This window comes from Cannabis sativa, chromosome 5, assembly GCF_029168945.1.
Source record: "Cannabis sativa cultivar Pink pepper isolate KNU-18-1 chromosome 5, ASM2916894v1, whole genome shotgun sequence".
Classification (NCBI taxonomy): Eukaryota; Viridiplantae; Streptophyta; class Magnoliopsida; order Rosales; family Cannabaceae; genus Cannabis; species Cannabis sativa.
Window position 1 is genome coordinate 32690579 of NC_083605.1, and position 72089 is coordinate 32762667.

The window sequence follows — 72089 nt, forward strand, 5'->3', positions numbered from 1 at the left end:
GTATCAGGGTAATACGTACATTTTGGGAACACGGTAATACAATTGAGTGGGGGAGCGCTAACATAAATATGGAATCTATAGCTTCTATTTGGCAAATAGAAGTAAAGGATGATTTCCTTCGAGCTTAACCAAACGAAGATAAATGGTGGAGATCTCATTTCACTTAGGTGAAATATCATTTACACAGGGTTAAGTGTTTTAAGGATAAAATACATTGTAGGGTGTTACGGTAATTTAATCCTGTACAGTGTAAATCATCTATATAGAGGATCATTGATCACATTAGGGTTATAACAATGGATAACTAATGACGTGTCTATATCGTGGAACATATAGAGCGTTTCTATATGACTGAGAGTGCAATTCCAAGTTCTAAGTGTGGATTCAATGAGGAATTAATAAGTTAGGGAATTTACTTGGTAAATTCGGTTCGACTTATTGGAAGCTCGGTTATATAGACCCATGGTCCACATACTAGTTGAGGCCATACTGCTTGTAAGACTCAGTTAATTGATTTTAATTAATCAACTATAATTCTAAAAGTTAGACTATGTCTACTTTATGAATTCTCACAGTTTAAGGATGAAATCGTAAAGAAAAGGGTTTCTAAGTTTAATTATTAATTAAGAGACTTTGTATGTCTAATTAATAATTATTTTAAATGACAATATTATTTAATAATCTATTTTAGTTATTAAATAATTAGTTTTGGCATTTAAATGATTAGAATTGGAAAAATGGCATTTTTGGAGAAATTGAAATAAAATTGAGGAAACTGCAAAATCCAAGTGAGGCCCATATTCCCTCTATGGCCGGCACCTCTTTGCTTGTTTTCCCAATTATTATTTTCAATTTTAATTGTCATATAATTGCTAATCAAAGCCTAGCTATAATAGGAAAGTTGTGGATCACACTAAATAAGGCAGTTAATCAATTACACAGTAAAAGAGGAAACTGTTTTATTTGGAAAGTTGTGCTCTCCCTTCTCCCTGTATAAAGCAATCTTTGTGTCTCTTCTCTGGTATGCTATCAGCCACGAAATTAAGAGAGAAAAGAGAGAGAATTTTCGAAATCCTTGAGTGATGAGTAGTGCCCACACACATCAAGTGGTATCTCAATCATAGTATGGAAGACTATGGAATTTCTGCATCAAAGAAGGAGAAAAGAAGATCCAGGTTCAGATCTTGGTGATGCTTTGCTACAGAAAGGAATCAAGGGCTAGAGATCTGAACGGAAGGAGTCATATTATTCCGCTGCACCCACTGTAAGGTTTTCTAACTTTATATGTGTTTATTTTCATTGTTTTAGAATTCATATTAGGTTGTTAATCCAACATACTTGTTAGTAAATCTAGATCCTGGTAAAATAATTTCTAACACCTATATCCACTGAAAGTAGTTCATCTCATTCGAAATGGATGTACATTCAGGGGTGGATATGAGTTTTTTCGTTGTATTCTTAAAACGATCGCTCTAGATTATACCTTAAGCAAGGAAATTTGAAATGTTTAAAAATTTCATAAATTTCTGGCAATGGTTAAATCCATTAAGGTAAGTGGTTAAAGATCTTGCGAACTGATAGGGGTGGAGAAATAGTTAGTAGATATGCAGTTCAAAGATCATTAAATTGATTTTTTGAATTATATCCAAACTTACCTCCCCAGAAAATTTTGAGTTGCATATTGATGATTAGTTACTAGTCGTTGCCTAAATCCTTCTATGGTAATACAATTTCAGAATGATGTAATGGTTGTATACTTAATGTAAATCATTAATAGATTCATGGATGACCTAATCAAAATCTTAAGAAAAGCTAGAACTGTTAACCATGGTTTGTTAGCTATTGTAAGTGATTAGGGGTGGACCATCCCATTGTCAATGGATAAGAAAGTGTTTGTTCAAACAAATTCTACTTTTCTAAGAAAATGACTAAGTCTGAAAATAAAGTAGCAAATAAAGGAGATATTTATTTCTTGATTCCAAAATTGTTCTATCATCTTATTCTACATATGATGATCCCACTGCCTCTGTTGTCTTATCACAACCGAAGAGATCAATACCATTTAGTTTTCTTCGACATAATTCATGGTACCTTGTCGTAGTGGGAGAGTTTCTAGGAACTCACCTTCTTATGACTTGGGAGACACTAGTGATTAAAATCCATTGTGAGTTTAAACAAGTAATGGATTGTCAAGATAAGAAACTAAGAAGAAAAGCCAAGAGAACTATGGTTTAATCCATTCACATGGAGTAACCTGAATTTTTCTATTACAAGGACATAAAAGGAAATTTTCGTTAATAAGTCTATTCAATGGACTCAACAAAACTTCCTGTTCCTAGTATTATAGGTTTGAGTTTATCTAAACCTATGGCTTGTGGTATACCTGGTAATTACTTACTCTAATGCAAGCAATATACTTTAGTAAGATGCTGAAGCATTTTCTTTCTAATGGCAATCTATAGAAGCTTCACAACTTCTTAGGCATAGATTTTATCTATCTAAGGAAAAGTTTCAACTATTCCAGAAAAGATAAAGCCATGAAAGAATTTCTTAAATCAACAGTGAGAGGTCTTAGATATGCTTTTGTATGCCTTAGACCAGACACCTGCTGTTGAGTGGGAGTAATGAGTAGGTATCAGATTAATCCAGGAGAAGAACATTGGAAGACAATCAAGTAAATCTCAAGATTAAGAAGAGGAACTATATGTTAGTCTATAAGGGTGTGTTTAAAACTCTTAGACTACACCACATCAGATTTCAAAATTTGCCTTTGTGCTAGAAAATCTTTCTGATAAGATGATGATTACTCTGGGGGTGGAATAGTGATTTTAGAGAAGTGTAAAAACCTATCTGAAGTCTCTAGGTCTACCAGGAAGGGACTGAATGTTAAAGTTGCAGGAAAGGTACTTATTCAGCCTAAGGAAAGTTCTATACATTTTTGGCACCATTCCAAATTGCCTTAACTACTAGTATTACTTCCTGAATAACTAAGAAGTAGTTGCCAAAGGTATAGAATCCAGTATCCCAAGAGAGTAGACATATAGAGAGGAATTTCACATTATCAATGATTTTGTGATTAAGGAAGAGTAATGGTGGAGAAAAGGTTGTGTTTAATTCAACCTTTCAGATCCTATTACGAGGAGTTTACTACTACTACACTTGATTTGTATATCAAGGTGTTGAAATTATTTGAAACACACCTTTTGTTTTATATTAGTGCAAGTGGGAGTTTGTTGGGTTTTATGCCCTAAATAAAACTCATTTCAATATAATCAGATTTACTTATTAATATAGATCAGAAATAACATTTAATGTTGCATGGTTCACATGATTTATTTCATGATTATATGTATATAATGTATGAATTCATCTGAAACCCTTTTCACATACTTGATCCTGTTTATTGTGCTGTCAACACATTGGAAAGTAAACATGACTATGTGAAGAAAGTTTCCTAGATTTATCAGACACAGATTTTTACTGATATGATAATCTACAACAGAGTTTACTTGCATTTGGAGAAACACTATGTTCTTTCCAGAGCATTGGTTAAAGTGAAGCTCAGGTTGGATGCATGTAGTATGCATCGGAAGGGACCGATATTGAACTTTGACTTAGATTTATTAAACTTACCGTAATATCTATTCAAGTCAATATCGCCTAATTGATCATAGATCAAATGATCTTAATCCTGTTATGATTAGGCTCAATCTTGAAAGGCTATTCGTGTTCTTTGATTTGTTAGTTAAGGCTACTTTTAGGTCAGGGTGATATGTACATTTTGGGAACACGGTAGTGCAATTGAGTGGGAGCGCTAACATAAACATGGAATCTATAGCTTCTATCTGGCGAATAGTAAGCAAAGGATGATCTCCTTCGAGCTTGACCAAACGAACATAAATGGTGGAGTACTCATTTCACATAAGCTGAAATATCATTTATACGGGGTCAAGTGTTTTAAGGATAACATACATAGTAGGGTGTTACGGTAATCTAATCCCTTTACAGTGTAGATCATTCATATAGAGGATCATTGATCAAATTAGGATTATAACAATGGATAACTAATGATGTGTCTATATGGTGGAACATATAGAGCATTCTATATACTGAGAGTGCAATTCTAAGTTCTATGCGTGGATTCAACGAAGAATTAATAAGTTAGTGAATTTTAGTAATAAATTCTTGATCTACTTATTGGAAGCTCGGTTATATAGACCCATGGTCCCCGTACTAGTTGAGATAATATTGCTTGTAAGACTCATATAATTGGTTTTGATTAATCAATTATAATTCTCAATTTAGACTGTCTATTTGTGAATTTTTCACTAAGGGAGAAATTGTAAAGAAAGAGTTTTAGGGGCATATTTGTTAATTATGATACTTTGTATGGTTCAATTAATAAATATGATAAATGACAATATTATTTAATAATTATTTATAGTTATGAAATAGTTAGAATTGGCATTTAAATGGTTGAATTAAAAAATTGGCGTTTTTGAGAAAATCAGATGCAGAAAAGATAAAACTGCAAAATTACAAAAAGTGAGGCCCAAATCCACTAAGCATGGCCGGCCACTTTTGTAGGCAATTTAAACTGATATTTTCATTATTTTAATGTCAAATAATTCAAACCTAACCCTAGTGGAATGCTATAAATAGATAGTGAAGGCTTCAGGAAATTTACACTTAAATTTCTACACTTCTGATTCAGAAAAACCTGAGCCTTCTCTCTCCCTATTTGGCCGACCACTCCCTCTCTCTTTCTTCCTTCTCAAATTTCGAAATTCTTAGTGTATGAGTAGTGCCCACACACAGCAAGTGATACCTCAACCATAGTGAGGAAGATCGTGAAGAAAGACTTTCAGCAAGAAGGAGTTTCAGCATCAAAGATTCAGAGAAAGAGATCCAGGTTCAGATATTGATAATGCTCTGCTACAGAAAGGAATCAAGGGCTAGATATCTGAACGGAAGGAGTCGTTATATTCCGTTGCACCCAATGTAAGGTTTCCTAAACTTTATACGTGTTTATTTCATCGTTTTAGAAAGTTCATATTTAGGGTGTTAATCAACATACTTGTGAGTAGATCTAAGATCCTGGTAAAATAATTTCCAACAATCCTTGACTTTTTGACACAAGTTAAGGTTAACCTGCCATTACTTCATGTAATTAAGCAAGTACCGGCTTATGCCAAAGTTATCAAGGATCTATGCACTATCAAAAGGAAGCACCATGTCAAGAAAACTGCATTCTTGGCAAAACAAGCTAGTGCGGTGATCGACTGCAAGACACCGCTTAAATACAAAGATCCTGGTTGTCCCACCATTTCATGTCAAATAGGGGAACAGGAGTTTGGCCAAGCCCTCCTCGACTTAGGTGCAAGTGTAAATCTCATGCCTTATTCCATATACTTGCAACTAGGCCTGGGAGAACTTAAGCCCACATCTGTGGTGCTACAATTGGCCGATCGATCAGTTAAGAAACCTCAGGGAATAGTTGAAGATGTATTGATTCAAATTGATAAATTATATTACCCCGTGGATTTTCTCATCTTGGACACTCAATCTGAAGTCAACTTAGAGTCCAAAATTCCCATCATTCTCGGACGACCATTCCTCGCAACAGCAAATGCACTCATCAATTGTAGGAATGGTCTCATGAAAATCTCTTTTGGGAACATGACTCTAGAGGTGAATGTTTTCAACATTGGTAAACAACCACCTGATAACGATGAGTGTTTCCAATCATTTTTGATCGATACACTTATTTCAGAAGAGGTAGAAGCACAATACACTTCCACTCATCTCAATGACCTCTTTGAAATTTCTTAGATTTCTGAGTCGGGTAATACTGAAATCAACCCTGAAGTCATCAATCAATTACCGACCAAAAGAACCATGTTTTGGAATCCAATCTTCGAGGGACTTCCTCAAGATAGGGAAACACCAAAACCATCCATTGTACAAGCTCCTCAACCAAACTTGGCTCAACTTCCTAAGGAACTTAAGCATGTCTTCTTGGGAGAAAACAACACTTTCCCTGTCATCATATCCTCCACCCTTAATGCAACTCAAGAGCAACAACTTATCAACGTGCTCACAGAACAAAGAGGAGTAATTGGTTGGAAGTTAGCTGACATTAAAGGGATTAGTCCTTTGATTTGCTCACATCATATTAAATTGGAAGACGGGGCCATACCACGACGTGATCCTCAAAGGAGATTAAACCCACCAATGAAGGAAGTGGTAAAGACAGAAATCTTGAAGCTTCTGGATTGCGGGATACTTTATCCTGTTGCCGACAGTAAGTGGGTTAGCCCAACTCAGGTTGTTCCCAAGAAATCGGGAGTAACAGTGGTACCAAATGATAAGGGAGAACTCATCCCTACCAAGGTCACAACAGGTTGGCGCATGTGCATTGATTATAGAAAATTAAATGCTGCCACCTGTAAAGACTATTTCCCACTTCCATTCATCGATCAAATCTTGGAACGTGTGGCGGGTCATCCTTTCTATAGCTTTCTCGATGGTTATTCAGGGTACTACCAAATCGAAATTGCTTTAGAAGATCAGGAAAAGACCACATTCACTTGTCCTTTTGGTACCTGTGCCTTCCGGCGTATGCCATTTGGCCTGTAATGCCCCAGCCACCTTCCAGCGCTACATGATGAGTATCTTTAGTGATATGATCGAGAATTGTATGGAAGTATATATGGATGATTTGACAGTCTTTGGTGATTCATTTGAATCAAGCCTTCTCAATTTGGAATCTGTGCTTAAACGATGCAAAGAGAAAGGCTTAGTACTCAACTGGGAGAAGTGTCATTTTATGGTGCCATCTGGCATAGTCTTGGGGCATATTGTTTCACAACGAGGAATTGAGGTTGATCAATCCAAGATTGAACTCATATCAAAGCTGCCCTCCCCCAAGACTGTTAAGGATGTTCGATCCTTTCTTGGGCATGCTGGATTCTATAGGAGGTTCATCCAGAATTTTTCGACGATAGCTCGACCTTTGTCGAACCTCCTGGCAAAAGACGTGGTGTTTAACTGGACACCCGAGTGTGAGGAATCCTTCCAAACACTTGTCACCAAACTCACTTATGCCCCTATCATTCAACCACCTGATTGGAACTTGCCATTCGAGATCATGTGTGATGCTAGCAATTACGCTATAGGGGCCGTCCTTGGTCAACGAAGGGAAGGGAAGCCCTTCGTTGTATACTATGCAAGTAGAACTCTTAATAGTGCTCAAATGAACTATTCTACTACTGAGAAAGAGTTGCTTGCCGTAGTATTCGCACTTGACAAGTTTCGTTCCTACCTGATCGGTTCCCCTATCACGGTCTTCACCGACCACTCTGCTCTTAAGTACCTCCTTTCCAAAAAGGATGCTAAGGCACGCTTAATTAGGTGGATCCTTCTGTTACAAGAATTTGACTTGACCATCAAGGATAAGAAAGGAGTTGAAAATGTGGTAGCGGACCACCTATCTTGTCTAGAGTTTTCTGATTCCGCTGATGGCCCTGCTATCCGAGATGACTTCCCTGATGAACATCTCTACACCATCATTAAGTTACCATGGTACGCTCATATTGTTAATTACTTAGTGATTGGTGAGCTTCCTGCTTCCTGGAATGCACAGAATAAACGTAAATTTTTGGTCGAGGTCCGTAACTTTTACTGGGATGATCCATATCTTTTCAAGTACTGCCCGACCAAATTATGAGACGTTGCATTCCAGATGATGAAATTTTTAGTGTCTTGAACTTTTGCCACAACGAAGCATGTGGTGGTCATTTTTCTATGAAAAAGACTGCTGCAAAAATCTTACAGTGTGGTCTATACTGGCCCACTTTGTTCAAAGACACTAACAATTTCTGTCGATCTTGTGAACGGTGCCAGAAACTAGGTGCGCTATCCCGACGACACATGATGCCATTGAACCCAATGCTCGTAATAGAAATATTCGACTGTTGGGGAATTGATTTTATGGGACCGTTCCCACCTTCTTCTAGCTACCTTTACATTCTCCTCGCCATAGACTATGTCTCCAAGTGGGTTGAAGACGTGCCATGTCGAAATGCAGATAACACAACTGTTGTGAAATTCTTAAAACAAAATGTGTTATCTCGTTTTGGCACACCATGAGCTATCATCAGTGATCAAGGCACCCATTTCTGCAACCACTCTTTTGAGCATTTGATGCAAAAGTATGGTGTACTTCACAAGGTTGCACTGCCTTATCACCCACAGAAAAATGGCCAAGCTGAGTTAGCTAATCGTGAAATTAAGCAAATTTTAGAAAAGACAGTTAACCTTGACCGCAAAGATTGGTCCTCCCGACTTCTCGATGCTCTCTGGGCCTACCGCACTGCTTACAAAACTCAGCTAGGCATGTCTCCTTACAGACTAGTCTATGGCAAGGCCTGCCATCTTCCTGTTGAACTGGAACATAAAGCATACTGGGCTGTAAAAGGCCTAAATTCTGATCTCAACGCGACGGGCCTTAATCGTAAGCTTCAGTTGTCAGAAATTGAGGAGCTACGGAATGATGCTTATGATAACTCTAGGATCTACAAGGCTAAATTAAAAGCGGCTCCTGACAAGCAAATCCTGAGGAAAGAATTTGAGCCAAATCAGCGAGTGCATCTTTATGACACTCGCCTGCATATCCACCCTGGGAAGCTGAGATCCCGGTGGACTGGGCCGTATGTTGTAAAAACTGTTTTCCCCCACGGTGTTGTTGAGGTCGAAGACCCAACCGATGGGAGAAAATTCAAAGTGAACGGCCAAAGACTGAAACACTACATAGAGAGGGTGCCCCAGCCTGTCGAAAATATCCTCGTGGCTCCGGTTTACCAGCTTTGAGTAGTGCTTCCCTGATCTTGTACATAGGTTTGTTCTCTTTTTCCTTTTATCTTTGTCATCTTATTTTGTTATTTGTTATCATTTTTTTGTTTTTCAGTGTTTATGTTTTTAGAGGATCAATATCGCTGATATCCATGGTTGCTTGCTCTCCAGGTGTTCTCTTTCCCTATTCTTTTAATTTTTATATCTTTAGACATTGAGGACACTGTCTTATTTTAGTTGGGGGTGGTGAGCATATTCAAGCATTGTGATTTGCATTTTTGTCATATTAACATTTTCATGGTCAAAATTTTTCAAAAATTACTCATTTATTCTTGTAAAATATTATTTTCAAGCCAATATTTGCTATCCTTGTTACTTAGAATTTTTCTAGAGTTATAAAATGCACATGCCAAACTTTGTGGTAAGATGGTTGTTAGCACATATTTGCTTAGAAAAGCTACCAAGTTTAAGTGTTTATGTTTTCGTGAGTGGCGAGATTTGAGAAAACAACTTTTGAATTTTCATTGATTCTTAGAAATGGTTATAATTATTTTGGACATAGTACTATGGTTTGATTGGATGTTGCTTTGAGGGATAATTTTTATAGACAAATCTTATTAGGGAGCTTTTTTGTAATTATTTTCTTGTTGAAAAAAAAAAAAAAGAAAAAAAAATACAAGAGCAACATTTTCATTATTATATGTTGCCCACTTAGTCAAAAAAAAAAAAAAAAAAAAGAGCAACATTTCCATTATTATATGTTGCCCCTTAGTCAAAAAAAAAAAAAACAAAACAAAAGCGACATTTCCATCATTATATCTATATGTTGCCTCTTGTTCAAAAAAAAAATAGAAAGAAAGAAAAGAAAAAAAGTTTGTATTTAATTTTTCATTTGTTATGGCTCCTAGAATATATAGAGATTGCCTATTTTTGTTCAAAAAAAAATCCCAAAAAGCTGGTTTGTGGTACTCTGATAGTGGTTTGTCTAAATAATTCATAACATATCTTTGTTTCAATGTTTATTTTGTCCTAAATTGATCTATCCATTTCGAGTGCTCATCTTTCAATTTCCAACTCCATGAGTGAAATCCTTAGTCATGAATAAATATTTTCAACACCTGTGAGGCAAATGGAGTTGAAACTTTTGCTTGGTATATTTTTCGAAAGCATCTATGTGTTATGGTTTGTGGTAAGAAGGTTCAGGTTTGGCGCACACACTCACAACTCTAGATTTATTCAAAGTAATTTTGTATAGTTCTTATTTGCTTGTTACTAATATTTTTCTTGAATATTTGTGCCATTTTTAAAATTTTTGACCTAGAAAATATTATGTTGACATTATTCTTTTTCGCTTGAATTGCTAGAGACTAGCAATAAGCTAGTTGGGGGTTGTGATTAAAGCTCAAATTTGTATATTTTAAGCCTTTAATTATACACATAAAATTAATTTAAGTAGATATTTTCATAATTTTAATTATAAAATTATTTTAGTTGAAAATGTTAATTTATTTTAATTTTGTGTTATCTTTCAGATTATAAATGAAATTGGATTTTTTTTTAAAAGGCCCATTAAATCTTGTCTTTGTTGGGTTTAAGAAGCCCATATCAATTAAATCTTTAGTTGATCATCTCAAATGACCACAACACGAGACAATCCAACATCAAAGGGATCACATTCCTTGAGGAGCAAGTCCACTTAGTCAGCATGTACTCCACTACGCCTGACACATGCATATGGTGGTTGAAGCTAGCTGTGACGTGTCCGGAGTGCAAGTCATTATTCAATCAAACTGAGATGTGCCCATGTTCCCATTTTATCTCAGCATTTTAAGCCACTAAACCACTAAATAATGTACCAAAATTCCAATTTGGAGAGCGAATATGCACTATAAATAGGAGCTAAATACAATGAAAAAGCAATCAGATTTTAGTAGTGTTATCATACCAAAATTTATCTTTTTCTTTCCTTCTTCTTTATTTTACTTTATTAATTTTGGTGTAAAGACAATGCCTTTTCTAGGCTAATTTTTTTGGCAAGACTCAAGTGTAAGTTCATGCAATTTTTTATTCTTCTAATATATTGATTCTCTTTGTTCTTCATTTTCACATTTGTTATATTAAATTTCTCTTCTTCTTAATTGCACTTTAAATTTAATAGTACCTTTTATATAAGTTCAGTCATGCTTTTCTTATGTAAGTTATGCTATTAATTATTAGATTGTTTATTATATTATATGATTTTTACTGCATTCTGCCGGTGGTATTTTGTCGATTTAAATTATATAATATGATAGTATTTTTAGAAGTAGTATTAATTTAATTAGAGAACATATTTTTCTAGTGAGCTTAATCATACACATTTTCCAACTATAATTAATGGTGTAGAATTATAGTTGAGGTTAAAGAATCAATTTTATTAAGAAAATATAATTGTATGTACAAAGCTTGTGTCTTCCATAATCATTTTTTGATCACTTCTCATTTTAATTACTTGTTTAATTTTTGAAAATTATTTTCTCAATATTCTCACATCACATTCAAGGTTCTTATTTTATTCTCGTAAAATTACTAACTGTCCTTTTGAGTGTATTTTTTCCTCCCTGTGGATACGACATATAGCCCGTTTACTACCGCGACCGCAGTGTAACTAATTGGGCGACATCACAGACTAAGGTAACTGAAAGTCTAGAATGCAGTGGCGAGTGGAACTTTGGATGCTTGTGTGTGTGAACTCGCTGAGGGCCATATAACTGCAAGCGGTCTAGGGCGCTCTGTTTATTTATTTACGCTATTAAATTTATGTCGCAATTATTTTAGTTATTATTTATTATGTCTTTTGTACGAAAACTGGCCATTTGCGAACATTTTCAAGTATTAAATAAAAAAAAAAAGTGACATTATGATTTTTCGCGTTTAATGCTTATAAATAAAATTAATATTTTTATAAAAGTACGGGCGTTACAGATAAATTATCTGAAATCAAAAGTAATCTTTTAGTTTATTTTATATTTAGTTAATAAAAATTATGTACTTTTGTTACCTATTCGGGTTGGCTAACTTTCAAACTATAATTTTATTTTCAAGTAATGTAATGCTGTTGATCAAGATACATATACGTTACTTTTTTTTTATAGCAACTTTTACGTTACTTTTAAATGTAATTAACGAGTTACAATAAAATATAAAAAAAAAAAAAATTACCAAATAGTTTAATTAGTATAAGAAATATAAGTATAGTTTTGTTTTTTTTTTTTTCCGCAGAATAATCATTGCATGATATTTAAGATAGGGATTTTTTCTATAATAAACTAAAAATGGAACAAGTTTACATTTATGACCCCAAAAAGGGAAATAAACAAAAATAGAAACTAAAAGTTGTTAAATTACAAAAATACCAGCCAAGGAAAATGGAAGCCTCCATCTTCTTCGTGACCCAGCGGACGAATCCCAACAACCCATTCTCAACCATTTTCCTTCCAAAACCAGGAAAATCAGATCTAAAAAAAATGTAGATCTCAAGGGAAAACAACTTAAATCCTGAAAATCCAAATACAAAAACAGAAAGAAAAAAAATCATCCAACCTCCATTGTTGTACAAAAAAAACTCAAAAACAACATTCAGTCAAAAAAGCAAATCGCGTTCAGAGATGAAGAATCAAATAGAAGGAGATCTGGAAATCATTGAAACTCACCCATGATTGAATCAGAGAAAGAATTGAAGGTAATAAAATATGAAAAAACAAACATCATCTAAGCTTTCAGAAAAAAAAAACCAGAAAGCAACCACAAAATAACATTTTAAAAACACCCAGACATAAATAGCCTAAAAGATGAACAATTGGGAAAAAATATATTAACAACAATCTGCAAAACATGAAATTACTAAAAAAATTGTTCACTGTGAAATAAAATTAAACAACACTAAAACTACTAAAACTAAACATTAAAACAACTGTTTAGAAAAGGCCAATAGAACACTAAAATAACAATCAAATAACGAATTAAAAATAAGGAAAAAATGTTATGAAAACTTAAAACCTTCGTACAAAAAATGAGAACAAAAACAACAATAATCCCTAAAAAAATACATTTAAAACTTAAAAACAACTAATAAGAAAACTCAAACTGACAAAAAGAAAAATAGTGTAGTTTGGTTAAATGATGCTAAAAACTATTTAATAACAGTAACAAAACCAAAAAAAAAAAAAACTAAAAAAACTAAAATGAGAACAAAAACAAAATAAAAAATAACGGTTGATTAAAAATTTCAACTTAAAAAAATAAAAAAATTCAAGGTAAACAACTCTTGGGTTTAACTTTAGGCTTCACTTCCAAATCAGAAACTTCATCCTCGAAGTCAAAATCGGAGAGAACCTAAAACGTTATGGAGAAAAAAAATTGAAACACAAAACAGCAAACGAAAAACAAAACAACAAGAAAAAAACTAAAAAAATCAAAAAACAACTCAACTTACATCCTTGACAAATCTCGAAGATTTGGTTCTCTTTGCCTTACAAGATTCAATCTTAGCTGGAAAAATCTTTTTTTAGAACCAGATGGCTCTGCAGCATCACCCATTCCCTTCTTTGCAATGTCTTTCAAACCCATTTTAGGATCGTAGCATAGATGGGAGGTTGAAATCCGTGGGTTAGGGCTTCACAGGGGATGATAGTGGGTTATGGAAAAAAAAAACTAACAGAAAATAAAAGAAAAATTAAAAAAAATGAATGAAAGAGAAGAAGGTGGAAGAGATGGTGTGTAATATTGGAGATGAAAGAGAAGAAGGTGGAAGAGATGGAGTGTAATATTGGAGAAAACCTATGACATAAGCATGCATAGGTATTTGTGTAATTATCAAACTTTTTAAAATATAATATTGAAAAATAATTTTTTGAAAAATGTTTAAATAACCGAATAAAGATAAAAATGTAAAAAAATGGCAAAAAAAGATACCAAGTGTATATTAGAATATTTCTAATTAAGGAAATAAAATAATATTATTGATTCTGATAAATGAATATTTTATATTCATTGAATCTGGACAGAATCAATTACGTAATATTCTTTATATGGTCAGATTTCTATATTCATTACCTGATTTGATTTCCTGAATTAATTGTCAAAATATTCTGACAATTAATGTGGCACAGATACTGATGGAGTATCTCACCTATAAATATAGGGTCTCGGTCCCCGAGCTCCTCACTCATTCTGTTCATAACAGCAAAATCCATCTAAAGAGAGTTGAGAGAGCGAGGAAGCCCGATTACCCACATCAACCAGTTTTCTTTGCAGATCAAAGCTTATGTGGGACTAAAGCTCAAGAATCAATGGCTGGAGGTATTTCGATCCTTATTCATAGTGTATATATGTTTGATTTAATTCCGCATTTTATACATAAACATATATATTTCAGTTTATACATATAAATGTCTAACAGTTGGTATCAGAGCGGATTATATATCTCTGCCTTGATTTAGTTTGAGTTTAATATATATATACGTATATACGGTGTTCATATATATATATATTATATATTCGTTTTCGGGTTCGTATATACATTCATATTATATATATACATTTTCATACGTATATACATATATACATTCAGTTTATATATATATTCATATTGTTTATACATATATATATAGATATTTTCTTCATTTCATTAGGTATATATATTGTATATATATATGTTCATATCTTCATTATATCATATTGTTTATATACCTAAATGCTATATATAAATATATACATATATACATTTCATGATTATATATATATACATACGGTACATTATTTTATTTTCTGTATATATATATAAGTATATATGTTTATATATACATCATACATTCTGAATCAATACATTCATATATTAATATAGATTGTTCTAAAGCATGAAAACTCATTTTGAAAAAACAAAGAAAGCTCAAAAAAAAAAAAAAATTCGGACCCGAAATTTTTGGTGATTTTAAAGTCTTTGTTTTACGTGTTTTCGATGCATGAAATCTATATGAATGTCTTAATTTTTGCATTTAGATTCATTTAAAAAAAAAAATTGGAGTTTTTGGTCCGTTGGTTGTTTTATTTCATTTTTCTTTTTACGGTGTTTATTTCGAATTCTATATACATCACTATATTCATATAGTATTATAGATCGATCTAAACATGTGAAAAATCATTGAAATTTGAAAATTAATTTTTTAAGAACTCATACGGACTAGAAATTTTTATTAAAATTAAAGTCCAATTTTTACGTATTTTAATTGCCTAAAACCGACATGAATCTCTTTATTTATGCATGGAGATTCAAATGGGAGTGATTCCATGAATTTTTATCGTCGGAATTCGTTTTCCTGTTCGGGATTGGGTCGGGGCAGTTTTTTTTCAAAAAAAAAAAAGGAAAATTCCAAATTTTTATTTATTTGGAATATTAATTATTTTCCTATTTTGTGTTAATTTAGTCAATAAATTACATTCATTCAATTTCTATTTTTAATTTAATACATATATTTAGAATTAATATGTTATTTAGTATAAATTGAAAATTGAAATTTGTTTTAAATTGGTAATTAATTACATGATTTATTTAGGCATGTAATAATTGTGCGTTTAATTATTTATTACCAAATTTATGTAATTTATTGTTTAAATTAATAAAAGTTGAAAAAAAAAATCTGCCATTAAGTATATTCTTTAATTTTGCATTTAATTCATTTCATATAATTAATTGTACTAATTTGTATATTTACCTTATTTATACAAATTAATTATTAGTGCAAATATTTAAGATATTATATGGTCATAAATGCATAATTAATTATATATTATGGAATTAAGCATTTAATTTATTATCATACAATAATTGTATTAATTTATATTTATTTGGCAAACTTATTTTTAATACAATTAATTTTGATTTGTATGATTTAAATGCTATACATAAATTCTTTTTATAGTGCTAGATATATTTAGAAATATTCAAACATTAAGATAGGTTGAATATTTTATATAGCACATTAAGTTTCATAAAACTTCATAAAATTATTCATAAAATATTCATAAAACTACCTAAAATGAATAAAATATGAATAAAACGTAAGTAATTTTTTGGTTTGACATAAGAAAATATGAACTTGGGACAAATGCTCATATCTAGAACGGTTTTTAATGATCTTCGGACGACCACACTAGGAGCACTAATCTCAGTGATTGTCTATTATGTTAATAACGAAATTACTTTTAGGTAGAGCCCAATACCTAATGTTAAAGTGAAAATATAATTTTATATAATTAGGGAGTAGCCACAGCATCCTTATTTGTATAAAATTATATATTAATTAAAATTCACCTTAATGGACATAAATTGTAATTAATTATATAGGTATAATAATTTTACCCCACAAGGATTTTATTATATTTGTATAATTAATTAGGATAATATGTTAAATTAAATTCTCTTAATTTACCCCACAGGGAGTTATGGGGATTTAATTTAATAGTGTTATCACAAATTTAATTAAAGATAGATAATAAACCTTCATTTTCCTAAACTAATTGTTTAATTAAATCTATCATAAGGTTCATCTAATTTTATTAAATTTAAAATTTAGCCCACAGGCAATTTTGAATTTAGTAAAATTTTAATCTTCAGTTTATACTTTGGTGTCTAGTGAACCACATAATTTTAAATAATTAGGGAGTAGCCACAACATCCTTAATTATATAAAATTATATATATTAAGTGGATTAAGATCACATAATGGACATGAATTATGTGAACATAATAATCTTACCCTACAGGGATTTTATTATATTTACATAATTAATATGTAAATTAAATTCTCTTAATTTATCCCACAGGAAATTATGTAGATTTAATTTAATAATTTTATCATAAAGTATAAAATTTTGAAACATTTATAAATAATTAAGTGTTTCATACCTTTCATTGAGATAGAAATATTAAACTTTAAGTTTTTCATAAATTGTGTAAATCTATCATAATCTACATCTAAATCTAATCTTATTAAATTAAAAATTTAGCCCACAGGCAATTTTTGTTTAATAAGATTTCATATGTAAGCATGTTTATTCATTGGTAAAAACATGATTCATTTAAACCTCAAAACTATATATGTAATTTTATTACATCACTATTCATAAATTTCTTCCATACCAGTAGAAATTTCCAAAAATTTATTCTGATAACTTAATCTAAAATGTACAGTTTTTACTGTATAATTAAGAAAAATAAATCACACTTTATTCTCACCAATAAATTTTAATTTATTGTGTATGAATTCATTCTAATATAGTTAATGTGATTATTAACACATAGTGGATTATTTTAGATTGTTATTCCACATTCATAATTTCTTGCAAGGTTTACAAATAAACCTAAGAAAGTCAGTAACTGTGAGCAAATCTTATCCACAGACAAGATAAGTTCTCACATTTAGAAGTTTTAAGGAACAAGCAATATAGTAGTGGCTTTGTTTTAAAATTGGCAAAGACCTTTATGTTCCAAGATTCTATTGAAACTTGATTTAGACACATTTAGAGGTCTTTACTACAAATGATGTCACTCATAAAGATATGCAAGTTCAATCTGACAATAAGAAATGTGTTATTAATAAGAATTCTTCTACATTATAGCACCAAAAATTATGGAACATATCTCCATAAATAGAATAAATGTTAGTAAATGGTGGGGATATTCATTACACTTGATTTTACTAACTTTATTTAGAACTTGTGTGAATTTCATTAAAAATATGTATTCCAACAAGTCAAAATCTCCAGGCATACTAGAATTCTATCATATTAGAAATCATACAAGTCAATTAATTTTGAAGACATGGACTCAAATTTTGCATCTCTTTTTTAACGATTACTCACATAAATAATTTTTCTACAAAAGTATAGATTTATATGTTTCAAAGACATTTAAATCTTAAGTAGAGAAATGGTGCATTTTGCATATTAAGATAGTGAGATCAAAAATAAAATGGAGAATACTACATTAAAATTCGTGAGTATGGATAAACTCCCAGTCTATTTGCAAAGTTTCTTTAAAAGCATGGGTTCATTGCCCGATACATATGCTTGGTACACCCAAATTATAGTGTGTAACAGATTTAAGAAACTAAGCATTTTTTGGACATGGGGTGGAGCCTACATAGCAAACTCCAATCTTTCCTAAATCTTTGTCTATTGATACTCAACAATGGGGTGTACATATCGAATCGTGTTCTAACCAAAGTTGTTTCTCAAACATATTTTGAGTTGTAATAAGGTTGAAAACCGACTTGATGACATGTACACATTTTATAAATACCCATATATAGTTAGAGTACAATTGTCAAAGAAAAGATCTGGGCCCTAAACCATAAATGAGCATATTTCATTTGAAAAGCTATAAGGTTTAAGGGTTACATATTTTATTATCCATCTCACAACACTAGAATTGTGGAATTAAGAATTGACTTGATCAGTGGGAGTGATCAATCTAGGAACCTAGTTTCCGAGAAAGATCATTCATATTTTCTCAAACTTCCACCTCAAGTGTTAGATTAATTATGATTCACAACAACCCTTAAGATTAATGGTTATTGAGAATTCATAACTAATAATCTACAAGTTATTGATACAATTCTAATAAGTTATGTTATTTAGTAATTGATTATAATTTCTAAAATAACATGCATATTGAATCATTTGCTCTTTTAAGAGTTTGTTGGTCCATCCTTAAGATGACTTATTAGAACAGTAAGATCAATGTATTCTAGTGATCACATTTTGTACAATAAGAGTTCAACTACAATATTAATTTGAGACACAAATTAAATTATAGAATGATAAAGAATTGAAGTTGTAGTACAATATGCCATGAATGAAGAAATGAATATCTTAAATAGCAATAAAGTTTATCTTTAGTAAAGTTGCCTAATGGGGTGGAGAACATTAATTAAGCATAGGTTTTTTCACCAATAATATTCATTAGGCAACATTGAGAAACATAAAGATATAAAAGAATATTCATTGCTAAGAAGTTCATTTTGAACTAAGAATCAATAACAAAGGAGATTTACATTCTCAATTGTTTTTATAAAAGATTCTATTATAGACCTTGGCATTTGTTGCTTGTTTTAATTCATTAATCAATTCCAAATAGTGAACTAGAGGAGAAGGTATATAGACTGCCATAAAGATTTTCCTCTAATAGTGGTGAACATATGCAAGCTTAAGGTGTCTACCTATAGATTAAAACAAACATCTCACAAATTGGTATTATATCATCTTTTCATTTAGACTTGAAAAGAGAATTATGAAAATAATTATATACCAGAAGGTTAGTGGGAGTAATATTTGTTATATATGTACACAATATGTTACTTGCAAATGATGATAAAAGTTTTCTATATGAGGTGAAATAATTCATATCTCAAATTATTATTTTGAGATAATGAATATAAATAACATGTATAATTTTAATTAATTAGAGAGTAGCCACAACATCTCTGATTAAATAAAATTATGTATTATTCATTTGATATAACTTTTATCTTTAAGTGTGATAAATTCAACTCAAACCAACATCTGAAAAATGATTTGGAATGAGAATAAATTAAGAACATTCATTTGCTTCTATTTTAGAAGCCTAATGTATGCCTAAGAGTCTGAATAAGACTTTGCATTACATTTGTTTCAGGATCGTTAAGTAGTATCAGAATAACTAAAGTTAAGACCACTTTATTTTTCATACAAAGTGATGAGGTATCTTTAAGATACTAAAAATTATATTCATACATATTTTAAGATGAATTGACCATCTGGAAATATAGTTAACCAATTAGATTCTAACATACTTCACTGGTTGTATTGATTCACGTAAATCAATATTTTATTACGTCCTTAAGATTACCAGTAAATTATATTGTAGAGAATCTTGATTGTTATTTCCACTATAGAAGTCAGATTCATTTATTGTTTTGAGGATACATCTCGTATGATGTATTATAGAGTTTCATAGTAGGCCTAGAGTTCGAATTACGGCTTTCATTAGGCCATTAAGAAAATTTTGCGATAAATTCAGCTACAATATTTATGGCTAATAACTCTAAGAGTACTGGTCGAAGCTAGCATATCGACATTAAGTATTTAGCCATAAAAAGGCGTGATAAGTGGTCATTAATCACGCAAATTGAATTGGGTGATCGCATAGATCCTTGACTAAAGGCATGCCGCAACACAAATTCAAGGATCATAAAGTAAATATGGGATTCAGTTAACCCATATGCAGTTTTTTTTATTTGTACAACCAAAAATTATTTAATGAAACTCTAATTTCGATATTTTCTCATATTTATGTGCACCTTAATTTCATCTGAGAAAATTATCGTAAGAGGACCTGAATAAACATAAGGGTTAGGGTTTATTCACTTAAGTACATTGCCACATAAAGTACATTGTTATATAATAAATATATCGTAATACATGGAAGATAATACTCGACTTATAATGAGGACATGTCGCTATGATTCGTATGTTTATTATATAATGAGGAACGTTTGGGTTTGAATGTTTTAGTTTAAATGCTGACCAAGTGGGAGAATATTAGAATATTTCTAATTAAGGAAATAAAATAATATTATTGATTCTGATAAATGAATATTTTATATTCATTGAATACGGATTTAATCAATTACGTAATATTCTTTATATGGTCGCATTTCTATATTCATTACCCGATTTGATTTCTGAATTAATTGTCAAAATATTCGACAATTAATGTGGCACGTATCGATGGAGTATCTCACCTATAAATATAGGGTCTCGGTCCCCGAGCTCCTCACTCATTCGTTCATAACACAAAATCCATCTAAAGAGAGTTGAGAGAGCGAGGAAGCCCGATTACCCACATCAACCGCTTTCTTTGCGTATCAAAGCTTATGTGGGACTAAAGCTCAAGAATCAATGGCTGGAGGTATTTCGATCCTTATTCATAGTGTATATATGTTTGATTTAATTCCGCATTTTATACATAAACATATATATTTCAGTTTATACATATAAATGTCTAACAGTGTAAAAATCCCTTTAAGATATCACTTGGTGTTTCAAAAAAAAGATATCACTTTGTTTTTTTATAAGTTGTTTTTAGAAATTTATTAAATATAACTCTATAAAATAAATTTATATAAAATACATATCATATAGTAACTTTTGGATATGAATTAACAAATAATTTTTAGTAATTTATAAAATTAGTTGACTTTTATATTTTGTTTAATTTATATTTGTTATTTCCTTTTTCATTAAGAAACTATAAAATAAACTATAAAGTTACTTTTTATTTCGAATATTTTATGTTAAAATTAGTATATTAAATTTTGTTTACGTTAAAGTTTGATTACTTATTTTTTTAAAAAAAATAATAGAAAAGAAACTAAAAAATTATTTTTTATTGCAATAAACTACTTCAATTATTTAGAATAATATATAAACTTTTTTAAATTTGAATAACATAATATAATTTAGTAACCTATTAAAATTGATTGACATATTTATTTTTGTTAATTTTAAAATTTAATTAATTGAAAAGAAAAAGAAAAAGAAACTAATAAGTTATTTTTTATTTCAGTCATCTTTACTAGTGATGATGAGAAATATATGTCTCCTATATTAAAATAATTATTTTTAAAAGTATATTATAATAATATAATTTTTAAGCTCAACTAATTACCGATGAAATTAAAAAATCTTTATAAAGTTTATTAAAATTATAAGAGAGAGAGAGAGAGAGAGAGAGAGAGAGAGAGAGAGAGAGAGAAATTAACAAAAAGCATATAAATGAAAAAGCAAGTTGTGTTATCAAGACACTGAGTAAGAGATTTTGAAAAAAAAAGAAAAATAATAAAAGAAGGGAGTCAATGATTCTCGGTGGTTAGAAAAAAGAAAAAAAGATTGAGGAGTCTCGGTATATGCATACTAAACTATTAATTAAAAATTCGTTATATTCTGGGAATGTTAAAGCGTATTTTATAAATAATTTAAAAAATGTGAATGCTGAGGTAATTTTTTCTATAAAGTACTTAACATATGATCTATTTGTTTGGAGTGATAATATTATATAGTTTATAATTGTATAAATTTTTCTCTTGTTTCCTTTCAATAAAAAGTGGTATGATCGTATAAAATTTTTGGCAAGAAGGATTTTTCAATTGTGCCCATGTGTTATCCTTTCTCTCCTCTGACCTCTTTTACTTTGCCCTTCATTAACATGGTTGTGAAACTAATCTAGCTAGGTGGTTAGGATAATTTTAAATTTTATTTTATTTTTTAAATTATTGACGCTTTTCATAGGTTACACTTATTTTGGTTAGGTAGTTAGTAACAATTCCTTGGCAATATCTGACAAAGCATAAGCATTTTGGTGGTCTGGGATTTAGAGACTTAAGAGATTTTAATCTCTATATGCTGGGTAAGCAAGCTTGGCGTTTGATTGTTAATGAGTCTTCTCTTGTCAGTCGTTTATACAAGGCTCGGTACTTTCCCCGAGGCTCTTTCTTTACTGCTGAACTTGGTCACAATCCAAGTTTCATTTGGAAGAGCATCTTTGATACTCAGAAGCTTGTCTTATCGGGGGTGCGTTGTAATATTGGGCCTGGAACTTCTATTAATATTCAACGAGATCCCTGGCTTCCTGACGCAACCAATCCCTTTGTAACAACCCAACTGGTGGGGTTAGATGACTGTCAAGTGGCTAGCCTTATGGAGAATCACGATAGAAGCTGGGACTTGGAAATGCTGAATGATTTGTTTAACATCCGTGATCGGGATTTGATTTGTAAGACCCCTATTTCGTCAGCTCCTTCTGATTTCTGGTATTGGTCTCTTAATCCTTCTGGTGTGTATAAAGTGAAAGATGCCTATAACTTGTTACACAAGGAAGATGGTTTGCTTCTGTCAGCTGATGAAAGGAGACTATGGAAGATAGCTTGGAACATCAATGTCCCACCAAAGGTACTTCATTTTTTGTGGCGCTCCCTTTCTGAAACTCTTCCCACGAAGGTTCAGCTGGCCTCAAGACATGTTCCCTTGGATCTGCAATGTCCCATGTGTAATTTTGAGGATGAATCTATTGTGCACTTGTTGATAGAATGCTCCTTTGCCCAAAGTTGTTGGCATAGATCATCCTTAAATGCGGCGGCCTTATTGGATGGAAAGTTGTCAACCTGGTTTGAATCGTTTGTCTTGCCCTCTAGTTCTGATGTAAGAGAGGAAGCAGTCATGATTTGTTGGGCCATCTGGAATGCCCGTAATGCGTTCACTTGGAAAGGTAAGAGCACTTCAGCATCAGATGTAATTTTGTCTGCTAGAGTCAACCTTAATCAATGGAAAAATGCTCAATTGAAAAAGAAGGGTCCTTTATTTTTGGCTTCGGGTGAAAATGAAGGAAGTGAGCATTGGTCTAAACCGGTTACTAATACGATTAAGGTCAACGTAGACGGAGCTATCTTTGAGGCAGAAGGATGGTATGGGACTGGTTTGGTGGCACGTAATTGTCATGGCCACCTTCTTGAAGCTCTTTCAAGTAGTAAACCGGGATATTTAGAGGCTGCTGTGGTGGAAGCGATAGGCATCAAGGAAGCGCTTAGCTGGATCAAAGACAAGCAGTGGCATGATGTACAGCTGGAAACCGATTGTCTTGTGGCTGTCCAAGCTGTACACTCTTCAGTTCTTCTACGTTCCCCCTTTGGCGTGGTGATTCAAGAGTGCAAAGAGTTGCTTGATTCTTTAAAATCTGTTCAGATTCAATTTGTTAAACGTTCTGCTAACAAGGCTGCCCATTATATGGCTCGCAGCTCTTGTTTTCACTCAGTTCGTATGTTTACCGAGAGTACTGCTCCGGTTGATCTTTTAAACATTGTAATGGTTGATTCAATTTGCTAATAAAATGTCACCATTTTACCTCAAAAAAAAACAATTTTTTATTGTAATGATTTTTTTTTTATTGATGTTTTAGTTTTTCGTTGTTTATATATTATTTTAGGTTAGTTTTAAAATTTCTCTTTTTAAATTTTATAATATTAAAATATGGGGTAGATTTTTTTTTTTTTTTTATCTTTTTATTATTATTATTATTATTATTATTATTATTATTATTAGAGTATTTTAGTAAATGGTTGTTAGAGTTATAAAAGTTATTAAGTTATTTAAAAGTATTAATTTTTTAAAGTAACTTATGTTCAAGATCTACTACTCAAATCAATTACATATGATAAAGATAAATTCTCTCATTTTCACATAGATTAACATTTATCAATATTATTTATTTGTAGTGAAACTATATTATTAAATTTGCAACATTGTTTACTTATTATGATTATTATTTTATATTTTTTTCCCTTACTAATAATTTTTTTTTGTTTGCAGTTAAAACATTCTTTTTCCTTCTCACATTCATGTTACTAAGATTGATCTCTCTCCAACCTAGATTTGTTCATTGCTAGTTTTTTTTTTTTCCTTTGTCGAGAGTGATGTTGGAATTATTGTCAATACTTGTTCATTTTTTTCAAAAGGTGTCTTTGAATGGGGCTCCTTTTTAAGATCTATTAAATTTTGAAATTTGTTTTTCTGGGTGTATGTCTTCAACATGTCATGCAAATGCACTACAGATGAAAAACGAGATTTCTTAGTTGAAAGAAATTCCTCTTTATTTAATGATGAATGTATTATTTGACTCTCAACAATAAAATTAATTATTATATTAATATATATATCCATATTTATATACATCCAATCTAATACTATCATATATACATAAGTAATTTCTTCCCATCTCAACGCAAAATCAAAGTTTGCGTTTAAAATAATTGCCCAATAACCTAGATACATATCTGCTGGAGTAAAACTATAAATATTGGACAAAATAAAATATGAATTCATTTTTGTATCGAATTACACTTTGCATTGAAGATGATCTTAACATAAAATGCAATGAAAAAATAGACAGTGTTAAAATTTAGTGAGGTTATTAATTGTTTGCTTAGACTTTGTTTATACTTCGTTTCAAATGACAATCTGATCTAGGACTTGTTACAAGAAAGTGAGGAATTTTTTTTCCTTTTTATAAGAAGTAAGCGACTAAGCGTTATTTGACTTTTGTATCTAAGCAGAATTTTTGTACACTAATTATGACAAAATTTACCACAGACAAGTGTTAGCACAAAGTTGAAAAACCAAATCCGAAAATTCTATTGTTCTGAGCTCTTCCGAGAGCCCAAAGCTGCAAATCTTGAGATTAAACTGGACATTCTTCGGATTAAATCTTCGAAAGATGGACGTTGTTCTGGATCACTGCATATTTTTTTAAGGAAAAAAAAGGTTTCAAGTAAGAAAGAGTGTGATTATATTGTAGTTTTAATAAGAATTGTACATTTAACTACCTTTTCCAACAGTCTTGGATGATGGATTCTACTTGGGGATCAAGGCCTTCCGGTAGTTCTAATCTTCTATCCATGAACCCCACAACTCCCACAACCTTATGAGAAAGTGGTTTACAATTATGGTTTCAGAATTAAACTAATAAATCGAAGCAGAAATATAGTTTAGAAAGATAAACAATAGAGAGAAACCTGTAAGGTGTTTATGTTGTTCCAAGGAATGGATTCAGTCATTAGTTCCCATAGAATGACACCAAAGCTGAACACATCTGACCTGTTAAAGACAATCAAACTCCTTAATTGGAAATGTTTCTCGAAAATGGAGTAATGATAATGGTTTTCAAAATCAACCATTGATTTTCTGAACTTACTTCTCGTTTGAAGGTTCATTTCGGAGGACTTCAGGGGCCATCCACTGAGGCTATTAAGTTTAAGAACACAACACCTTTTAATACAATGTGAAAGCAATGAAAATTAAAGAGCTAGATACAAACTATGAGAAAAGTTTATTTACCGTTCCTCTACCAGATTTTGTAGTCAAAAAGGTTGCTTTTTTCAACCTAGAAAGGCCGAAATCTCCAACCTGATGACACGAATTGTTAAACAGGCAACTCCAATGTTAAACAGGTTATATGCTCTTTATTCAAACTGAGAATCATTGGGCATACCTTGACAGTCCAGTTCTTGTCAACAAGCAAGTTAGAGGACTTAAGATCTCTATGCACTATGGGGGGATTTCTCCGATGCAAATAATTCATACCTCTAGTCTGAGACAATATGAAAAATAAAGAAGCAAATTTAACAGATTCAGCATTAGCAACTTAATCACATGAATAAACTGGCGGGTTTTTATATGCAAACTATAAACAAATCATGTAAGAGAGAACCATAGCGTACTCACAACATCAAGAGCCATCCTTAGACGGCGTCTGATGTCTAATGCTTGATTGCTCTTATGAAGTGTTTTAAAAAGGCTTCCCCTGCCCAAATAAGAAAGATTACTCCATTATTGGGAGCTTTTTCTGGTGAAAGCCAATAGTAATTACTACTTAGTCTTTAGTAAAGCAAAGAATTTACAAACATCCGTTATTGGTAGGTATTTTTTGCATTCTAATTTTTAAGGTAGAGTAAAATCATTATTTGTTTACTCCTCAACTTTTGGTCTCTAATCTGTCCAGAAGTATTTATATACTTTTCTTATCTTACCTGGGTAAGAACTCTGTGACAATAGCTAGCCGTTCTCGAGAGTATGATGCGCCCATAAATAACAACACATTTGGATGTCTCAACCTCTTCATTATATCAATCTGAAGTACATCCAAAAGTTGATGCTCCCCTTCATCAGGTATATTCATTTTACCAGCATTATTCATAAACAGTTCAGTTAAACTTAGTTGAGAGTACCTCTTTTTTGTAATCTTGTAATGCTCCTTCACTGTATTCGTTTCGCAAGTAAACCTTAATGGCAACATCCTGATTGGAGAAATATATTTTAGGGTTAGCACATTCTTAAAAACTAAAACTTTGGTATGAAATTTGAGGTAATCTTTCAAGTTTTAAACGCATACCGAGCCATTCCAAATTCCACGATACACAACAGCGTAGAAACCTGTCAGGTGAGAACAAAATATACATACATTCAGTTTCAGTCCAGACAAATGAAAATTTTGAACTTACATATAATGAAAAATAAAGAAATTTACCATGTCCAATCTCCTCCCCAATATGCAAGTCATCCCAGTGAATCTCACAGTCAACAACAGAGTTGGACTCGAGATCACCTTTGCTTGATGAACTTCCATGGCTTCCACTGCTGCTGTCTCCTGAACTTGGGAATTGTTTACCATGTCTTTGTGCTTCATCTTCGACCTGGACATCCATCAAGTTGGATTCTTCTGTTTTTGTTTCTGTTGATTTTACTTCAGTGCTTAACTTCCCCAATGAATTATAACGTTTGGATGACCCAAAACATTCATTGCATTCATTCCTTTCACGTACATTCAATAGCTCATGACCGCATCCACCTGAGTTTCCTCCCTTAGGTGGAAGGGAAACATGTCTTTTCCTGGGTCTTCCCCTCTTATAATCTGAATTGACAAAGTAGCCATCTGGTGATTTCTTTGAAACACTTGGAGAACCAGACTCATTTTTCACTTCGTTCATCACTGGAGAACTACCACAGCTTGTACCATTTTGTCGATAGCTTCCATGTTCATTTTCATTACTAGCGTTCCCAGTTCCCTTGATTTGCAGCTTTGCTAATACTTTTGTCGCCTACAGACATTTAAACACAACTGTTTAGGACAAAAATTGGCAATACCAAAAAGACTATATGGTTTCACGAAGTAGAATCCTTAGGGAAAGAAAGACAGCAAAACTAAAACCATGTGGCCTTATTTTCAAACAAAGTTATCATTTCAACAATTTGTCTGCTTAAAGATACAATACAATTATAGTTATAGTGATAAATAAACTAATGTTAAATTATCTTATGGAGACCAATTAGAAAGAAAAACAAAATTGAGGAGGGAAGGAACTATGGTAGTGTTACGCAAGCACCAGATTCGAAACAGATGACGCAATCTCTGGAGCCACCGGGACTATTGGTGGCCGAGGGTGCCACTGTAACCTTTTGAATCTTGACCGCTGTTGATCTCTTCTTTGGTCATTGGCAACATCATCACGAGGACTTGCGTTTTCTGCTTCCATGCTGTTGATCAATGCTGCATCACTTGCAACAACTATGACCCCAGCAAGCTCGCCATTTTCATACAAAGGACTTTTGGTGACAATTGCCATGAGTTTCTTGCCGGATCTTGTCTTAAAAGGGAATTGGCCTGACCATGGTTCTCCTGTTCGCAACAACCTTCCCATGATCTTCTGTAATGGAACATAATAATCTTCAGGGATAAGGAGTTCAGTGAAACTTCTTTGACTAACTACTTCACAGTCTCTCCATCCATAGAGGTTCTCAGCAGAACGATTCCTGAAATTGGTTGAGTGCTCTTGTTCTCAAATTCAAAACATGTGGAAGAAAATAAGGCATTGGAACCTACTTAAATCACATTTAATACCACTCTATGAATTTTCCAAGCAAAGGTAAGTAATTTTTACAGAGCTACAGCTTTCAATAATGATATAGAAAATAAAAGTTGGCTTTACTATGCATCTTAGTTTAATAGCAAGGTTGATACTGTTTAACTTAGAAATTACCTAAAAAAAACTCTGTTTCAGATACTAATCTGTCTAAACAGAGTTCCTGCAATGTTCCTTAAAGGCTTGAACTTGAGTTTATTTATATTGCTCTGGGAACAAATAACTAACATCGAAATCATAAACAGTTTATGCGTACCAACTGTATGATTTATGCAACTCTACTCTCTTTCTCAATCATTTGGTCTAGTCATTAACTTTTTAAGTCCTGGGATTGAATGAAAAGGACTTCATATAAGCTGACAACCAATCTTCCAAAGTTCAAATTCTTCAAAAACTGACTTTTTGTCTCTTTTCCTATCCACCAAGTATACTAATTCCATTTTTTTAATGAAAACTTAATTCGAGTTTCGAGTTTAATAAAACTTCGAGATTTATTAAATTTTATTAAGAAAAATTTCATTTCCAGATCATATTAAAATTAGATAGAATAGAATTTCTCTTCTCAGTGGACATATGTCGAACACTTCTATTACTTAAAAGATATACCAAACCACTGTTTCACAAAAAGTATACACAATACTGTGTATATATATGTATGGATATAAATATTAAATCAAACACGATAAAACAACGTAAGAAGAAACGAAAACGACCAAGGCTTTCAGAGTATTGTATAAACAAATACACATATACATATATATGTACCAGAAGACGATCTCTCCGGATGATGCACTGCATACCAGAACAGCATGACCTATTGACTCCAACACCTTCTTGTACGGACTACCGGAGGAAAAGTTACCCACAATACGGTCTTCACCGGGATAATCATCAGCCATATTGCCGGAATCTGTCGTCAAGACACAATCTTCATCTTTCTGGATCGACATCTCCCTAAGCTGCTCACTAAGTCTTGTGTGACTCTCCTCCAAGCTCCGACACCGATCAACCAGAGCTCCGTAAAAACGAGAAGAGGACCCTAATCCGACCATGGAAGTCGCCGGAGTAAGGGCTCGCAATGGCAATAGTCAATTCTTTTATTTTTAAGCTCGAGCTGACCGCCATGGTTTTTTTTTCTAATCTTTTGAAAAAAAAAAATTAATAAAAATGTATATTTTTTAATTTTCGTGAGCGATGACGTGGAGCTAAAGCGTTTGCGCCACGTGTCACCTACCAAATTGAGGGAGTTTTCGTGTAACGAGAGGTCTACGAATCGGAAAATGGGATTTGGCAGACGGAGTTTCTGATTGGTCCGTTTGTTTCGGAGATTTGTCATAGGAAAATTGCCGCTGTTTTATTAAGATAATTACGGTAATGCCACTCAGCTACGTCATTGGCTCATTTATTGGAATGGGTTAGTTAGGTTGCTTACACTCCACTTGAATTCAATTCAGGTGTTCTTGTACATGAGATGACACCTAAAAGCAAGACAAATTAGTGATCAAATGTGGTTATCATCATTGTAAGTACTGTGGTTTCTTCTTTTTTAACTGTTGATCTTTTGAGTAACTGAAATAAAACCAATGGATGTTAAGTATAGGGAAGTGAGAATAGTTTGAATTGTGTTTCTGAGTGTAGACAATAGTTTTCTTGTCGTCAAAGCTATAATTAACCCAACTGTGTTTCCACTTTGTTTAGTCTTCTCTAAATAAATCGTTGAAATATTTAATGATAATTAACATAGCCACCTCATTGCTACACCCACTTATTTTTATAAAAATCTCAAATCTTATAAAAATTATTTTTCAAAGAAAAAGTCCATTTGATTTATGTGCTCCAAAAATGAGCATAATTACATCATTACACCTACATATTTTCAGAGAGAATGGTGGACTGCAGGACCCGCCTCTAATGAAGCACAAATTCCTTATCTAAATTGGGAACAAGATATGGATGAGGCAAAAATAGAAATAGTATTTTTTACGAGGAAATTATACTTTATACTTACTTTTTATTTTTTATTTTAATTTTTATCTTCATTTTATTATTCTTTAATTTATACTCAATTTTATAGATCGTATCCTTATTATGTGCATTAAAAAATTTAAATTTAATAAGTTATGTGAGGTTATCTTTGGTACTTTGTTTATAAAAGAGAGTATTTATCAATTAAAATTATTTTAGAGTTATATTTAGTTAAGCTGGAGCTATGGCACGAACGAGATCGAGAGCTCAGGGGAAGATGAAATCGAGACCGAGTATTGCTAAAGGAAAGAGGAAGGGTGTGCGATTGGAGAAGGAAGCATCGTCTGCTGGTGCGGGATTGGAAGAAGGTGATGTCGATGAACTGGTATTGTCGGAGGAGGAGGAGATAGATGCTAAAACGCCTGCGATCGAGGGAGTTCAGGAGCCTTTGTCTCCTGGAGCTTCGCTGAAGACGATTCAGAGGCAGGACGATATCAGAAAGGATTTTGGGTTTTTTTCTCAAAAGGAATGAGCAATGTAACAGTGACATACGTCAAGGTAAAACCCCTATACCCCCTGTTCTGCACTCTGGATCTGTTGTGCGTAACTTAGAAAATTCATTTAAGGGTGATGATCTGAAACCTAAGGTGAAAATAACCTTAGAGGATATTGAGGATGAGGTATTGTTTTGGAAGCCATCCATTGTTTGTTATGTTTTGGGAGCAAACCCACCATTGCAGATAATGGAAGGCTTTGCAAAAAGGATGTGGGGTGATAAACTGGATAGGGTGAAGCTCTTATCATTTGGCATTTACATCATCAGATTTAGTAATGTGGAAGCAAGGGATCAAGTACTTAATGGAGGGTTCATTTTCTTCAATAGGAGACCGGTTATCATGAAACCATGGAATCCTAATGAGAATTTCAGTAAAGAAGATGTGTCTAGAGTTCCAATTTGGATTCAATTGGAAGGATTAGAGCTAAAATACTGGGGAGAGAAATCGTTGTTTAAGATTGTTGGACAAAGGGGGAAACCGATTATGGTAGATGCAATCACCAAAGAGAGGGAACGGTTGAGTTATCCTAGAATTCTAATCGAAGTGAGTATGAATCAAAAGCTCCCCGAGATGCTGGAATTTGAAGATGAACATGGGTGGAATTCATCTATAGGCGTGAAGTACGAATGGAAACCTTCCATTTGCACTCATTGTTCGGGGCTGGGGCATATAGCAGATGACTGCAGAAAGCGTACAGTTGGGAAAACAGAGTGGATTGTCAAGGCTGATAATAGGAAGAATATTCAAGTGGATGAGGAGGGTTTTACCAAGGTAGTGGGGTCCAAAAAGAGTGAAAAAGTAAAGGAAAAGAGGGCTGAAACTATGGTCAGCAACACTTTTCAGGCCTTGGATACAGAGCAGAGTTTAGAGGAAGTTGAATCAACTCATATGGACAATATGGAAGAGGGGGGAGAACCCTCTTTCATCAATGGATAAGTTGATATGTTGGAATGTCCGAGGAGCTAATAATCAGCAGAAACAACACTTAATCAAACAATTTATTAATGTTCAAAGAGCTGATTTTGTTGGGCTCCTCGAGACAAGAGTCAAGGCCCCAAAGCTTGGGATCTTGTACTCTAATGTTTTCGAAGGTTGGTGCTTTTCATCGAATATTGCGTGGCACTCGGGAGGTAAGATAGTAATTGCTTGGAACCCTTTGAGATTTATTGTTGATATTCTTAGATGCTCAAGTCAATTTATGCATTTAAAAATAGCAACAATAGATGGGGTGTTTTCTAGTTACTTAACGGTGGTGTATGCTTCCAATAATCGGGATGATAGGAGAATACTTTGGAAGCATATTTGTGAGATCAGTGTTCAAGAGGAATGGTGTATAATGGGCGATTTTAATGATGTTCTGGCAAAGGAAGAAAGAATTGGAAACAAGGTGAGGTGCTATCCTGATTCGGCATTTGGGGATTGTGTTCATCATTGTCAGTTGGATGATATTAAAACTAGTGGGAATTTCTTTACTTGGTCAAACAAACAGCAAGGTGGAGACAGAATCTTCTCTAAGATTGATCGAGTATTAGCTAATCAGGCTTGGTTGAATAGGTATGAATTTGCTGAAGTGGTTTATTTGAATGAAGGGATTTTTGATCATTCCCCGGGGGTTATTACCATTCATCCGATTGCTAGTACTGGCAAGAAGCCTTTCAAATATTTTCGCATGTGGCGGTCTCACACAAAATATGAAAGTCTTCTTCGTGAGTGCTGGAGTCGAAATCTTAATGGCTCTCCCATGTTTCAACTTGTCTCAAAGCTCAAGCAGTTTAAACTGATGTTAAAGGAGCTGAATAAGGAGGGATTCAATAATTTGCAAGCAATAGTCACCAGATATCAGCATGAGCTTGATGGTGTGCAATCGGCAGTGCACCAGCAGCCTCTAAATTCTAATTTGCTTGCTCAGGAGAGTGAGATAAGGGTTAAATTGATCGAAGCACAGAAAAATTATGCCTCATTCCTTCAGCAGAAAGCTAAATCGGCTTGGATTCAGGATGGAGATGCAAACACAGCTTTCTTTCATTCTAGTATCAAACAGAGATTGAGGCAGAATAGAATTATTTCTTTAGAGCTGGAGGATGGATCTAGAACTCATGACCCGAATCATATTACAGCAGCCTTTCTTGAGTTTTATAAAAGGTTGCTTGGATCAAAGGTGGACAATAGAAGGAAGGTGCATCCAGGGGTTCTTGCAAAAGGTCCTAGGCTCTCTGAGGAGCAGAAAATCTTGTTGCTTCAGGAATTTTCTAAAGAAGAAGTGAAAGCAGCTGTCTTTAGTATTCCTGGAAATAAATCGCCCGGACCGGATGGCTTCTCGAGCTTTTTCTATCAGGATAATTGGGACTACATTGGAGAGGAGGTTTCTAATGCTGTGCTGTCATTCTTGGAGTCAGGTAATATATTAAAAGAGATAAATTCTACAATTATTACTTTGATTCCTAAGATCAAATGCCCCAATAATGTTAAGGATTTTAGACCAATAGCTTGTTGCAATGTTATTTATAAGATTGCAACCAAGATTTTGAGTTCTAGAATTCGAAACATCTTACCTCAAATAATCTCTCCTTCCCAAGGAGGTTTTATTAAGGGAAGATATATTGGGCATAATATCATGATTTGTCAGGACTTGGTTAGACATTATGAAAGGAAGGCAAATAAACCAAGTTGTATGATAAAATTAGACCTCCAGAAGGCGTATGACACTGTTGAATGGGACTTTCTTGAAGAAATGCTTGTTGGACTTGATTTTCCCTTCTCATTTGTGCAGCTTATTATGCAATGTGTTAGAACTCCTAAATTCTCTTTTATGTTCAATGGATCTTTACATGGATTCTTTGAATCTAAGAGAGGACTTAGGCAAGGAGATCCTATGTCACCTCTTTTGTTTGTTCTAGGCATGGAATATCTGTCTAGATTGATGAAGAAGATTGGGGAGAAGAGTGACTTTAAATTTCATAATGGCTGCTCAAAAATCAAACTTAATCACCTAGCTTTTGCGGATGATGTGCTATTATTTTGTAATGGAGACATGAGGAGTATCAACTATATGCTACAGGCATTGAAGCTATTCTCAAGAACATCTGGTTTATGCCCGAATGCTTCCAAAATGGCTTGCTACTATAGTAATATGTCTCAAAGAGAAGTCCAACAATTGATGGCTGTTTCGGGCTTCCAAAAGCAGGTATTACCTTTTACTTATTTGGGAATCCCAATCTCTTCTAAAAAGTTATCTGGGAAGGACTGTGAATTACTTGCTGAAAAAATGACAGCTAGAATCAAGAGTTGGAGTACGAGAAACTTGTCTTTTGCAGGTAGAATAACTCTAATAAACTCGGTACTCATTGCCATTCAAGCGTATTGGAGTCAAATGATGATTCTCCCGAATAAGATTCTGAAAAACATTGAGGCTATTTGTAGAGCATTTCTTTGGAAAGGGCAAGCTACTTTCCAAGGAGGTGGTGCGGTAGCTTGGGATAATGTTTGTCTCTCAAAAAAGGAGGGGGGCTTGGGTATTAAAAGAATTGAAGAGTGGAATAGGGCTGCTATGTGTAAGTACATATGGGCTATTGCAAACCAACAAGAAAGTTTGTGGTTGAGATGGGTACATAGTGTATATATCAAGAGAGAGCCTTGGTGGAGTTACAAAGCTTCAATCCATTCGAGTTGGTATTGGAGGAAGCTTGTAACTCTTAAGGATCATCTAAAATCCATCCAGAACCCGAGGGAGTTCCAAGAGAAACAATATGTGATTTCTGCAGGTTATGATTTGCTCAAGCCACAACATGATAAAGTTCCTTGGAGTAGAGAAGTTTGGGCAAGATTAAACATTCCTAAACATAGTGTGATTCTTTGGTTGGCTGTATTGAACAGATTAAAGACAAAGGAAAGGTTGGCCAAGTTTGGCATGCAAATTGAAAACAGGTGCCGTTTATGTAATGGTCATTCAGAGGATACACACCATTTATTTTTCACTTGTTCCTTTGCTGGAAAGTGTCTACAGGCAGCAAAAAAATGGCTGGTTTGGGGCATGGCTGCCAATGAGCTTCCTTTGATATTGAGATGGATAAGGAAAGCTAAGATAAGTAAGTTTAGGAAGAATGTTTTGGCTGCTGTAATTGCAGGTCTGGTGTATAGTATTTGGGAGGCTAGAAACAAGCTTGAATGGCAAAATGAGCAGTCGGATTGTGTGAAAATCATGGAGGTTGTTCGGTGGAGAATAAAGACTAGGGTGACTATGTTTTTGCCTAAGAAGTTGAGTTGTAAAGATAGGGATTGGTTTTATGGATTGTAATTTTGTAAATACAATATTTGTATAGATTAATTCATTGAGGCTCTTTCTTGGGGTGCTCTTAGGATGTAAAGTGTTTTGTGCAATATAATTTCCTGATTCATCAAAAAAAAAATGTGTAATAAAAATAGATAGTTTTCAACTTATTCGATTATTTACTCCGACAAAGACAAAGACTGTTTAATATTTTGTATAGTTTTAAATAATGTTTTATATTTTAATGTTATTTATGCATTTTTAGTATATTACTACTTTTAGTTTTTTTTAAAACAAAAATAATAAATAATTTGTATTTTGAATGATAATTAGTATGATACTTTACACTGCACTCTTAAAAAATAGGTGTCTTTCATATTTTTAATATCTGAATAATTATAATCTAATTTTTTTATATTATAATGTATATTGTAATTATTTAAGATATTATACAAAGTTTTTAAGATATTTGAAATAGTTTACAATGCAGAAAGTAAGGTCAAACACTCTATTTTCACACGCTCATAAAATAAAAATAAAAAAACAAGTGTTGACCTTAGATTTGGCCAACCGACAGCGGAGTCGTATTAATACTGATCTTGCCACGTGTTATACAATAAGAACTAGAAAGTAAAAGAACACAGGATTTTTATAGAGGTTCGTCCCCCTTAGTTACCGGTTAATGACCTACTCCCCTTTTAGTTGTATTGATACCGAGAGATAACACTATTCAGATCACTATAGGTGAGATTTGAGATAGCTCTCTTAAGATTACAATGTAGGAACCAAAGATGACAAATCTCAAGTGTAGAGAGAAACGATGGTGGGCGTGTGTGTGTGTGTGTGAGAGAGAGAGAGAGAGAGAGAGAGAGAGAGAGAGAGAGAGAGAGAGTTCACACTTAGAGGTTTAGAGCTTAGTTAGAGCGTAGGGTTTTAGGGTTTTGTTAAGGTCCTTTATATGGGAGAGCTTAAACCCTTTAATTAGGTAAAATAAGTTTACATAATAAATTATTAAAATATAAATGACTAAAATACCCCTTAAAAATAGATATTTTCCATCTACTTTCGTGGGCTATTAAGGCCCAATTTATAGTCTATCTTGCTGTCCATGTGCAATGATGTGCACCAAAGTCCTGTCAAGCCAAGTTTTGGCTGGCCATGCATTTGCAGGATGCACGCTGACCGGCCATAGGATCGACCAATGGTAGCCGACCAACCTCCTTGAGGTTGTCAGTCCATCATTTGTCATCCAGTTTGAGTGTCGAGACTCTCCATTAGTTGAAGTGTTGAGTAGATGACTTGACCTTCTTATTGGTAAGCTATACTGCCATGTGGTACTGATATCAACCACGTAGACATGCCACGTCAGGTGGGCAAAAATTGGGATAACATTTTCCCCTAAGTCCCTGTGCGGACGTTTGTGTGGATAAGGACTTTCTAGCTTAGTTGTGACTGATGTAGCCTTAATTGAGTAAATATTGCTGCATTTTTAGTCTTTGAAATATCTACTCTTGATTGTCTAATCTCATTTATTGTAGTAAGTTAATTGCATTGTACTTATACGTGCGTTATACGTGCTTTTTAGTTGAACACTGTGTGGCAAGTGAAGAAGTGGTCCCACAATAGCCATATAAGCCTTATGGAGGAAAACTCCTCTTCACTTTTCACTTTCTCACTAGAAAAAGTAACTTTGAAGAAGCTCTTCCTCCTCTCTAGAGGCCGAACCCACACTGCTCCATCTCTCGAGATTTTTGCGTCATTTCGATGAACCAAAGCTTCCCATTCTCTTTATCAACGATTTCTTGTAGTGGGTAAGCTTTTTGTTCCTGCTATTTACTTGATTTAATTGATTTTACTATGATTGCATGAATCTTTTCTTTACTTTGAATATTTTTTAATTCCACGTTAGATTGTAATCCTTTCGATATTTTGATCCGCATGGTAGTCTTAGGATGTGTAATGTGTGATTTTTAGATGAAAAAGATCTGATTCTGACCTTCATTCTGATTCTTGGCTCTTTGAGTCATGAAGAACACGAAGAACGTGTTCGAGTTCTTGAAAAAACATATGTTCAGATCCTTTATAAACCCTGACCGGCCAAAGAGGTATTGTTCAAGACCTGGCCAGCCATGGTTCACCATGGGGTCTAGCCGGCCATAGGGGTGTACCCTATAGGTTGGCCAACCTATGCCTAAAAGTGAAATTCCTGGCTGGCCCTAGGATGGGTCATGGGACCCTGGCTGACCTTCTAAGGATTGGGAACCCTGGCCGGCCAAGGCCAAGGTTTTAAGTGGGCAACCAGTCTTTTGTCATCTTTTGACCTTAGCTAGGGTCTTGTGACGGTCTTATAGGCATATACAATTGTAGTCTTATGTGTGGTTTCCCTTGGGAACTCTGTATAAAACTTAGTAGTGAGTCCATTATAGTCAAGTGCACAACTTAAGACTCACTATTTATCTAAGGAGATGTACTTGAGACAGTACTTCACTGATACACAGTCTTGTACAATGTGATTTACCTGGAAAGTACCCTTGGGTATAGTTGACCAAAACTTTGTCTGTAGCTTTATCAGGTTGCTCAGCTCCCCTTGTCTCTTCTATGCAAGTGATTTCGAGTGTTGATCTAAGGAGGTGACAATCGCTGTGTCATAGGTCCCATCAGCTTTGCCTTCGAGAGATAGCATTTCGTCTGTCCCCTTGCTCCCTTTGAGTGATTTTGGATTGATAGAACAAAACAATCGTATCGAAGGGTGCCACCATATGACCCTCATGTTGCTAGGGTGGAAACAATGGGCAGAGTTAGAGCTTTATAGGAGGCCACACAGCCTCGTGATGATGTAGATCTAGATGTCGGTCAGGCAGAGGCGCCTAATGTTGAATAGGAGCTGAGAGTTCTGACACCGAGTTTAAGATGGAGGAGGCTACGCTTGTTAGGAGGAGGACTTACAGAATTTGTGTTGTCATTCCCAATTGCCCTCTGGGCACATATGGCATTTATGGGCAGCCATTGAACAGGCTAGGTCAGCCTTTAGTGATGGGTCTGGACCATGTCTTGATTCAATTTTTAGAGCCTCAGGTTCTTGATGCTGGATCACAGGGAGACAGGTGGGTCTCTCCCGCATTTGTTATTCCTGCCGAGACTTTTGACAGGATATTGGTCAGTGGACTAGTAAGAGGTGTCCAGTGTGAGATACCCACAAGGGATCAAAGAGCACACCAGCTCACCCTGGGTTGGATGTCATGGTCGGAGCACCATATTCAGTAGGGGTGGTGTTGTCGTTACACTTATACTTCCGAGATATTGTTGCTTACTTTAGGATGTGTTCAACATAAATCACCCCAAAAAGTATAAAATACCTCTCAGCGATGTTTATTTTATATGTGGATCTAGGATGGCCTTAGGATACTTCATATGAGATTGTATATTACTTTGATCTGAAATCTACTCCAAAGCAGAACTAGACTGGGTATTTCTACTTCAGTCAAGTTGGCCATCAGTTGTTGGGTGACACTAATAGCATGCATATGTCAAAAGTTGGTGGATATTCCCATAACTACTTCATTACATGGGATATCCATGAGATTTGACATTACTGCTTCAAGTGAGTGTCATCATACAAGCGCTCCATCCCTACTTTGTAGATGAGGGATAGGGCGAATTACATCTTATCCCTCCCCATGGAGAAGAGGAACATAATCAGGTTGGCTAATGTAGCTAACTTTTAGAAGTACAATTTGTATCCTCCTGCTTCTAAAGTTGTAGGGACCGAGGGCCCATCAGTTGGTGTGAATGGAGCCCTAGCTGTTGAGGAAGTCTGTCATGGTAGTGGACATGCTCCTGACATGGATGAAGATGTGCCTCTGTCCCGGATAGCCCGAGTCTAGAGAAGAGAGAGAGGGCCCTCCACCAGCGCTAGGCTCGCGGGGGGTACAGTTGGGGACACTACTCTTCATATTAGGCTTGGAGGCTAGAGCTCTGCAAAGCTTACTCACCCCTTGCCTACATTTAAAGGCAAGGGAAAGGTGACCAATAAGGATGATGGTATTTGATAGTTGATTGTACCATCTTTTATATTCTTGTCTTACATTAAATAATTGTAACTTGTATTCTAACTTTGTTACCTTCCTCTTGTAGATATGTCTTCCAGGTTGAGAGGTCTAGCTGGTGGACCTTCAGAGGAGCCTTTGGGTCGTCTGAGGGCCAAGGTGGTCTGGACACTCGTGTGAGAGATGACGCGTGGTCATCTCTTCCTCCTCCTCCTTCAGGGCCTGCACTAGCTAAACATCCCATGATGGATGACCCTCTAGTGAGGAGGGAATGGCATTCGGGCAGGAGCGCCTAGAGGCCTAGTCGAGGAGCGGGTTCAGCCATGGAGGTAGCTCGCAAGCACCTGGACAGATCCTTTCCTCTGTGGATGATGAGCTTTAGGAGCTCGATGACGGTGAGCCAAAGAGGCTCTCTTTTGGTGGCCTTTAGGATTTGGCCGCAGTGACTTACACTGTAACGCCCTAATGCTAAGGCATGTTACAGTGATTTTACAATTATAGTGCAATCTTTGCTAATTAAAGAATTTTCTTGAAAATCGTGTCAAATTAAAACTTTTAATATTAACTATGAAACTTTATAAACTTTACATAATTATTTATAAAAGTCGAGATCCCGTTTCTGAACTTCTTTACAAAATATTCCAAATTACATTATTCAGGTTGCACATCGACTACAAAATGATAACCCTAGATGTCCCGAGACCGAACACTGCAGGTCGCGCTGCCATGACATGTACAATCCCATCCTAGCTCAAGCTCACTGCTGTTCAGCCTTCACCTTTCTTTTACCTACACGTGAAAGTAGAACTGTGAGTTGACAGACTCAATAAGAAAAGCATATAACATATTAGATAATACCGACTTGTATCTTAGCACCCATACACCTATCTACAAGGCTTAACAGATGAGTAAGAACGTTCTAACTAAGATACGACCATGTACCACTATACCACATGCACTTAGTACCTCCATCATACTAGTGTAGGTAGGGTATGAACCGTACCCCAAGTACTGTTAAATGTTGTACCACATACACCGTGTACCTTCCTGTACTAGTGCTGGTAACACCGTGATGTACTCTTTAGACATCGTACACTTTACCAATGCACTCTGTACTGCTACCGTACAAGTGTTGGTAGTGTATGAATCACAACAAGCATGCATATATATATATATATATATTTCACACATACATACATTCGCATACATATCATATGTTCTACACTATTCTTACCTCTTTTCTAAATTCAAGTGAGTTGGCCGACCTGAACGGAAAGTCTCGTGCTGGATGGATGCCCTAATCACATATTAAAAACTGGGTAAATCACACGTCAAAACCCTAATCCGGGAAACCCGAACCTACAACTTAAGATTCTGTTATTACTAATAGGGACTACAATATCCTAGGAGGTAGGAAAATACCCAACTAAGGTACTGAAGTGGACATGAATTGAGAAAACGAGTTGTTCGGGAATCTGTCGAAACCGGTTAACTGTTTTACAGGTCCTGGCAAACTGGTTGACTGATTTGCACCAGGTTTCCCAAAACAACTCAAAACTTGCTCAAAACTTGTCCAAATGCCACCAAACTTTCCAGAACACCTAAAATGAGCATACACAATATATTCCAATCAACAGCACCCACAAAAATGCACAAATACAAAATATACCATGGATGAACCAAGCTTGAGTTTTCAAACTCAAGCTTGTGCATCCATTACCCAAAACATCCAAACCAGTTGCAAGAAGCTACTTTCAACTTAAATTCAACTTAAAAATTGAACCATACCCAATCAAACCCTAACAACCCCTAATCTCTAAAATCATAAGTCAAAACCAACTAAAACATTGAGAAATTCATAAACAAAGAGTGTCTAGGGCTTACCTACACCAATTAAACCTTGAATCCAAGCTAAAACCCAAAAAGATGGTGATGAAGGTGGCTGGTTCCTCCTGGTTTGGTGGTGCTCAAAGAAAGAGAAAAGAGGATGAGTTTTTTTTTTTTCTTATTTTTCCTTCGATTTTTATTTTCCTTTTGTTTTTTCCTAATTTCCTCAAAATGAGTAAACTAAAGGCTGAAAATAAATCAAATGGACAACTTCCATTCTCTCATGCAACCACCAAAGCCTCCACTAAAAATTACTAAAATACCCCTTAATCTTAAACTTAGGCATTTTAAAGTCTACAGGTAAAATGGTCAAAATCTATAACCCCGCTCAAATTCAGTATTCTACTTTTCTCCAACATATATCCCACTAAGAAAAAGGTTCTAGACTTACCCATGTGCTAAAAATAGACATCCATCGCATTTTCCGTTGTCGTTGAGCAAAAATTGTAAAAATAGCATAATTCAAATATAATACAAATAATACATGTTGAGTTTAATAAAATCTCCAGAATTGAGAAATTATAACTCTAATGCTCATTTCTAATAATGGGACCCACAATTAATTAAATTCACAAATAACCATAAAAATATCAATAATTAGTGTTAATTGCCTTTACTAATCCATATTATAAAATGCGGTCATTACATACACACTTAACTTTGCTCATTTTTTCTGGCATTATTATAGGTTGGTCGACCATAGTGACTGTTGCGTGAAGTTGGCCGGCCAATGCTGTGTCTTTGAGGGGCTAGCCGGCCTTGGTAGCTTTGTGGAAGGGCTGGCCGACTAGTGTTGAAACACCCTAACTAACATAGGCGTATTACGTGATTTTTAAACATGCTGTGCAGCTCGTTGCTAATCAACGAGGTTTATGGAAAAACGTGATTAATTAAATTTTTTTTTGCTTTTTAATTAAACTTATAAAATAATATTACAAAAGACTCGGGATCCCGATTATAAAATCATTTACAAAAAGATTTAACTGTTTAACTGATACACAAAATAATTGTCGCCTAGCGACCAGTTACAAAATCAGCCTCGCTGTCCCGATGATCGTACGCTCCAGGCCTAACCGCCCCGACATGTACAATCTTCACAAGCTCGCTCACGGTCCATCAGCTTTAGCCTTGCCTTTACCTACACATAAACGTAGAACTGTGAGTCGACAGACTCAGTAAGAAAAGCATAATAATATTTATACATAATCCCGGTCATGATCAGACGCCCATACCCCTGATCATAACCCTAACTGCCGTGTCCAACACGATACTGAGTCCCGCTACTGTCGTGTCCAACACGGTGCATCGAGCCACTACCGCCATGTCCAACATGGTACCGAGTTACGAACGTTCATAGGGATGGTACTATTGACACGTAACGGCTGATCGGTCGAACCGGTCATACTCCGCCGTCGGTCATACTCCATTTCGTACCGATGTGTTACTATATCCTCCCGATCGGTCGAACCGGTCATACTCCGGCGCTTGGTCATACTCCAGCTGTACCGACGGGATACGTCAATAGTACGGAACCACCAACCAAGTGTCGACTGATCGGTCGAACCGGTCATACTCCGTCTTGGTCATACTCCACCGTACCGACGTGACAGGGTTGGATGGTTCGAAGCCAACATACATAACTAATGTAATCTAACAGGCTTCCTACATGCACGCTAAACATGTAATCTACATATGCATACTGTTATACTAATCTTACTCGGATTCCGAATTCGGGTGTGCGGTCAACCTTTTGGAACTTTAATCGCGGCGGATTACAGGCTCCTAAACCATAAAAATCACAACACTATAAGTGACACGCTAAATCACTTCCCGGGGACTTAAACTAGGAACTAAAAGTTTCCCTATCGATAAAAAGCATGGCAATACCCCCTAAAACATAAAAACGAGGAAAACACGGGTTTCTGCAAAATTCCCCAACCGGAATTCCGGTTCTGGGAATTACTGGACCCTCATCCAGAATTCCGGTTGCACAACCGGAATTCCGGTTCCTCGCAGGAATTTTTCAAAAATTCATAACTCAATCAAATCAAACCCAATTCATACCAAACCTTCCAGACCTGTTCTAAATACCCCAAAGAACACTTTCAAAGCATTAAAACAACCCAGAAATCACAGATACGAAAATTGCCATTAAAGCTCCAAGCTTTGAGTTCAAAACTCAAGCTTGGCTAAACCCCTCTAACATGCATTCAAACCTGATTAAATCTACTTAAATATGCATGACTAAGCTTCTGAAAACAACTAAAAATATCAACAACATCACAGCAACAGAATCTAACCAACTCTCTTTGAAAACCATAGTTTTAACATAGAAAAATCATAACTTTACTCAACCTAACTATCATGCTTCAAAACAACTTAAATAACCCTAATCTAACAAGCTTTAAACCTCTGAAATTAAGCACAAATTCACAGCAGCAACAACAACTAACAAACATGCATGCATCAACCATTTTCATCATTTTTTTCCAAGAAAGTAAAGGAATAAAATTAGGAACACATACCACAACAAGAGATCACCCAAAAGTTGCTGAAAATTACAAGATTCAGAAGGAAAAATCTCCTTTTCCTTGCTGCACAATGAAGCCGAAATGGGGAGGGAAAGAGAGAGAGTTTTGAATGCTTTTCTCTAATTTTTTCTAAGTGTAGAGTTTTGTGAAAATGAAATAACACCCACTTAACATAAAGCAATATTATTTCAGCCAAATAAATCATAAATAACATTTATTTTTCATTTAATAAAAATCACTAAAAGACAAAATCTCATTGGGGCAAAAAGACCATTTTGCCCCTCCACACTAAAACCACATAAAACACACTAAAGATGTATTTTTGGGAAATTCTAAATTCCCGGCCATTCTCGACATTCCCAATGTCTAATAAACCGTCCCAAACTACTAACATACTAAGTTGTGATTTCTACTGAGCCAAACGTCGGGTTCCAAAATACCGGGCACCGGAAATGCAAAATATGTAAACTACTACATGACATAAAAATGCATCTCTGAATTCCATAAATAACAGTATAATAAATTATTTAAATAGCTATAAATAATTTTCATAATTAATCATAATTAACTGCTAATTTCCAAATTAAACTAAGCGGGCTTTACAAGTGTTGTCTTCTGACATTGATTTTGACCTTGTTTTGTTTTCAAGCCTTATGAAGTTGAGCTTTTTGCATGGCAACTCCAAGGGGTCTTCGAGTGCTCTTTGGGAGCAGATAAAGACCATGGAGGTTGATCTCTTGGCAAAAGGCAAGGCTTTAGCTGATATAGAGGCTCTTGGCATGTAGTATAACAAACTTGTATGATTGGTTTGTTGAAAAGAACAATGATATATCTGTTTTGTCCCTTGAGCATACTGTTGCACAGTACATCCATGGTGGTAAGATATTATGTGTCACTCCTTGGCACTTTGTCGATCACACCCTAGGCATAGGCGTGCTAGGCCCGCGCCTAGGGCCCACTCATTTTAAGGGCCCAAATAAAAAAAATATCTTTTAAAAAATATACATATTTTTTTTAATAATTTTTAAAAATACTATTTATCTTTATAGTAAGGGCTCAATTTTTTTTTTTTTTTTGTCTATGGCCCATTCCAACTCACGGCCAGCCCTAATCACATTATTATGCCTATTAATGTGAAATTGCAAGATCATTGGATATGTGGTCGATTAAACATTTATGAGTGGCAGATATACTTGTACAATTCCTTGAGGTTTGACAGGTTTACATCAGCTGCCAAAGAGGCTTGCAAGACTTTTTCTGTGATCTTACCATATTATTTCTCTTTGTTAGACTTTCGAGGCCTCTGCAATGAATCAAAGTTTAGCACTATGGAACTGTTTTCCATTGTTCCTGTTGATGGGTTACCTGGGCAGGTCACAACGTAAGTTCTTTCTCATGTATTATGTTATATTATTTTTTTTTTATTTTTATTTTATAATTTACTTTATGGTTTTTCTTTTATTTTCTTATTTTTTTTGGTGTTGTCCTGTTGTTGTTATTCAATAACTGTCGGTTGTTTGTAGCATTTTTTGTTGAGTACTTTATTAACAGCAAACCCATTCCATCTACTGATTTTGACGTGAAAGTTCACCGCGATCGATTGGTTGTGTCGTTTTATCATTATGGCATAAAGAAGCAACTTGAAAACATTGAAAGTGAATTCGACTCACCTCCAAACCTTCAGAAGAAATGATTTATTTTTTTTCAAACATACTTTTGTTGCTTTAGTTTTATGGCAGTATTATTGGAAATTATTTTACCAGGATCTTAGATTTACTCACAAGTATGTTTATTAACATCCTAAATAAGAACTTTCTAAAACGATAAATTAAACACATATAAAGTTTAAGAAACCTTACATTGGGTGCAGCGGAATTAAAGGACTCCTTTCGTTCAGATCTCTAACCCTTGTATCCTTTCTGTAGCAGAGTATTATCAAGATCTGAACCTGGATTTCTTTCTCTGAATCCTTGATGCTGAATCTCCTTTGCTGATGATCTTTCTTCACGATCTTCCTCACTATGATTGAGGTATTGCTTGCTCTGTGTGGGCACTACTCTAATCACTAGGGTAAGTTCGAAATATGAAGGAAGAAGAGAGAGAGAGAGAGAGAGTGGCGGCTAAGGAAGAGAGAGGAGGCTCAGGTTTTTCTGATTCAGAAAGTGTAATTTTCCCGAAGCCTTCACTATCTATTTATAGCACTCCACTAGGGTTAGGTTTGAATTATTTGGCATTAAAATAATGAAAATATCAGCTTAAAAAGCCTACAAAGGTGGTCGGGCATGGCTTAGTGGATTGGGCCTTATTTTTTGCAATTTTGCAATTTTAACACTTTTGTATCTGATTTTCTCAAAAATGCCAATTTCCTAATTCAACCATTTAAATGCCAATTCTAACTATTTAATAACTATAAATAATTATTAAATAATATTTTCATTTATCATATTTATTAATTGAACCATACAAAGTATCATAATTAACAAATATGCCCCTATTAACTCTTTCTTTACAATTTCGCCCTTACTTAGTAAAAATTTCACAAATAGACATAGTCTAATTTGTGAATTATAATTGATTAATCAAAACCAATTACATGAGTCTTACAAACAATATTATCTCAACTAGTGCGGGGAACCATGGGTCTATATAACCGAGCTTCCAATAAGTAGATCAAGAATTTAGCACTAAAATTCACTAACTTATTAATTCTTCGTTGAATCCACGCATAGAACTTATAATTGCACTCTCAGTATATAGAATGCTCTATATGTTCCACCATATAGACACATCATTAGTTATCCATTGTTATAATCCTAACGTGATCAATGATCCTCTATATGAATGATCTACACTGTAAAGGGATTAGATTACCGTAACACCCTACTATGTATTTTATCCTTAAAACACTTGACCCCGTATAAATGATATTTCAGCTTATGTGAAATGAGTACTCCACCATTTATGTTCGTTTGGTCAAGCTCGAAGGAGATCATCCTTTGCTTACTATTCCCCAGATAGAAGCTATAGATTCCATGTTTATGCTAGCGCTCCCACTCAATTGCACTACCGTGTTCCCAAAATGTACGTATCACCCTGACCTAAAAGTAGGCTTAACTAACAAATCAAAGAACACGAATAGCCTTTCAAGATTGAGCCTAATCATAACAGGATTAAGAACATTTGATCTAAGATCAACTTGGCGATATTGACTTGAATAGATTTTACGGTAAGTTTAATTAAATCTAAGTCAAAGTTCAATATCGGTCCCTTCCGATGCATACTCCATGCATCCAACCTGAGCTTTACTTTAACCAATGTTCTAGAAAGATCATAGTATTTCTCCAAATACAAGTAAACTCTTGTTGTAGATTATCATATCAGTAAAACCCTGTGTCTGATAAATCTATGAAACTTTATTCACATAGTCATGTTTATTTTCCAATGCGATGACAGCACAATAAACATGATCAAGTATGTGAAAATGGTTTAAGATGAATATACAAATCAAATAGATAAGCAATTGATAAATTGAACCAAAACATACACAAATGAATGAAAAATACTTCTGTTTCTTTATTGATGTTGAATAAAATAGATTACATTGAAATTGAGTTTTATTTAGGGCATAAAACCTAACAAGTATTTCTATAGCTTATTGGAACAAATATTGGTCTATTTTTCTGTTTTTAGTATTTTTTGGACAATATGTAATATTTTATATTTTTGTTTTTTAAATTCTTATGTTAAATATATATTTGTTGAATTGTTTAGGATTTAAGTGCAACCCGTCCAATTTAAAAAAAAAAAAAAATTGTAAACCGACCAACGGTTTGGGCGGTTTGGTCGGGTTAACCCGCCCAAACCGGCCAAACTTTTTTTTTTTTGGTTTCAAAGTCAAAGTCAATAAAAATTAAAAAGATAAATTAAAAATATCATATTACACCAAAGCACAACACAATATATATGACTCTGAAACTAACAATTAAATATATAATTTTATATTATTATACATTTAATCTATGTTATATATAATAAAAACTAAAAAGTAAAAAAATAAAAAATTCAAAGTCAGGTTGGTCGGGTCATTCGATTTAATTGGGCGGGTTGGACCTATTTTCAACCCGTCCAATTAACAGATTGGGCGGTTTGTAATTTTTTCGGGTTATTTCGGTTTGTAATTTTTATCGATTTTTTCGGTTTAGTTTGGGCGGGTTATTCGGTTTGGGTGGTTTACGATGTTTTTTGTACATATCTAAATTCAATGTAGTATCCTATGCTCTAATGTATGTTCAGTTTTCTTCTGCTGTTCCACAATTGTTCTATAGTTGTTTGTATTTTTTTCTATTTTCGATGTCTTCTGCTACATGTTCTCTTATTATGCCCCAACTCTTCACATTTGCTGAACTTGTTATGTTTATTCTTTTCCATCCAGCTTGCCTCCTCATTTTTTTAGTCTTCCAGATTTAATCATTTCATTTGGAGGCAAGACTATAATATCTTTCACATCTTGCGGTACATCCCACTCACTTTGGTGTCCTAATGAGTACACTGTTCCTGCATAAGCTGCTAGCTAATATTCTTTGTGTAGTAATCTGAACAGTACTTGTATGAGTCCATGTTCATCTCCTTCATCACAACCATAGCATGTCCACACTATATCATCAATTTGGAACCTATTGCACGTGCATGTTTTTTCTTTGAGGTGTACCGTCCACGATTCTTTCATTCTTGTTATCTCAAACAAATAATCTATTGTTGATGTAACCTGTTTATTTTTATTTCTTAAAAAAAAAGGGTAAATACCATTTTAGACCCTCTGTTTTACAAAAGTTACCAATTGGACCCTGTGTTTTGTTAAATGACAAAATGGACCCTGTATTTTTTAAAATAGTACATATAGGACCCTGAATTGATTTTTTGTCAAAATAAAGTTTAATTATAATCCGATCTAAAAGTGTTATAACAAAACTATTTACATTTATTGTATCTGTTCGTATTAAGCATTGTCTTCAAGTTGGTTGTATTAAAAAAAAAAGTTGTCAAAAATTAAGCTTAGGGTCCTATTTTTACTATTTTAGAAAATACAGGGTCCATTTTGTCATTTAACAAAACACAGGGTCCAATCTGTAACTTTTGCAAAACACAGGGTCCAAAATGGTATTTACCCTAAAAAAAATAACAAGCATTTATTGACTTTAGAGAACAACATTGGAAGAACATTACAATAATGCGAGAAAAACCTAAAGAGTTCCAGAATGTTTATGTTTAAAAATTTTTAACGTTGAAATATAGATCTGACCTCTAGATTTGCATCGTTGAATATTTTAATCGGTGGTATTCCATAATTCTGCTTGGTACTGTATTTGCAGGGTTGTTTGTGTTTTGTTGCCCCCAATAAAGTAGTACATGTAAGAGCTCTTCATACTTGCAATGTTTTGGTATGAATTCTTCACTAGCCTCATAACTGACATAATTATTTTCTTCTTCCCATCATCCATTGCTCTTTAAGAGAACATATATAGATTTCATAACCTGCAATTTTTCCCAGTATTTCATTAATTCAACATTTTTTCTTCAATTAAAACAACAATAAAATAACACTAAAAAACATAGTTGTTCATTTTTTTGCTTTTTTTATGATTTGGATGCGCATTTATTATCATCGATATCCTTAATTTATAATAAAATTAAGGTCATAAGCCAAGAGCGATTATAGAACAACGTTGAATTTTGTAATGTACATTATTAATCGTTTCTCAGGGACGATCTATATTAATCTTTACTTTCTTTTAAATGGCATGTATAATTATACATTTTTCAGTTTATACTTTATTTTTTTTCGAATTCAAGATCTAATTATGGGTATATTTTTTTATTTGTTATTTAATTGAATTAGTGTGAGTTTTTTTCTTTTTTTTTTTCTTTTTTTTTTTTTAAATTCTGGCTTTGATGAAGTTGTTGGGTCTTGATTTGTCGTCGATTTCTTCTTCTTTTTTCTTTTTTTTTTTCAATCTCGCCGAAATTTATGGGTGTTTTCCTGATTTTTTATGTTGTTGTGGTCGCTATGTCTGTCGACAAGGAAGAAGGAGGCTTCATTCTTCCTATTTTGTGTTTACAGTATAAAAGAAAAAAAAAAGTCTTAGGGTAGCATAAAAGTCATTGCAAAATTCTACAATGCACACCCTTAAAAGGGAAGCACTGATGTATATCTATCTGTTTGGTATCCAAAATAATTTTTTAGTCAAAATTTTTCTCATGGTCATGTACGTTATAGTTATTTAAGATATCTTGTAAAATTTTAAGAAATTTAGAAAAAATTAACACGCCAAAAATAAGGTTCAAACAGTATGTTGCATGCGTGACTATTTTATTTTATACGCGTGTGAAATACACTGTTTGAACACTGCTTTCTATATTATAAATTATTCTGAATTTCTTAAAAGTTTGTAGGATAACTTAAATAACTATAATATATACGAATATAAAAAAAAATTGGACTAAAATTTTTTTCTAAATGCCGAAACAAGTAGAGGGTGCGTGCATCCCTTTTAAAGGGGTGTATTGTAGAATCACCCTTATTATTTTTACAGTATATAAAGATTGGGCCAAAATCTAATATCTAGGGATAAGTTGAAAATTATCCATTTTTATTACACATTAACCAAATATAACTCTAAAATAATTTTAATTGATAAATACTTTTTTTTATAATCAAAGTACTAAATATAACCTCACAAAACTTATCAAAATTAGACTTTCTAATGTACATAATGAGGATATAGCTTATAGAAGTGGGTATAAATTAAAGAATAGTAAAATAAAGGTAAAAATTAAAATATGAAACAAAAAGTGAATATTGAGTGTAATTTGCTCTAATATATCTATGTAAGTTTTTCAAAAAAAAAAAAAAAACCACTCTATCTCTCCGTTATACACTGTTAATTAAAGGGCTAATTAGCAATTTTTCCCCCCGAATTTTGTTATGTACTAAATCATGCCCTCTTAACTTTTTTGGCCATTAAAAATTCCTCATGAACTATTAAGATTGTTAAATTTAAGGACTTTTATCTAATTTTAGTAAAAAAATTCTAACATGGATGAAAGTTCAGGGGATATGATTTAATACATATAAAAATTTGAGGGGCATGATTTGGTAGATATCAAAGTTTGGGGAGCATGATTTAGTACTTGAAACAGTAAAATTGAATGAAATTAGACAAAAGTCTTTAAATTTAACAATCTTAATAGTTAAGGGAAAATTTTTAACAGCCAAAAAAATTCAAGGGATATAATTTGGTATATGTTAAAGTTTGGAGGGGAAAATTGCTAATTAGCCTAATTAAAATAAGGATAACAAATAACGAACCGTTAGTGACAGTTTCTTCAAGGAATCAACTTTTAACCCCCGCCAAAACCGTACTCTGCTTTGTTTTTCTTTATTGTCCCTAAAATTCACACTATCAAAAAAATTCAAGGGGAAAAGGAAAAGAAATGAGAATCCGAAATGGGTTTGCACTACAACACAATCATGTGTTGTTAGGGCTTTGCTTTCTGGGATTTCTTGGAGGCCAAATTACGTTTGGGGTTCAGATTCTTTCTAAATCGAAACTCGAGAAATGTGAGAAGAATTCTGGCTCTGATAACTTGAATTGTACCAAGAAGATAGTTCTTAACATGGCTGTTCCAAGTGGTTCGGTAAAGTTTCTCTCTTTTTCATATTTTATTTCATTGCATTACATTTCATGTGTTTCTTTTAGTGAAAAAACCGATTTGTATGTGGTAGATCATAGTTATTTAGTTATTTTTCTACAGTTATAAATGTTGTATACATACATATATTTATGTATATATATATTGGTGTGTGTAATTATAGAGTGGGGGAGAGGCATCAATTGTGGCTGAAATAGTAGAAGTGGAAGAGAATTCGACTCAAAAGATGCAAACTTTGAGAATACCACCGGTTTTGACAGTCAACAAATCTGCTGCTTATGCCATTTATGAGCTTACATACATTCGGGTAAGTCAGCTTTCTTGTTGATACTTGTACTAAATACCATTTTGGTAGTTTTAGTAATGGTAATCATGTGTTTGATTATTTGGTTCTGAGAGTGAAATTTTAAGAGCCCAACAAAATATGTGGAAGTATTATGGAATGGAACATCTATGAGTCTTAACATTTTGAAAGTTGTTTAGTTTCAACTTATGCATACAGTTTGGATGTTCTGTTTGATGTTCGAACTTTATGATTGAATCAATGTGTGTGAAATTGAAAAGCAAACACTCATTTTTCCAGGACGTGTCATATAAACCGGAAGAGTATTATGTTAAGACACGCAAATGTGAACCAGAAGCTAGTGCAAAAGTTGTGAAGGTATGTGAGAGGTAAGTAAGCAATCAATTAGTCTTTCTTTAAACTTAAATGCTAAAATCTTTTCATTACTGCCCCTGAATTTTCTCCACCGGCTTAAAAACATCCAGGTTTGCACACCTTTTTGGTCAATGAGTGTATTAGAAGCAGCCTAAGTATCTGTATGGTGGCTTAGTAGTTGTTACTTTTGAGTTAGACATATGCCAAAGTTGTATTTTTTTTTCCTTTTCCATGGATATAGATGTCATTAACACTAAGAATTTTCAAGTTCACTGTTGTGTTGTTTTATATGTTGTTGTAGGTTACGAGATGAAAGTGGTCACATTATGGAGTATACTGCGGTGACATTTCCATCATATCTGATTTAATTTTTGTTTTAGAAGTCCAATTGTATTTCATTGTTTGAACCCTTCTTCTTTCTTTTCTCTGCAGCCAATCTGTTGTCCTTGTGGACCTCAGCGCCGGATGCCTTCTTCTTGTGGAAATGTTTGTAAGTGCCTCTTTCAGATGATTCAACATTGTTGAGTTCATTTTCACGAGATTGACTTTTCTATTATGATCTTTTTCCTCATTAGTTGACAAGTGGGTGAAGGGAAAGGCTAATACAGCGCATTGTGTTCGCTTCCCAGGTGATTGGTATGGTCATTGGATCACCTTATTTTTCTTCATTTAGATATGGATACCATTTTCTTCATGCTAATTAGTACTCTTTTAAGTGACATTTTTCAATTCATTTAGGTTCCATGTTTTTAGTATTGGTCAGCGATCACTGGGATTCAGTGTTAAAATTCAGGTGAAGACAGGGTCCAAAATTTCGGTAAGTACAAGTTAGCTGTGATTTTGCTGTTAGATTCTACTTAGCATCACATGTTTTGACTTGCTGACAATAACTGTTTCAACATCTATTATGCTACCAGGAAGTGTTTGTAGGTCCTGAAAATCGAACAGTTTCATCCAATGACAATTTTTTAAGAGCCAATCTGATTGGAGATTTTGCTGGGTACACAAATATACCATCATTTGAGGACTTCTACCTTGTAGTTCCTAGACAGGTACGATTATTCTTGATTGTTATGCTTGTAAGAGAATAAAACTGCGTATACACTTACTTTATGTATTTGAATAAAGAACAGCAGTTGTATTTTGTTATGATTATTATGTGATTTGATGTCTCTTATGGAAGGGTGGCTCTGATCAAATTCAGAATCTGGGAAAGAACTTTTCTATGTGGATGCTTCTTGAGAGACTCAGATTTACCTTAGATGGGCTTGAATGTAACAAAATTGGTGTTGGTTATGAGGCTTTTAGTGAGCAGCCAAGCTTCTGTTCTTCACCTTATTGGAGTTGCCTGCATAATCAATTATGGAATTTTTGGGAGGTTAGCATGTATTAAGTAGGAAAATATATATGGTTTTATGCTCTGTTGTATATTATTTTGTGACTTGGAATTTTTGAGGTTTTATTAGCTATGTACTGATAAAGAAAGATAACTTAAATGTTAATCACAGGCTGACCGGAATAGAATTAGAAGAAAACAGTTACCATTATATGGTATTGAAGGAAGGTTTGAAAGAATAAACCAGCATCCAGTTATGTCTTAGAATCTGTACTCAATGTGCTTTAGTTTTCTCTCTTTTTTTTTTAAAAAAAAAAAGTGATTTATTAAACCTATTTATTTATTTTGTAACAGAATGCAGGGGCTCATTCATTTTCCATAGGGGTTACTGAAGTTCTGAATACAAATCTCTTGATAGAACTAAGAGCAGATGATGTAGATTATGTTTATCAAAGGTTGAATTTTCTTTAAAATTAAGTGTGGATGCCTAATTATAAAATTATTGTTTCTCCTGCATATAATCAAACTTTTAAAATGGATTGGCATATATATTATAAACCTTTTTCTTCCACAAATTAATATCTATTATAAACCTTTTTCTTCCACAAATTAACTAAATAAAATACTATAATAGTGTAGGGAGATTCTGTGTTACACCCCCTAAAATGGGTGTACAAATTCACCTCCTTGTGTTTTCGGCTTCAAGATAGCTATAATTCTTTATTCTTACTATTCGAATTTCTCAAAAACTTTGCAAATGTCTTAAATATCTACAACGAATAAAGTCATAAAAACGAGTAAAGTCATAAAAAAAATTTGAATTATAACTACCCTGGAGCCGAAAACACAAGAAGGTTTATCGATAAGGGGTATACCAGAGTAGCCCCAGTAAATAAACATCTCCTGTGTATTTGTCATGGAGGCCAACTTGTCATATTCTTCTGCATATGAGAGAAGCAAGCTTATAATATATTAGCATTCTCATTTCTTTATTAGGTTGTTTTTTCTTCCTTATCTCTCGCAGAATTTGATCTCTTATACTAGTGGAAGATCTTGGATGATATATTAAATTGATACTTCAGTAGTGGTAGAATCTCAAAGGCTTTCATGTTTCATGTTGTTTGTTGACTCTTTCTTTAGGAGTCCTGGAAAAATAATGAGCATCAATATACCAACATTTGAAGCCCTTTCTCAATTTGGGGTTGCTACAATAACAACTAAGAACACTGGTGATTTGGAAGCATCGTATGGCTTAACGGTATCCCCATCAAATTATTATTGTCTGTCTTAATCTACTTAAAATTTTAGTAGGAAACTAGAGTTTCTCATTTAGATATATAGGCCATGGATCAAGGAACTATTAGTTGTTGTAACTTGGTCAATAATTTTTGAAGGATGTACCGAGTATTTCACTTTAAGCTTAACTCAAATGAATTAAGTTTCTTCAAGTCCCTTTGAAGAATATATTATAACTTTTAACGAATTAATTGACCAATGTTTTCTATGTTGCAGTTTAATTGCTCAAGAGATGTTATACTCATGGAGGTAAACTCATTTAGAAATGTGTATGTGCATATCTTGCCATTCATTGCTCATTTGCATGGAAATAATTTGATAAAGGATAATTATCTACAGGAACAATATTTTATCATGAAGCCAAAAGAAGAGGTGATTCGATCTTTTAAACTCTACCCTTCAACAGATCAAGCTGCAAAATATATCTGTGCTGGTGAGGACTTAACCCAGTGATTACATTAAGGTCTCAATAAGGAGACTCTAGACTAATGAATTTTAACTAAATGCAGCTATACTGAAGGATTCTGATTATAATGAAGTAGATAGAGCTGAGTGCCAATTTTCTACAACTTCAACTGTACTTGACAATGGATCACAGGTTTAATGGCAGCTTTTAAATCTTCACCTTTTAGTATGTTTAAACAAACATGAGATAAGAACATAACATAATACTTATGTTATTTATGCTTATATGATTGTTTGAATTGCTTTTATGTAATAAATATGGTGCAGACTACTCCCTTTCATCCACCAAAGACCAACATAAATGGTTTCCTGGAATCCATTAAAAGCCTCTGGAAAGAACTGTGGAAGGATTTGAAAGATTTCATTACTGGACAAACTTGCAGGTATACATCTCTTACTGTGAATTGCTAGACTTTTTACTTTTTTGGCATACAAATGTTTTATCTTTTATAACCATCACATTTGGTCTGGACTTAAGATTGCATCCTTTTTTTTTTTGTGTGGCAGAAGGAAATGCTATGGCTTTTTTGACTTTAAATGCCACATTCAATACATATGCATGAGTTGGATTGTGATGTTTGGACTATTTTTGGCTATCTTCCCAACAGGTCAACAAACTATTTTATTCCCAGGGAATTAGATTTCTAAGTTTTTTGTAAGGATTAATTAATAACAATTTCCTTTTGAGTTTCAGTGCTTGTATTACTGTGGCTTTTACACCAAAAGGGTTTCTTTGATCCAATCTATGATTGGTGGGAAGATCATTTTTCTGCTGATGATCAGAATACTCGAATACACAAAGTTCATGTGCATCATCATCACCACCATATTCATGATAAGAAACATCACAGGAAAGAATTGAAACATCATAAGCATGGAGCTCAGCGAAAGCGGCGAATCATTCACAATGATTACAATCACAACCATCATGAGAGGGAATTAGATTACAATTACCATCTTCATCATGTTCACAAAGAAAAAGACAAGCATGGGCATGTTCGGAATTCAAGGGACGTGCAGCATTTTGATGACAATGTAGGGAAGCACAAGAGGAGAAAAGAAAGAGAAACAGACAGAGGATACTTAAAATGACAAGATTTGAGGAGAAAGAGAAATCGCCTTCACACTCAACTCAACTCAAAGTTGAAGGATAATAGAAACTTTTGATACCAAATGATGATTTATTACTTCAAAGAAACTATTACCAAAAAAAAAAAAAAACACTTCTCCTTGGTATTTGAATGTTGTTACTTGTTAGAAGGGCATCTGAAAACATGAAGTACTTGGAAACATATGTGTAGAATAGCTCTTTTCTGAGAGTAAAAAATATTAGAATAGATGTATTATATATCATTTACAATTATTGTCACAGCTTACAGGTAAAATTTCTTTTTCATAACTTGTTTTACATATCTCAAGTTAAGAAGATCATGATTTTTTTGACGGAATAATATGTTGATTGTTGAGGCTACTTGGATTGAGGATTAAAAAAGAAAAACCAAAACTTCAAATCTGACCCTGAGCAAAACAATAGGCCAGCTTTGATTTCGGAGTGACAACAATAAGTGAACCTTTCTGTACATTGTTCCAATGTACTGTTGAGTGTTCCAGTGGAAGCCTTCTTGGTTCTCGAAGTGTTATCTTTTGTCACTTGTTCCAATGTACCTATTGAACATGAAGGAGAATTATGCAGTGCCCTTTTCTCCATTGTCATTCTCTATGATTTGGACTTGGAAACCATTTGGGAATTGTAATCCTGGAGTCCGAACTATGTTTCCTCCTCCAATAGTATTCCACCTGAAAAAGAAAAAAAAAAAGAAAAGGTTCCGACCTGTACCGGTTAGTCTATATTCATTTATGTATCCATTTAATATTAAAACGCGCTTAATCCTACCTGTATTTTTTAACCAAACAATGGAGAAATACTGCCATTTGCACCTTAGTAAACTCTGTTCCAACACAGAACCTCATGCCACCACCGAAAGCCATGAAATGTTTAGAACCACCATTTAATTCAATCCCCTAAAACAAGAGAAATAACATGTTAAGAGGTGTGAGGGATTTCAATATATGTCTATATATTTATACATTTATTTATCTGTATATATACTTAGACATAGTTTTTTCCAGAAGCTGACCTTCCATCTCCAAGGATTGAAAGTCAAAGGATCCTCATATTTTGCAGGGTTTAGATGCACAGCTGGGGGACAAACCATAACTGCCCAATCTGCTGGAATTGTATATCCTGTGTTGAGACCAAATATACTTTTAGATTTACCATAACATTAAATGGTAACATTCTCTAAAACCATATAGAATTATTACATATACATACATACATACCCTTAAACTGGATGTCACGTAGTGTTTTTCTGAAGATACCAGGAACTATATTTGCTAATCTGACTGTCTCATTAATGACCTGGAAATTGAACGTCAATATATATATATAAAAAGAAAAGAAAAGAAAACTCAGATAAAAATTTATAATGTGTACATGTCTTAATTCACCTGAAATGTAAATGTCATTGATTTGTATTCTTTCCATGTAACTCCAGAGTCAGCATTTTCTCTATTTCTTACTATTCTTTCATGTTCTTCCTGGAAAAGGGTAGTAGAATTAAGAGTGTGTTAATAAGGAGGTGACGATGACAGTTAATGTCTGTTAATAATAAAACGGTTATTATAGTTTTACATACCGTTAACTCCTTAAGCACTAATGGATGGTCTGTGAGTAGCTTAACAGCTAAAGTTATAGCTAAGGAAGTTGTTTCAAAGCTGGCAAAGAGTAGAACAAACATTAGATCCAAAGCAATTTCCTCTGTAAGAAATGTTCCTTGCTTCTGAAGTTCTTCCAGGACATAGTCAAAAAAATCACTTTGCTGTTTTTTTGGATTAGCGCGCCTTTCTTGTAGCAAGTTCTTCAGCATTTTCATTGCTTTTTTCCTACCCTGAGAACAACAACACTTTAATAGGTAGTTTAATATAATAAAATAACGTAGGAAGTAATGGAGATAGATTACCTGTAAGCATTTGTGATAAGCTGTTCCAGGAATGTTCAAAGGAAAAGAGATCAATCCTTGAATGAAAGCAACAAAATTTTCCCTTAGATTCTCAGACGAGTTGTTTCCATCATAACTGATCAGTTTCTTTGCTGTTAAGTCAAAGATCATCTGCAGATAAAAAAGAAAAAAAAAAAGAAAGAATTATAGTAAGAGACTTATATAACAAGTACGTATTCTTATAAATGAGTCAGAAGAAGAAGAAAGGTTGTTACCCTTGCAGTTGATTCTTTCAGTTCCACCATATTTTGAGTTGACCAATGCTGTAAGTTTCTGTTGGTTGTTTGTTCGACTTCATTGAGCATTCTTTTGAGGCTTTCAGGACCAAAAAGATTAAGCACCATGTTTTTAAGGTACTTATACATGAAACCATGTAAAGAACCAACATTTTGCTTTCCAAAGATTTCTGTAAAGGTTTCTGGATACCAACTCTGAAATAAGTGTCCCTCTTGTTGAAAAATGAAGTGATTAAGATCTGGGTCCGTAGATATCACAACTGGTCTTCCAACCAAACTGGTCTTGAATATGGATCCATACCTGGACCAGGAAAAAGAAACATGTCAAAAAGAAAAAGAAGATATTGATATAAATTTTTCCAAGGAAAATAAAAAAGGTTTACCTTTTCATCCTTTTTTTAATGAAAGGAGGGATATCAGAAGAAGTGTTGGGACTGAAGAACTGAAGGGTCTCTCCTAGAAGTGGCAATCCCATTGAACCTGGTGGAAGTTTTCCATTAATGCATCTGGGATTTCTCCATCTATAAACCCAATGTGTTATGCTTATGATTACTAAAGCTCCAATCACAAGTGCCCACATCTTGATCAAACTTGGTCAAGAAAAGAATGATGATATATATATATATCAACTAGTTGATTTGTGTTTTGACAGAAGAAGAAGAAGAAGAAGAAAGAGTTGAGGTGGAAACGTGTGAAGAAATATAAAACAGAGAGAGAAGCAGGAAATGCTGGCATGTACATATGAGAAATAAACTCATTACAAAACTTCTTAAATAGGCAACCAAAAAGGGACTCAAACAGTCAAACTCAATAACTCTATAGTACTACTACGACTTGGGAAAGTAATAATATATAAAATATAATAATATTAATGATATTTTTTATATATATATTTAGAGCTTTTGTATTTCTCTACTCTGTTTTGTTTCTGTACGTGCAGTTGGTTAATGGTGAAAGAAGCTGGCTGTACAAACAACAAGTAGTTAGAGATAACATTATTAGTTTAGTCAGAATATGTATTGATTTCTGTCTAGATATTAATAATTAATAATCTTTTTTTGTCAACGGGGGCATCTATCTCTTTATTATTATTAAAAAGAAAATTAGAAAACTTTGTGTAGAGAGTTGATAAAAGAGAGCTTAGCATGACTGAGAAACTCCCCATGATGCTTCCTATACATACATATACACATATTTCATAGTTTATAAGGCTATAATAAAAGAAATATTACATGTAACACGGAAAAAGGAAACTATAAACTGAAGAAGCACGAGGCAGAATTTTGCCATTTTTTATGGAGATATTATATATTTACAGAGTCTTCTCTTCCCTAGATTTGAGAAGATAGAGGTGCACAGTATCTGTCTACCAAAACTTAAGTGTATTTATATAAATATATATTTATATATATACAGATTTTCAATAGGAAAAGATCATTATAATCCAAAGGGGGTTATATTGTGTTTTGCAAACTTCTGATCAAATCTGACCAATATCTGAGTTAAATACTATAGTATCTATTAAGTGATGTTAAACATGTTTTTGTTCTTGTGTTCATACACACATTAGATTAGTCTCTTTTTATGTTAATTAGAACAATATCTTTGCTAGATCACAATAAGGGAATAATATATATCATTACATCACTTGTGATATGATATTAATGAATACGTCTTATGGTTTTAAGAGTAATGCTAGTAGGGACACACAAAAATTATACACATTTCTTACCCACACAATGGTACAGTAGATAATTGTATATGGGAGCATGTTACCATTAATTATGTGTGGAGTTTATCTATAGTAGCTATATAGTATTTTGATAATTAGGTAAATAGAGGGTCGGTCCTTAATTGAAATGGGTTATAGACAAATAAATTTTTTTTGGGCACTTAACCCCTTACTATAAAAATAAATAGTATTTTTAAGAAGTATAATTAGTAATTTTTCCCCCGAACTTTAACATATACCAAATCATACCCTCTGAACTTTTTTTGCCGTTAAAAATTCTCCTTGAACTATTGAGATTGTTAAATTTAAGAACTTTTGTCTAATTTCATTCAATTTTACTGTTTCAGGTACTAAATCATGCTCCCCAGACTTCGATATCTACCAAATCATGTCTCTCAAATTTTTATATGTATTAAATCATGCCCCCTAAACTTTCATCCATGTTAGAATTTTTTTTACTAAAATTAGATAAAAGTCCTTAAATTTAACAATCTTAATAGTTCAGGGGGAATATTTAACGGCAAACAAAATTCAGGAAGCATGATTTAGTACATGTCAAAGTTTGGAGGGAAAAATTACTAATTAGCCTTTTAAAAATTATTAAAAAAATATGTATATTTTTTAAAAGTTATTTTTTTTATTTGGGCTCCTAAAATGAGTGGGTCCTAGGTGCGGGCCTAGCCCGCCTATGCCTAGGGCCGGCCCTGGGTAAATATTGTGTTTGATATTATTAGATAGTCCCACATTGCTAATGTGTAGAAAAATAATAGAATATATAAGAGGAATGGGCTACTCTTCCCATTGCCAAATAATTTTGAAATGTAACCCCATTCAACTTATATAAAATTATAATATGGTATCAGAGCAAAAAAAAATCACAAATTATTATATGTTGATAGTTTGTGCAATTTAAATGTGTTACAATCATTAGTGATAGTCCTAAAACTTTGAACCAACAATACATATATATGTTTAATTTTGTAGAGTAATTATCTATATAAGTGCATCTATATTTTATTAGGGTGTATTTTTGTCCGGATATGTTTATTTTTGGCATTTGAAAAAGTTAATATATAATATATTTTTTTAAAAAAATTACTTAAAATATTATTTTTCGCAAAATTTTAATATTTTTACTGTCAAATAATTTTTTATATATATTTTTACAAGATTTCTATTTTATTTTACATTTTTTTTTATTTATTTTTAATTATAATCTTTAAGTGTCCTATGAAAATAACATGAAACAACATGAAAATAAATAGAAAACAACATATAAATAATAAGAAAATAACAATATGAAAAATATCAATAGTTCCTATGTAAAAAAAAATACTTATATATAAATCGTAAACATATTTAAAATTTTATAAAACCGTATTTTTGTAATTTTATTTTTACTCTTTTAAATATTTATGAAAATATAATTTATTTATATGATGATATATATTGTACTTATATTAGACATTCTATCCTGAATTATATATAATTTACGATATGAAAAAATAATCAATTGTATGTGTATAAAAATATAGGGTAAATATTATTTTAGACCTTTTGTTTTGCAAAAGTTATAAATTGGACCCTCTCTTATGTTAAATAACAAAATGTACACTGTATTTTCTAAATTAGTACAAATAGGATCCTAAACTGATTTTTTGTGAAAATCAAACTTAATAATAATCTGACTTAGAGGTGTTATGACAAAATTGGTTAAATTTTCTATATTTGTTCGTGTTAGGAATTGTCTTCAAGTTGATTATATTAAAAAAAAAAAAAGTTGTCAAAAATTAAACTCAGTGTCATATTTGTACTATTTTAAAAAGTATAGAGTCTATTTTGCCATTTAACAAAATAGAATGTTCAATCTATAACTTTTGAAAAACACAGCATCCAAAATAGAATTTACCCAAAAATATATATACACGAGTAATTGAATGTTCGAATCTGAATGCTTGAACTTTATTTTTAACGCTATATGATTTAAAATTTTCCAAAAAAACTTAGAAATATCCACACCATTATAAATACAAACTTTATAATTTTTTTCTTGTATATTATATTACGATGATGATGATGATCATGTTAATTAAGCACATAGAGCACCGTCCCAACCGGCCCATTGAGCCTTGGTCTGGTCTCAATCTTCCAAAGAAACACCATACACTTAGGTGTAGGTCACTGTGTGCTGTGTGACTGACTAAGTTCATGCATGGGTGCACAATTATATGCCTTAATTATTACATTATATTATATGTATAGTTATCAGTCCAATAATATAAGTTCTATTTGTCACCATTTTAGGTGGCAATAAAGTTTTGAATTTAATTTATACCACTAAAGGAAAAAAAAGATTCATCAAAGACAAAAGCAATGCTATATATGTACTATCTATGGTTTTATTATAGGTTCAATTCAACTATTGCATTCAAACATAAAGTTAGATATATTTTGACTAGCTATTTTTTACTGTTTAGAGATTCTTAAAGTTGTAAAGCATAAGCATATATCTATATATGGCATAATGGCTCTAGGTTTGCATAGATCATATATATCCCCTTTTATCAGAGTTTTAGAAAGTTTCTTCTTTTTTGGTCTTTCTTATCTGGATATTATTAAGATCATAGTAGCTTATGTTATATGTATTTTCCGTGATTGTTATTATGATTATGATTTATGATAATGCTAAAGTTACTATATACTAAGAGATCTTGATATATACACAGTTTCAATTTTTTTTTTAAAAAAAAAATATTGAAAAATGATAAGAATAAGAGTATAAGATATTGTGTACACCTTAACTACTTGGCATGGGCAAGAGGAAAAGGTCTCTTTTGAAAGGGTGCAGAATAATAATGACAGCTCAAACAGCTCTTATTTTTGGGATTAATTAAATAGATAATTAATCCATCTCTGTATAATTACAATAAATACATCCTAAAAAGGAGTTGCTAATTAGGTCAAAACTTCTGTTCACTTATTAGGTTTTTTCTTAATTTAACTTTTCCCTTTTAATTTTTTGTATTATATATAAGATATTAGAAAAAAAGAGAAATGCTAAAGGGTATCAGTGGTGACTAGTACCCTTTTATGTGTCAGTATCGCTATTGGTCCAACTAAGTATCGGGTTCTATATAATTTAATATAATAGTTTTTAGGAAGTATCGCTAGCTAATCGTAACACGACATATCGCAAAGGTGCTAGACACTACTGGTATCTAATAGTAATGTTCTAGAAAAAATTCTCATGTGGGGTGGGAGGGCCTACCTGTCTTTTGCCTCTTAACAGTCTCACAAATCTGATTGATGGTGGAAAGTGGGAACCACATGCAAATACTCTTCTGGCCACATCATTAGGCACTTCATTTGGAATATTCAATTTTTTTATATATATATCTAATGATTACATTACAATAACAATTCCCAATCTTATAAAACTTAGTAGAGGAAACACTTTGATGACCGTACAACTTCCTTGTAAAATTAATTGGGAAATTTGGATTTCCATACTTAGAGTATCTCTAAGGACACATTAAATTTGGTGTTACACTATCACTAAATTTGGTGTCAAAAATTATTTTCACTCCAATCACAATACTAAAATTTACACCAAAAGATATATTTTAATATTAAACAATATATATAAACAAAAAACAGCTATTAAATATTAATAATAATAATAAAAAAAAGATGCAGTTGCTACAGTGCTACTGTATATATGCAGTGCACTAGAGCAAAGACTGCATATATGATGTAAAGATGGTACTACGTTGGAGAAGATTAGCCACTGCAACCTCAAATTTGAGAGCTCCTTAGAGTTGCTCTTACAATACTTTAAAATTTTATCCCTAAATGCATAGTTATTAAAATTAGTCATATATGACCACATTACTAATTTCTCAAAAATACCCTTCACATTTAAAATTCCTAATCTCATCAGCCTCTCTCTTCCTCTCTCAACCCACTCGATCCCAACCCCAACCCAATTTCTAGATATGATTCCTTCTTTCTCTTCCTCCAAAATTACTCACTCACTATCATTCCATTAACAACTTGGAATTGTTTATTCAAGTTTTTATTTTTTTTATTAATATGTTAACTCTTCAATTCCTAAATGCTAAACCAAACCTCTTCTTCTCTTTGTTTTCTTCATTATTCTTTTGCTTTAAAATAGATAATCTAAACAGCCTCTCTCTTCCTCTCTCTCAACTCACTCTTGCTCAACCCACCCGATCCCAACCCCAACCCCAGCTGACGGTGACGGCGGACCCAATCGACCCACGGTGATGGACCCAATCGACCCACGGTGACCGACCCAATCGACGGCGCAAAGCTTTTCGACCCTATCGGTCTAATCAGACCTCCACGAATCGGACCATCGGACCCATGCAACTTGACCATCGGACCCAACCTGTCGGACCCATCGGACCTATCGCACCCATGCATCGGGACCATCGGACCCAACCCGTCGGACCATCGGACCCCATGCAACGTGACCATCGGACCCATCGGACCCATCCATCGGGACCATCGGACCCAACCCATCGGACCCCATCGGACCCTCTTCTTCCCCAATGGTTTCTCAGATCCGATCTTCTTCGTCATCATATTTGATCTGCAAAAGTATATCTATATATATATATGAATAATTATATACATATATAACGTACAAAAGTATATCTATATATATGAATAATTATTTACCTGGACATATTAATAAAAAAAATAAAAACTTGAATAAACAATTCCAAGTTGTTAATGGAATGACAGTGAGTGGGTAATTTTGGAGAGAGAGAGAGAGAATGAATCATATCTAGAAATTGGGTTGGGGTTGGGATCGGGTGGGTTGAGCGAGAGTGAGTTGAGAGAGAGGAAGAGAGAGGTTGATGAGATTAGGGATTTTAAATGTGAAGGGTATTTTTGAGAAATTAGTAATGTGGTCATATATGACCAATTTTAATAACTATACATTTAGGGATAAAATTTTAAAGTAGTGTAAGTATGGAAATTCAAATTTTCCAATTAATTTTTGATATCCAAATTCCATGATAGCACATTCCTAAAATATCCCTAGACAAAGGAGTGTTAAAATCATGAAAAGGAAAAGATAAAAGGTTAGAATTTGGGAATAAGATGAATAAGATTCTATTTCAAAATTAATTAGCAATAAAAAAAATAATTTATTCATCTTGTGTATCACAATTTATTTTCACACATCAGACTAGCTAATATAAAAACCGCTATAACTATCAGTATTTATCACCATCAACTCCACTAAAAAATCAATACTACGTACATACATAGTACGACTACAAATATATTATACTTATATGTATACAAATAAATAAAAAGAGGAATTGATACCACTAGCCTTTCCAAATAATAAAAAAAAAAAAAAGAGTTTCAAACTAGAATATCAACTTCTTCTTCTTTTTTTGTTTTTTTTTTCAGAAATTAGAAAATCAACTATAACTCATATGATTGTGTGAGTTAGTACGAGAGTGTACAATTAATGACAAGTTTTTCTTTTATTCTAACTAATTGACTCTCTTCTGATTTTTACTTGTGTAAGGACGGTGACAATGATATTATAACAATACTAATACTAATTTTTAGCAAAAAAACAACAGTAATATATAAATAATAGAAGAAGAAAAATGAAAAATGCAGATTTTTAAAAACTGAAATAAAATAGGAAAAACAAAGATGATATGTCGGTGATTAAATAGATTGTTTTTTTTTTTTTTGAAGGCAAAATAGATTGGTTTTTTAATTTATTATTATCTTAAAATAGTAAAATAAATAAAAAATAAAAGAAGAAGAAGAAGAAGAAATTGAGAGAATTGAGGAGAAAGTTGCTCTTCTTGTCTGTGATGTGCAAAAGTAAAAAGAATGGTCCTCATCATTTAACTATAGTCAACTAATGACTAATAGTAAGTAATACTAATAACTAACCGTTTCTTAATTTTGTAATTACTACGTACCTTTGTATCTAAAATTTGGACCTCTCCCTAAAATTATGCTCTTTACTTTGACAAATTATCATAAAATTGGTACAAACCACACGGTTTTACCTATTTTGATACTACTAAAGAGAATAATAAATATAAAATACGATAGAATTAGTATCATTCGAGAAATTCTATGCTTTTAAATTTGAATTCAAACTTAATTAATTTATAAGAATTAATACAATAGGATTAAAAAAATAGCGACAGTGTATCGGAGTCTATAAAATTAATTTTGTAATGGTACGATCTTCCAATATTACAGTGAAATCTTTCTCTGTAACTTTTGTCTCTTAATGATGGGATTTCAAGAGAATGAAAAAATATGATATTGCAAATTAGGGAACATTACGTGTTATATTACCAACTCATAAAACAGTTGTTATACTCAAAATTCGGCTGGAGGACACGTGTCAAGATAAATGGAATGTAAATCGGTGTCGTATCTTTTTATGGAATAACTCATTAATTGCGTAAGTACTAGAGTATATTTGCAACACGCTGACTGTAAGGTCTTAGGCGAACTAGTACTTAGTGTATTAACGAGAAACCATATGTCGCTAAAGGTGAATAGCGAGGCACTGGAGAAGAGTAACACATACCTAAGCTTACAATAAGTAGACCATGTGTAAAAGTCAGATCGGTCGAAGAACAAGAATGCGAGAAGACCATCTCGCTACGAGAAAGCTTCCCATAGTTTCATCCAACTAACGGAAGCGAGACTCACAACCCTGGAAAGTCAACAGATTTCCTTATATTCGCAATCGACGTAAAACATATCTTGTCGATCTCGGATAGAAGAATGGTTCCAACTCTCCATTAGGATCACTACAATCAAGTTTCTGTCGAGACATCTTCAGAATCAACAATTAAAGACGTATTTAATACACGATATTTCTGACCCAGTAAAAGCGAGAAAATCACAGCTATATGATTTTCAAAGTCATGCACCGCATTTACATTTTGTAATATGTAATCAGATCTCACGATTTAAGGGATAATGACTGTAATTACATTTTAGTCAGCCTTGTAATTAACGGCCACTATGCAATTATAGATAGCAACAAACAATCTCAAAAAAGGGACGAAAAAACTCTTATACAAGAGGCCCTAAAAAATATACTCAAAAATCTGAATAAGATTAACTCGTGGACTATGCAGAGTTTTAACTGCAAAATCACGTAAAAAACCCGGTGTTCATATTTTATTTTTCTATAATTTTTATTATTTCTGTGTTGAATCATAATCGTGAGGCTCAGATTTGGTTAACGAAAATCTGCGTTAATCATTTGGTGCTTTCATTAAAAGCCTCTGTGAAAAAACTTAGAAAAAGCCTTCCCTTCTTTTAAAGAAAAACCTTCTCCTTTATGGCTGAAAATCCAGAGAATATTAACACCCCACATGAGGAAACTAACCATCGTTTTGGAAAAGAGCCCATGGGCTCTAAGAGATCAACTAATCCGCAATCCAGAAGGACCACCCGTTCCAGGAGGGCCCAACCTCAGGATGGTCCCAATGATCGGACCACACGTCCCCGAAGAACTCAACCCGATGTTGGTCCTAGAACGCAAACAACGCGCTTGAGGAGAACTCAGCGTGGGAATGGTCAGAATCCTGAGATGAGGGATGAAGAGCTCAACCATGGAGGTGCCCAATCTGTGGGAGAAAGGACTTATGAAATGGAAAGTCACCGCCTGAGATGCCGTTTAGAAGAGGCGCAGTGTCGAAACGCTGAGTTAGAACGAGAGGCAGCCTCGCCCAGGGCAGCACTAGGGACGAACACTCTAACACAACCTGAATTTGGAGTGAGAAGACCACGAGGCAGACCTCGCGGCTCACGAACCAGGAGACAGGAAAAGGCCCGGGAAGAACAATCCGGGGAAAATGAGACATAAGGAAAAAAATCATACCAATTATTATTCACCATGCACCAATCTAAACGTTCAAAAATAATACCATGCTTCTTAGTGAATTTATTACCAACAAAAGAGAAAATACTACCATGCTTCCAAGTGAATTTATTACAAAAAAAAAGACAAAGGAAACAAATTATATTTAGATAAAAAGGATTGAAAGCTAAACATAGCATACGGGGGGATTAGAAAGCTATGAGCCGTATGCAATATACAAAAGATACCTGTACGATCCTATCATCAAGTGAGAGGTAGTCGGTAAAATCTCCCATAACAAGCCAAGGAGAAGCAGGGGCAACACCATAAATTCTGTTCAATAAAGTCCAAGTATCACACTTTGAAGAAACATAAGATGGACCATAAAAGCAAGAAAGATGCTAAGTTATATTTGTTGGGTTTTATGCCATAAATAAAACTCTTTACAATCTGATTAGTTATCAATATAAGAAATTTGAAGTGATTTACGTTTGCATGAATTTTACATGCTAATGGTTTAATATGTTTAATTACATTCAAATACACAAAATCAGTTAAATCCAGATCATATATTTATTCACAATTACAGTATTGTCAACACAGTGGAATGTGTTTGTGTTCATATGAATCAAAAGACTTGGTCCCTGTTTCATTAGTGTTTTGGGTTTACACTAATGTGATAATCAGCGATGATGTGTACTTACACTTGGAGTAAGTGTTATGTTCTTTTCAGGACATTAGTAAAGTATACTAGTTTCGAATGTATGGAGTATACATTGGACTGGACCGATATTGCAACTAAGTTAAGATATTACAAACTTACCGTTATATATATCTTTCCAAGTCAATATCAGTAGTTGATCTTAAGATTAAAAGAATCTAAATCCTGATATGTTTAGGCTCAACTCAGGAGTATTATTCATGTTCTTTGATTTATTAGTTAAGCCTACTTTTGGGTCAGGGTGATACGTATATTTTGGGAACATGATAGTATGATTGAGTGGGAGTGCTGAACATAAATATGGAATCTATAGCTTCTACTGGTGTACAGAAGTCAAGTGATGATTCCCTTCGAGCTTAGCAAATAGAAGCAAATGGGTGAGCTCTTGTTTAACTTACTAATTATTAGATCATTAAACACCATTTACACGTAGCTAAGTGTTTTAAGGGGCAAAATACATTGAGGGGTAAGAACGGTAAAGAAATCCCATCTTGATGTAGGTCATCTATATAGAGAGGATCTTTTAAATCACAATAAGATTATAACAATGGTTAAATGAGATAGCATATTGATATCGTGAAACATATAATATGCTCTATATAAGTCTGAGAGTGCAATTTTAAGTTCTAAGAGTGGATTCAACGAAGAATTAATAAGTAGGAATTTACTTGGTAAATTTGGTTCACTTATTGGAAGCTCAGCATATAGATCCATGGTCCCCATTCTAGTTGAGAACATTCTGCTTGTAAGACTCAATAATTGATTCGTGATTGATCAATTATAATTCTAAAGTTAGACTATGTCTAATTTATGAATTTTCACTAAGCAGGGGTGAAATCGTAAAGAAAAGAGATTCTAGGTTTATTTATTTATTAATGGACTTTATATGTCTAGTTAATAATTAAATTAAATGACAATATTATTTAATGATCTATTTTAGTTATTAAATAATTAGTTTTTGCATTTAAATGGTTAGAATTGGAAAATTGGCGTTTTTGAGAAAATAGAAATAAAATTTTGTTAAAACTGTAAAATCAAGTGGGGCCATTATCACACCATGGCCGGCCACTATTTGTGGATTTTCAAATTGATATTTTCATTATTTTAATGCCAAATAATTCCTAACCTAAACCTAGTAGTTGCCTATAAATAGAAAGTGATGGCTCAGTCAAATAATAAGTTTTTGTAACATCTTCTGACAGAAATTTCTCTCTTCAACAAAACTGAGCCTTCCCTATTTTTCTATACTTGGCCGAAATCCCTCTTCTCTTTTCCTCTTCATAAATTTCGACCCTAGTGAAAGAGTGAGTGCCCACACACAGCAAGCAGTAACTCAATCATAGATTGGAAGACTGTGAAGGATCAAACTCAAAGAAGAAGGACATTCGGGCTCAGATCTTGATTATACTCTGCTACAGAAAGGATACAAGGGTTAGAGATCTGAGTGGAAGGAGACATTAATTTTGCTGCATCAATGTAAGGTTTTCTTAACTTTATATGTGTTTATTTTATCGTTTTAGAAAGTTCATATTTAGGGTGTTAAACAACATACTTGTGAGTAGATCTAAGATCCTGGTAAAATAAATTCCAACAATATTATCATCAAAGGTTACAAAACAATCTATGTGATTGGCAGAGTAAGTCAAAATATTAACTTTAATCACATTGTTCCAAAACAAAAGTAAACCTCCCCCTAAACCACTTCTAAGAACTTCAAAAATATTATCGAATGGAAGCTTAATCCTAATACTAGAACTAGATCCTGAAGTCAACTTTGATTCCATGACAAAAAAGAGTTAGGGCTGGTGCTGCTTCACAAGCTGGGAGAGGTTGCGTTATGCCCTGGGACACCCCAATCCCTGGGCATTCCAACTTATGAGACTCATTTTTCCAGGTGGGGTTGCTAAGCAACCCCCGCCTTGTCCATAGGATTCTCAATAGTAGGCATAGTAGCATCATCACTTGGGGCAGCATGAGCTCTTTTCAAAAGACTTCTAACATAACCCCCCAACTTGAGTATTTTGCCCTGTGTAAAATCTTTTCACCCAAAATAGCACTGGCAATGACTCTAGGAGGAAGATTAGCTCCAGGCCCTCTCACCTCATAATGAAGATCAATAAGGGAGAAAATAAATCCTTTGCCCTTACTACCAAAAATCTGAGCAATACCAAGGTTAACAAAGCCTTTTACAACTTTCATTTTGTCAACAGCAGTGATAATAGAAGAACCATAATAGGAGTAGAGGGAAGCTCAAAATTCATATTTTGAAAGCCAAGTGGGAAAGTCGTAATAGAGATCATAGAACTCAGAGCACCAAGAGTGAAATTGCTAGAAAAAATAGCTCTATCCTCAATAGAAGAACCAACATTTAGAGGAACAATAAAAGAAGTACTACTAGTAGGAGTTGCAGACACAACTTCAGAGGTGTAAAATTGGTTCACTACTTCTTGAAGCTCCTGTTGGTATTTTATGCCCTAAATAAAACCCATTTCAATCTAATCTGATTTGTTATTAATGAAAGATTAGAAAGCTTAAACGGATTTTTTTAAAAGAAAGACCTAACATAAACACGAAGGTAGTCTCTATAACCCGAAATAGGAGGCACAATTGATTCATCACAAGTTTTAAGGAACTTGGGACATTTGTTATAGGTATAATCCATAAGACCACAAAAGTTTTGAAGGCCCTCATATCTAAAAGTCAACCATTTGGTCCTACCAATATTCCTAAAATGAATATTCATTCTTCTACGAAGAGGCTTGGTAACATTGTTGGAATATGTTTTACCAGGATCTAGATTTACTACCATGTATGTTATTTAACATCCTAAATATGAATATCTAAAACAATGTAAATAAACACATATAAAGTTTCAGAAACCTTGCAGTGGGTGCAGCGGAATAATAATGGCTCCTTCCACTCAGATCTCTAACCCTTGTATCATGTCTGTAGTAGAGTATCACCAAGATCTGAGTCTAAATCTCCTTCTCTTGTGTCTGGATTCTTCACAGCCTTACACACTATGATTGAGTACCACTTGATGTGTGTGGGCAGTTACTCTATCACTATAGCGTTAGAAAATGTGAAGAGAGGAAGAGAGGAGAGTGGTTCGAACATGGTATAGAATAAATGGCTCAAAAATTTTACTGAAGGCAAGTGTTCATCATCTTTTGATATGAGGCATCACTATCTATTTATAGGCAAACACCTAGGTTTAGGTTAGAATTATTTAACATTAAAATATTGAAAAAATTAAATGGTAAATTCCTTTTCAAGTGGCCGGCCATGGATATGTGGGCCCCCACTTTGCAATTTTGCCATTT

The 72089-nt window shown here is 33.5% G+C and overlaps 4 protein-coding genes and 1 long non-coding RNA gene across 6 annotated transcripts; 2 read left to right on the top strand and 3 right to left on the bottom strand.

Moving 5' to 3' along the window:
* Positions 1-12158: 12158 nt before the first annotated feature.
* On the bottom strand, positions 12159-15224 carry LOC133037875 (uncharacterized). Its single transcript, XR_009687861.1, has 2 exons — positions 13328-15224; positions 12159-13227 (listed from the first exon to the last, which is right to left on the bottom strand). It is a non-coding gene; the product is annotated as an uncharacterized LOC133037875 (long non-coding RNA).
* Positions 15225-24781: 9557 nt separating this feature from the next.
* Positions 24782-29546, bottom strand: LOC115716669 (uncharacterized). Its single transcript, XM_030645519.2, has 13 exons — positions 29166-29546; positions 27864-28290; positions 27008-27578; positions 26873-26913; positions 26709-26777; positions 26511-26611; positions 26206-26284; positions 25973-26071; positions 25819-25887; positions 25676-25725; positions 25497-25578; positions 25308-25402; positions 24782-25218 (listed from the first exon to the last, which is right to left on the bottom strand). The coding sequence occupies exons 1-13, from the start codon at positions 29450-29452 to the stop codon at positions 25116-25118; spliced, it is 2073 nt and encodes a 690-aa protein (XP_030501379.2). The 5' UTR covers positions 29453-29546; the 3' UTR covers positions 24782-25115.
* Positions 29547-31108: 1562 nt separating this feature from the next.
* On the top strand, positions 31109-31858 carry LOC133038279 (uncharacterized). The gene has a single exon (XM_061116374.1). The coding sequence runs from the start codon at positions 31109-31111 to the stop codon at positions 31856-31858; it is 750 nt and encodes a 249-aa protein (XP_060972357.1).
* Positions 31859-50393: 18535 nt separating this feature from the next.
* Positions 50394-56481, top strand: LOC115715695 (protein HAPLESS 2). 2 transcript variants are annotated; one of them, XM_030644359.2, is made up of 18 exons: positions 50394-51348; positions 51527-51670; positions 51947-52035; positions 52323-52362; positions 52454-52511; positions 52597-52657; positions 52760-52838; positions 52939-53073; positions 53226-53399; positions 53530-53610; positions 53712-53812; positions 54498-54615; positions 54870-54902; positions 54993-55086; positions 55163-55251; positions 55386-55501; positions 55626-55726; positions 55813-56481. In XM_030644359.2, the coding sequence occupies exons 1-18, from the start codon at positions 51145-51147 to the stop codon at positions 56208-56210; spliced, it is 2115 nt and encodes a 704-aa protein (XP_030500219.2). In that variant the 5' UTR covers positions 50394-51144; the 3' UTR covers positions 56211-56481. The 2 variants fall into 2 exon arrangements, with proteins under 2 accessions (XP_030500219.2, XP_030500218.2); XM_030644358.2 differs by having other exon boundaries at positions 50395-51348; positions 53205-53399.
* LOC115715696 (cytochrome P450 87A3) lies at positions 56428-59219 on the bottom strand. The gene is made up of 9 exons (XM_030644360.2): positions 58800-59219; positions 58396-58717; positions 58142-58291; positions 57818-58069; positions 57630-57719; positions 57462-57540; positions 57257-57363; positions 57013-57140; positions 56428-56915 (listed from the first exon to the last, which is right to left on the bottom strand). Exons 1-9 carry the CDS (start codon positions 58994-58996, stop codon positions 56804-56806), a joined length of 1437 nt encoding a protein of 478 aa, XP_030500220.2. The 5' UTR covers positions 58997-59219; the 3' UTR covers positions 56428-56803.
* Between the last annotated feature and the right edge of the window lie 12870 nt (positions 59220-72089).

Excerpts from the sequence above, each read along its gene's own strand:
- LOC115715695 (XM_030644358.2), top strand. The coding sequence starts at position 51,145 with ATGAGAATCCGAAATGGGTTTGCACTACAACACAATCATGTGTTGTTA. Across the intron at positions 52,036-52,322 it reads GTTGTGAAGGTATGTGAGAG|GTTACGAGATGAAAGTGGTC; the intron begins GTAAGTAAGCAA and ends ATGTTGTTGTAG. Across the intron at positions 53,074-53,204 it reads ACCTTGTAGTTCCTAGACAG|GGTGGCTCTGATCAAATTCA; the intron begins GTACGATTATTC and ends CTCTTATGGAAG.
- LOC115715696 (XM_030644360.2), bottom strand. The coding sequence starts at position 58,996 with ATGTGGGCACTTGTGATTGGAGCTTTAGTAATCATAAGCATAACACAT. Across the intron at positions 58,718-58,799 it reads ATTAAAAAAAGGATGAAAAG|GTATGGATCCATATTCAAGA; the intron begins GTAAACCTTTTT and ends TTCCTGGTCCAG. Across the intron at positions 57,364-57,461 it reads ACGTGACATCCAGTTTAAGG|GATATACAATTCCAGCAGAT; the intron begins GTATGTATGTAT and ends GTCTCAACACAG.
- LOC133038279 (XM_061116374.1), top strand. The coding sequence starts at position 31,109 with ATGGAAGGCTTTGCAAAAAGGATGTGGGGTGATAAACTGGATAGGGTG.
- LOC115716669 (XM_030645519.2), bottom strand. The coding sequence starts at position 29,452 with ATGGTCGGATTAGGGTCCTCTTCTCGTTTTTACGGAGCTCTGGTTGAT. Across the intron at positions 28,291-29,165 it reads TCCGGAGAGATCGTCTTCTG|GAATCGTTCTGCTGAGAACC; the intron begins GTACATATATAT and ends AACCAATTTCAG. Across the intron at positions 25,888-25,972 it reads ACAAGAACTGGACTGTCAAG|GTTGGAGATTTCGGCCTTTC; the intron begins GTATGCCCAATG and ends TCGTGTCATCAG.